Genomic DNA, 65,213 nt, shown 5'->3' on the forward strand with positions numbered 1-65,213 from the left:
GGGCTAAAAGTGTTGGTTCCTTTGATAAACTTTAACTGAACCACACTACTCAGTTTGGCAGCAAGAAAAGCCCAGGCTTTCCAATAAAACCAGATTTATGCGTATTCAAAGACAAACTGAAAGCCATTACCAGGCACATTAAAAGCCTCTTTAGCCGCCAACTAATATTCACTCCCCGACGTAATTAATTTAATCATATTTTCGCCCTCTTCCCAGGAACCTGAACTATGAATCCAATTTCATGTCTCCTTATTGAGAAGCCTCTGTATTGCTCCGTGTATACAGACTTCATCATTGTGAATGTCTTTGTTAACTCCAGCTGCTGAAACCCCTGCAAGACGGGTCCTGCTTCGCGTCGGAACACAATGAAAGAGAGAGAGGAGGGAGAAGGGGGAAAAAAACAATATAGGAAATCCGAGTTATTAAATTGGATATTGCGGTAATGCATAATCTCAAACCGCCCGGTTGGAGCCTGCCGGAAAGTCTTTGTTTAGCCAGTGAGCTGCCGCACCCCCAGTAATTGAAAAACCAATTCAGATTTCTTATGAACACCAGAGCTCCGGCATGAGGAAGAAAAAAAAAAAAGTGGGAGGATGGATGGATGGATAGATAGATGAAGTGGAAGGGCGCATTAATCTTTATAAGGTTATTATTTTTTCATCTTCATTTTTTTTCTCCCCTCCCAATGAACTATTCTCCTTTGCATAATATGATTGCAGTTAGCAGGCTAATAAAGTCAGAGAAGGGAAGGGGGTGAAGTTGGGGGGAGGGGCGGGGGGAAGGGGGTAGTTTCTAATTTTCCATGAACTCTCAAACTCCTCACTGCTCTCTCTCTCTCTCTTTAGTTGTGAAGCTAAATAAATTACTCCATTATGTTGGATGATTTCTCGATGATTTCCAAACTGTAGTGTAGAGGGTAAAACCACAGCACTTCACTTGGAAAAATGGGTTTAAATTCCCAACTCAGGCAAAAACATCACCCTACACAAATAAGAATCCTTAGGCAAGACTCCTAATGCTGCATTAGCACATGACTGTAAACAAGAAAGTCATATGGGTTTCCATTTCAGACCAAGAATGAGAGCCATAAAGACTCACTTCTCATTGATGTAGACCATACATCGGCTGTATTATATTATTTAAATATGTTTATATTAGTCAACGTTACAGCATTATAATGTGTTAATGTGGTCCATTTTAACTGTGTTTATCCAGGCTGTAAACCCTACATAGCTCCACTCTCATGACACACACTCATTCACTTGCAATTTTTCCAGAGAGTGTTCCGCTGGGTTTTTATAATGTTTTTAGATGTTATAGAATCTTTACTTTTTCTCAATGTATTCCTTAACCTTGTAGTGGTGGTCTTTGCCCACCGTGTGGCCCTCACTCTGTTGTTATTGAAATGAAATAAATAATATGGTGCACACAAACCAGAAGCAGGCAAGATATGATCTGCTCTTTCCTGATTGGTTAAATGTGTTCCTCAATCAACTTACTTAATGTGCGATTTTTGATCATGACATATGGCATTCAGCCAGAATTCTAGTCATTTGGTTCTATTTACTTTTTAAAACACATGACGTAGTGGGAAGCATTTCCCAAGAATATATATATTTTCTTTTTCTTGTCACTGCTGGACTGAGAAAATTCATTCATTCATTCATTCATTACCTGTAACCAAGGCGGGAACACACCCTGGAGGGGGCGCCAGTCCTTCACTGGGCGACACACACACACACACACAAACACACACACAGTTACATCTATGGACACATTTGAGTTGCCAATCCACCCACCAACATTTGTTTTTTGGACCGTAGGAAGAAACCGGAGCCCCCGGAGGAAACCTACGCAGACACAGGTAGAACACAGCAAACTCCTTACAGACTGGGAATTCCACCAACCAAAAGTATCCAGTCAACAGCACCCTTTGTCCACCAATGAAGGACTAGAGGAAGACCGATGCAAACTCCGCAGCATCAGATGAGCTACTGTCTCTGACTTTTCATTTACAAAGTGGGCCAATGAGGTAGTTGTGTCTAATAGAGTGGACAGTAAGCAGAAACCGTGTTTAAACAAAATCTACCAGCACTGCCGTGTCTGATCCACTCATACAAGGGCAACACACACTAACACACCACCACTACAGTGTCACTGCAGCAAAAAGTATGCAGAGCAACAGCAACAAATGTGGTGTGCATATCTTAAATAGCTTGTATATTGTTTGTCAGTGCACTTTTTACTGTGCACTGTGCATAAAATAATTGTATGTAAACATATATATGTATGTAAACATTAATTATCTTGAATATTTAATGAATGCTCCAAAGTGGTTTTACAGTGGGCTGTGATACAGGTACAGTACATTACTGCTTACAAAATGTCTCAGAATAACACCAGCCTGGCTCTTTTAGGTCACAGGTTGGCTCAGAACTTCCAGCTGCTCTGGAGAAATCCACCTCCACCACCCGCAAGTGTTAAAAATACCACCACAGTCAGAGTATTTTAGCCACTGGACTTCTTTTCATAATAATAATTTAGGTCTAAAAGAAATATTTCAATTCTCTTGATATAATAATGTGTAACGTACAGACAGATGTACGGCGACTGTCCTATGACTGAAAAACTAAAACATTAAATACAATTCATAAATAAATATATCTTTCAAAACTATAATTTAAAAAAAAGAATCAAAATCTTAACAGTAAAAATACTGAACTACACAAAAGTCATCTAACCTTGAGGGGGGTGCATCACCCCTAAGCAGCGACATCAGGAACAAGTCATTAAATTATGGATGAAGTGTTAATGTCATGGAATACAATGGAGCAAGGCTTCGCCATCAATCATCTGACGCACATTCATCCATTCAGTGAATGAAAGGAGCGCAGGAGTAAGGTGAGACCCTCTGTGTCTCTCTCTCTGTGTGTGTGTGTGTGTGTGTGTGTGTGTATCTGGGTGTTGATTACCCGATGAACAGTATGTGAGTGAGGGTCCGTGGCTGTATAATGACTGGAGTGAGGGGCAGGGGCTTTGGCCCAGAGGCAGGGTTAACTGGGCTCTCTTCTCCTCTCACCAACAAGTCATCCATCTTTCCTTCTCACCGCTGACGCTTTGCTTATTGTCTCCTTCATTTGTCATGTGCCCAATCAGTGAGATGAATAGGAGCCAGACCTGTCTGATCGATGGCTTTTCTAATTACCAGCAATAGAAAAGACCTGCGCTCAACTTGAGAAGCTTTTCTTCTATCTTTTTACCAGTCTTTCTCTCTCTCTCGCTCTTTCCCCCAATGGTCAGATGCATATACAACTGTATAAATAGATGCACGCGCGCACACACACACACACCCAAACACACACACACACACACACACACACACACACACACACACACACAGGTGTGCTTTCATTCAATGTCAGGATGAGGTTGTGTATATCTTGTGTAATATATGCAAGAGTCTCCTTTTTTTACTGGCAATTTTAGAGTAGATCAGATGAAGGTAATAAACATATTAGAAGAATGCAACGAGGTCTGGGAGGTCACTATCAGAGCCGCCATAAAAACAACACTTAAAACTTACATCTTTAAGAGATATAAGAAAACCAAACTGCACAAATGTTTCTGCTCATGCTTCCGCTGTTATAAGACAAATAAACCGTTGGGTTTGAAAAGATGTGGAGCTGTGAAAAAGCCTTTACTGAGAAAAGGAAATAGCCAAAAAAGAAGCAAATATCCAAAACCCAGCCTAAAAAAACTGCTGCTACATCAGAATAATCCTTACCCTAGCTTCTGAAAATCAGATTTACATCCAGCTGTTACAACTGAACTTTGGAACTGGGGAAAAATATCCTGAGAATATGTAGCTAGTAGTTAACTAACAAAAATATATACAAAAATATTTTTAAAAATAGCCATAAATAATATAGCAAATTATAATGGGTGGCGCAGCAGGTAGTTGTCGCAGTTACACAGCTTCAAGGACCTGGAGGTTTTGGTTTAGAGTCCCTCTCCAGTTGACTGTCTGCAGAGTTTTTTTGTGTTCTCCCTGTGTCCATGTGGGTTTCCTCCAGATGCTCTGTTTCAAAACAAACAAACAAACAAAAACACGTTGGTAGGTGGATTGGCGACTCAAAGAAAGTGTCAATGGGTGTGGGTGTGTGAGTGAATGTGTGAGTGTGTGTCACCCTGTAAAGGACTAGCACCCCCAGTGATTCTGGGTAGGCTCCGGACCCACCGCGACCCTGAACTGGATAAAGGGTTACAGCCAATGAATAAATGAATGAATAATAGTAAAACTATTTGTACAAATGTGCTTCACACAGACAAAAAAACCTCCAAAAACAAACACCACAGGTACAACACACTGTAGCCCTGTTGTATATGATTATCTCCATTGTCTTTTGTGTTACTGTTGGTGCATAGTGATTTTTCAGGTCTTTAATTATAAAAATATGCATTAAAATAGAAGCAGATGTCTCCACAACATTGTAACTTTATTCAGATATATTGCAAACATTGAATGTGTTAAATACATGACCATACGTACAAATACACACACACACACACAAAAACACACACACACATGCAAGCCCACAAGCCGGCACCCAGGACGCTTTTGTTTGTTTGTTTTGTGGTGTTTAAAACAAAGACGGCGTGGCGTCAAGAAGCTCATCGGCGGAAAAGCTCCCCACAGAGGCCCAGGGCGCATTCAAAGGCATGCAAATGACACAGTCTTTACACCGGGGCTGCTTTCGCTTTGGAACTGCTTAATTACTCCATTTCCAAAATAACTCACACGCTGTTTACCAGCACAGAGACATAGGAAGGGCATGTAGGTAGAGGAGGCAGGTTGCACACTCTTACGTTATCCAGACAGACCCAAAAAGATACGACTGAATTAACACTCTTTAAAAACACATCTGAAATGAAAACATAAATTAAATGATAGAATATTTTCTCAGAAAAAAGCTTTTATTTAATAGTGCATTAAGCTGTTTATGTTTATATGCTGCTAATCTTTTTTCACTCTTACTAGACCAATGGTGTAGATTCATTTATTTGAGAGTCTGGATGTTGAATTTGTTTGTTTGTTTTGTTTTGTTTATATATATATTCAAATAGGTGGTGTGAAGGTGTGTGTTTAATACATTACTAATGGCAATGAATGCATTATTAACATGTTGTTAATACACTACACTGACAATTTATTACAGCTATATATAATTATTAAATCTTGAATGTATTTTTATTACCTTTTTGACACTGGAAATCAACACAACTGCTGCACCAGGTGAAGTGGCCAATTCAGACAAATATTCAGGCTCACTGTAGCCTCATCATAGTTCCAACCTAAAGAGACTGAAGCCTGGATGCTAGTGTCCTATAGACTTACTCCAACAAATGCACAAAATCATTAGTTTAGTTTGAATCATTTTCAGATCTAATCAAATAAAACACAAAACATGAAAGGTTTGCAGTTCATGTGACAATTTGACACTTTATGAAGGAATAACTGTGCTCCCTACACATCAGCACAGCAGTCAGTCAACATGCTGTACATCTCACAAAGTGTGTCTGAATGTTGTGTAAAGGTTAAGGGAGCGTCGTCTGGATGCTGGTCAGACATTATGCGGAGATTGAGGGATTAAATGGAAACAGGTAATGCGCCGCCATCTATTCAAGAGCCTTAATGACCAATGGAGATCAGAAAAGCCCCGAGCGGGGGGCATATCTACAGCATTAAATACGGCGATATGCTCCAGTGCTTCTTAAAACATGCATGGGAAAAAGAGAGAAAGATGGGGGGGTAGAGAGTGAGAAGGAGGGAGAGAGAGAGGGAGGGAGGGAGAGAGAGAGACATGTAAAAGGTGCATGAATGTGTTAGGCGAGACGACGCCTTTGAAAAGAATCAATTACAGTAAAAGCATGGGAATCACTCGTGCATGTAATACAGCTCATATCGGGACATTTCAGCCTCCTCCATCCCTCAGCCATCAGCCTGGGCGATCTGCCGCACCCCTCGCTGAACTTGCCATATTCTAAACTAATATGAGTGCATTATAAGCCAAGAAATCCTTTCAGCAACACATTAAGATGAATTGTTGCAGGCTGCAGATATCAAATAACAGGTAGCAGCAGCACTGAAAGAGACTAATTTCTCCATATTTGACACTTTTTAAAGCGAGTGAGGGGGGAGTGAGAGACAGTATTAATACCACTTTACTCAAAAGTAATGTGCTCCCTTTCAATAAGCGTAATAATATTTGGCTTAACAACATTAACCTATTATTACATCTTTCACTTAAAGGTTTTTTTTTTTTCAAATTCATTGAAAACCATTGAAATCCCAAATTTCAAATTTGTAAGATGATATTTAGCAAAAAAAAAAGAGAATAAAAAAACATGTTGAACAATATATAATTTGTTTATTGACAATGAATTTTCCAAAATTCTAAGATGTTTCAGTGCTTCAGATCAGTTTAATTCTCTAGTGTTGGGCATGAATGTGTTAACTATCATTAGGATATTATTTATCATATTGAATTGTAATCATTTGTTTGTGAAAACAATAAGAAATAATATAGAAAATCCATTTTATCGTTGATAGAAGAAAGAAAATGTATGTATGAGTTCAAGACATCATCCCAAGGCCCTAGACAAGTTCTGTGACATTTATCTTTACAGTAGTAATTATGGTTGTTGGGCATTAAATATTATTTTCAATAAAGCTAGCATTAGCAGTCATTCATAAAGTAGAGTCAATGCTGAATTGTAATTATGTATTCCTCTATGAACACAAAGCCAGACTTTGGTCGGCCGCTGCGTTTCCATTTTCATACAAAATAACTACAATCTCAGAAAAGGAGCTGTGGAATTTTCTCGTCCAAAACCGTAACCATCCCTCGACCCGCTCTGACTGCAATCAGCGCCGAAAGCTTCCTTCAGCTTCATATTGAGAAGAACATGCTTAATCCAATGTCAGAAAGAAATGACACATGAGTAATCACAAAAAATCTTATCCAGCAGCGAGTGGCTAAATCTTTTCTTCATGTCATCCTCTAGTGGACAAGCGATGTTTATTAGTGTGTAACAAGCCTCGGGACAGGGATCAGAACCGGCATCTGAGGACAGAACGACTGTTATTGCGATGCTAGCGCTGTGTACACAGGCTGTAGACACGCTGTAAAACCTGTAGACGCCTTCCTCGGGCCCCTGAAGAACACTGTTTGTTCATGTTTGTTCTTCACCGTGCTCCAATAGCATATAAATATTTACCCCAAACACATTCGCAACACTTGCTAACGGACATTGTCTACATGTGTAGAACATCCTTGTAAAAACGGAAGGGTAAAACATCCTGAAATGGAGAGAAGGAATCGCAACAGTTCCAAGAAAAGCACAGGGTATAAGAATTCCAGCACTCCTCAAATGATAGCGTATTTTAAGAAAAAAAAAGACAGTGAGTGTAATTTGCTTTGGCTCCAGCAAAATAACTGCATTGAATGCTAAATGACCCACCCATTCATTACCCCAACGTCCCGTCCGGGCAAAGAAAGAATCGACTTTGGAGAATTGATGACTATAAAAGAAAATTAATGTGGGTAAATAGGGGACATGGATAAGAACTAGCGTCTGAGGACAGAATCACTGTTTCTGCTCTGCTCTAGTTGTGTGCACATGCTGTAAACAAGCTGTGAAACCTGTAGGGTCCTTCCCCAGGCCCCTGAAGAACACCTGAATGTTTGTTCCTCACCGTGCTCCAATAGAATGCAATTATTTAACCCTAAACACATTTCCAACATTTGTTAATGGATGTTATCTACATGTAGTAGACATTCTAAAGTCAGAGGGGACAAAATGTCCAGTAGAGGGATGGGACAAAGGAAATCTTGCTTCACCAAAGATATGAAGAGTGTAAACATCAAATTGTATTCCCTAAATGCACTAAATCACTTCCACTTCTCCAGGTGGCAGGTGCATGTTTGTGAAGATATAATTGAGTGTAAATAGAGTAAATCTTATCTCATCTTTGAATAAGGTACATTTTCAATAAAATAAATAAACAGAGTCAGGTAAAAGTAAATATACAGTTATTTGTCATTGTACAAAGAAATATGTCTTCCGCATTTAACCCATCTGTGGCAGTGAATAGACACACACTCACTAGTGCACTAGGCGCAGTGAACACACACACTAGCGTCCGTGGAGCAGTTGTGGGTCAGATGATTTGCTCATGGGCATCTCAGCTGTGGATTGAGGGAGGAGGATAACGCTGTTACTTTATTCAGTAACTAGTTTCAGGATTTCTAAAGTAAAAATTGATTTGTGAATGTTAGCGGATGACTGTATAAATATTACATTTTCTGAACATTGTATTATAGTCATACAAACTGTACCCAGGGTAACGCCTCAGATCTTAACCTGGTGAAAAATATTGAAGCCCATTTTCTTTTGGGTCTGAAACCTGTGTTTCAAGTTTTTTGAGTGAATTGGTATAGTATTTAAGAAGCTAGCATAAATGATTAGGGTCTTTGCACTATAACATTTGTACAAGGACGTATGGAATCATTGCATCTAAAGTATAATCAGAACGACATTTTGTAACATTATGTTCCCTAATGAAAAACTATTGAAGATGTAGACTTGAGGACACCCTTGTTTGGTATCCTTTATTCTGAAAGTGTAGGTTGCTAGCACCGCTAAAGAGAAAAGACCACAAGTATAACCCGTTTCTGTCCGCGCTCCAACAAAACAACCACACCGAGTACTAAATGACCCACTCGTTCATTACCCTCCCAAAGTCCCATCCAGGCAAACAAAGAATCGACTTTGGAGAATTGATGGCTATAAAGGAAAATGCATGTGGGCAAAAAGGCCTGCGTGTAGCTGCGCTGGTCCACGTGTAGAAAATGTCAGCCATGATTGATCTGACACGGCCGGCCAGATTTATCTTGCAAATGGAATAATTAGCGAAGGAGCAGCGAGGGTGGCCTGCTGCCTGGCTGATAGTGCAGGGAGAGAGAGAGCAGCAGAACTGGCCCCAAAGGATTCTGGGAACACTCAAAATCTTCCCTAACTGTTGTGGCACAGACTGTCCTGGTCAAGGGTACGATGCAGTCATTCGTCTTAAAGAGTGTCTTTGTGTGTGGGTGGCACATTACAGCCCTCCACCCTCCGCCTGCCACCCACTCACCCACCCTCCAAGAACAGGAGCATCTTCTCAAGGTGACCTGACGATAGATACAGGCTGCTAAGGGCTAATTATTTATAATGGAAGTTTGTAGAAGTAGAACAGTGGACTAGAAAGATGATGCAAACATGCTTCATTTGGCTTATTGTAGTAAACACAATATTCTCATTCAATGCTGTGTCCCAGTTGTAAACTAAATAGCAATAGAGTCAGAGATACTGTGCACCATGTAGTACAGTATGTATTACAGTATTAACATACTGGACTATTATATAATAATACGAAGTGGTATCATCGAGCTACATTGCTCTTGCACCATACATCAATCTGCTGCCTAGTAGTATACCATAAATCTGAGCCATGTCAGGAGCATTCAACTCAGCATCCAAGGAGCTAAAAACCACACTCAAATTCTCTAAAAATTATATAAGAGTTCCAAAATTTGAAAATGCATTAGCACTAAAACATTTGCAATGTCACTCAAATGATTGCATTTATCTCATGTTACATATAGCTATTGATAATATGTTTATTGAAATCTGGAAGAGCAGAATGTGTAGGCAATTAATGCTGTTCCAAATACCATTATATTAGGTGGGGTTCTGAGAAAGTCATTCCGAAAATCCACATCGGAAGCCCCACCACTTTAATGTCCCAGTCTCCATGCTGCTTTCCCTGCAGAGCTCCATGGCTCACAGTGTGGCTCAGCTGGCTAGCCTCTCTTAAGTGTACAGTCAGGTCAGTCTATGGAAGAACTGTAGTCATTTATTCATTCATTATCTGTAACCCTTATCCAGTTCAGGGTCGCGAGGTCAAGAGCCTACCTGGAATCATTGGGCACAAGGCAGGAATACACCCTGGAGGGGGCGCCAGTCCTTCACAGAGCAACGAAGAAATGTACTATTAGGCTTAAATAAAATAATTTTGATTTGATTTGATTGTAGTTTCATCTGTTCAAGAATTTTCATGTTGAAGAGCTTGGATACAAGTGGAGCTGGAGGTTTTCATCGTAATGTTTCCTCACGGGAACCGCAAAGATGACAATATTGTGCACTGCAACATTGTCAATAGACTGTATACTAACAAAACAAACCAATATAAGAGTACACGAATATTTGGGTCTAGCTTTGTGCACTGAAACATGACACTTAAATTATTTACATTTTAAAAAATTGCATGAAATAAAATTGTCTACATCAAGTTATATAATTTGACAATGATATCTTGTTACTCAAATTATATCTTTAGATGTAGATGAGTTGATTTCATGCAACCCTTTGACATAAAAAAAAAGAATTCAATTCATAGTGTCATTATTTCAGTGCAGTCTGTTGTACTAAAATACATGCTGTTTGTAATCCAACACAAATAGAGTTCTCAGTGATCCTATTCCAGCTGGATCAAGTCCTAATTTCTAATGATTTAATGCATATGCAGGAGGTCCTCGGGTTACGTCAGTCCCGAGTTACGATGTTTCGTGGTTACGACACATCTCCCATTTACTGTATAAAACCTTGTTTCGACTTAAGTGGTTTTGCATCGTAAACGTCGCAAAGCGTACTTCGTGTTTGGTGTGGCGGCGGAAGAATACACGGTTACACGACTCGAGACCAAGGAGGATAGGTGTTAGGATAGGATAAGTGCTTACAGTATGTTATTTACATACAGTATGCACGTATGTTCCGACTTACACCAAAAATTTGCTTACGACGCAACATAGGAACAGATCATCTTCGTAAGTAGAGGACCCCTTCTATAGGTTTTGGGAGATGTGTGCACACCATTTGTGAGTTATCTGAACTACCATATTAGAACTTACGGCATTTGATTTGGGCAGCCAATCAGCAACCAAGATTTTTGAACAAGTTTATTGGCACAGTGACACTAATTATTCAAATACTGTTTAAATATTGAAGTGTGTTTTTTTATTGTTATTATTATGGTCAGCACCATATGAGTCCTCTACATAATTTCACCATCCTTGATCTATCACATACTGAAAAACTGGCTTTAGACACAATCTCTTCTTATTTCAAAACTGAGCTCAAACTCTGACCACCCCCCCCCCACCCCTCGCTCTCTTTGACTCCTTATACACATAACATGCAAATGTGCCGAGTGTCGTCTCAAAAGAATGGGTTTTCCATCACAGTCCATCACCCCCAGGTTCCACTCAGAAAGCTTTAGCGGCCTCCTCTTCTGTCCATTTATAATTGAGAAAGTGTTGCCACAAATCAGCGGTGCAAAAAATATCAACAGGATTTCCACATCACAACGTTTAAGCGCGGCCGGGCTCCTTTCCCCCCTTTTCCTTCTCTTCAGGGCTGAGGGAATAAGGCAATTCCTGAGGGTTGTCTCTGATAATGTTTTGTTTATATCACTTTGAGAAAAAGCTCAGGTCTCGGTGGAGAGAATATGTTTCGCAGGTATCCGTCATTCAGCTGTCAATCCGGCCAGCGCATTTCACACTCCACTGATACACGCTCTGGCCTCACTTGTCAAATCACTCTCTCTTTCTCTCTCTCTCTCAAACACACCACAGATGAAAGCAGAAAGACGAGAAACAAATAAAGAGATTTAGAGGAGTCAGATGTTTTATGGTGAAAGGCCTCTTACCAGATTGCTCATTCTGAGGCTAAAGACCATATAAGAGAGGTCAGACTACAAATACATATTCATTTACATATTAAACACGTTTACACAAAACCCATATATCTGTATAACTCAAGTATTAGTTTGATAATCATTACTCAAAAACTCAATAATTATGATAATAATAATAATAATCGGGCAGCTGTAGCCTTAAGGTTAGTTAAGGGGCTTGGGACTGGAAGGTTACTGGATCTGTCCCCAGGACCAGCAGGTAAAATGTGGGAGGGGGTGAGGGAACCATCCTTTTTCATCCCTCAACATCCAGGGTTGAAGTGCCCTTGAGCAAGACACCTAACCCCCAACTGCTCTCCAGGTGGCTGGCAATGTGTGTGCTCACAGTGTGTGTATATGTATATATATATATATATATGTATATATATATATATAGTATAAACACATGGAGAGAGAGATTTACTGTAATCATTTGTGTACTGTTTTAATCCATTCTGTAACTAACATTTTCTGCATACCATATCAGAACAGTCCTGTTTACACCATGCTGTTTACCCAACTGTCCACATCAGCTTAATCAGCTTAGGAGCACTTTGAACCGAAATGCATATTAAACCACAGTATGACAAAATAATGAACATCGGGAAAACTAAAAATAATGTAATGACACTTTATTCGGATTTTGCATAAAGTGCGCTGACGTCTCGTCGGTGTGTAATTTGTCACAGACTCTTAGTGACATGGCTGGTGTCAGCCATGCCACTGTCTAATCTTACGTGTGTTGCTTGCATGTCTCTGTGTCAACAGGCTTTTAATAAGCTTTATAAGTATTACACTGAGGCTGAGGGTCCTCCTCCAGCGCTGCCACACTGAGCTGCCACTGCGCTGAGCCAGGTATCACACGGCAGGACAACTTAAACCTGCTTCACTCCTCCTCCACATTCACCTGCCACACACTCAACACCTTCAGTGTGTTATACCACAGCATCTCTCACTATCTCCCTCTCTCATGTGGTTATGATAAATGCTCTACATGGGGTTTGTAACGAGAGAGAGAGAGAGAGAGAGAGAGAGAGAGAGAGAGCAGTAAATTAAACAGTTGAAAGCAGAAGTGAAAGTGAGCTAAAGAGAGTAAACAATGAAAAAGGATGATAAATAGAGCAAGCTAATAAACAGGAAAAAAGGAAAGAAGGATTTGAGAGAGTGAGAGACTGAACAAAATAAAGAAGAAAGGAAAAATATAAAGAAAAAAATTAGAAAATTGTAAGAAAGAAAAATATAAAACAGAGGGAGTGTAAAAGAGAGAGAGAGAGAGAGAGAGAGAGAGAGAGAGAGAGAGGCTGTACCTCTAGGTGGATTGTGTGTGGTACAGTTAATACCCAGAAGAACGCTGTGGTTGGGGACAGAGGCATTTGAGAGCAGATTAAGAATATGAACAGTAATATTGCAGGCTGCTGCATGTGCGCAGTGTGGGATTACAGGGCTCTCAGGAGATTAGCGGCAGGGGAGAAGGGTTACAAGTCCGCAAAACTTTTCATCTTCATCCACGCCATGTGGTAAACACAAACACATTTGTGCCCCACAAACAACATTTAACACAGTTCCACAGCTCTCTTAGATGGGAGAACATCAGCAGCTTACACCATGCTCATTGCCAAACATTGGCTAGGTTATTGGGCATTGGGCTGTGGGACTGTTGGAAAAATGGAACACCATGCAGTACTCGTCATGTGACTGACAGACAAACCTTATACTTTATTCAGGTGTATACACAGCCATTAGAGTCTCCACTGGTGTGGCAGGTTAGATTTGGGCCCCTCAGTGACTGGGTGTTTCCCCCCAACGCAGAGCAGTCTACAGGCAGCCAGCCGGACACGTGTGCAGAGTAAAGCGCAGGAAATCAGCTGCAGGAGTCGGCTTACAGCACGGCACGTCCACAATTTCCCCCTGCACACCTTCCGTGTGAAGACAACACAACACACACACGCTCTGCTGCCATGTGCTACCAATCACAAGTTTTAATGAAGGCCAGTCGGACCAAGCAAAGGTCTGTTTGTGTGTGTGTGTGTGTGTGTGTGTGTGTGTGTGTGTGTGTTTTGGAAATGAAGAGGCCTTAAGGGGCTCAGACAGGCTTCAGCACCAAAATTATCCAAAAGTAAACAAGAACATGCTGCCGCTTTGGCACACAATGAACAGTAAGAAAAACAAACTGCAGTGTTTCTACTTTAGTCCCAAAAGCATGGGATTTTTTTATTTAGTTATTAATCTTATGATTTCAATACACTGACATGGCACTTAAGTGTTGATAACAATATCTTGAAGTGGCCACAGTTGAAAATAATATTACATACATGTTAAATAAAATAATTAATGAATTCAATAATGCACACACAGCTTGTATGATCTCCAAAAAAATAAAAAATAATAATAAAATAATAATATGTTGTCATATAAATGGACCGGACTGGTGCTTCTGCCTGGTTCCCAGTGATTCCTGGTAAGCTCCGGACTCACAGCAACCTTCCAACCTCTGGTGGCGCTGTGTGCTTAAATTCAAACTTTGCCTAAACTCTCTGTAGCCTACCTGAAGAAACAGTGCTGTAACCTGTTAGCGGTAGCAGTGCACAAGCACAAAACACCGTCATTTTAATCTTTTTGCAATTTACTGCTAGGTTTACAGTTAGGTTAAGGTTTAGGGTTATGGTTAAAAGGCAGGGTAAATGTTAATGGTTGGGTTTAGACTCAGGTCTAGGTATTAGCAATAGCATTAAACCAGCACTGCAAATATAACATAGTGCTGCTAAGGAGGTTTATGGCTAATTTTAGTGTTAATGTTAGGGTTAAGTTTTGGGTTAGGTTTAGGATTAAGGATTGTTTTAAGGCTGCTTTTTCATGCTGGGTGGCCAGTAATTCACATGAATATCCACGCATATGTTCAGTATACTTTCACTCCTGTGAGTTAGTACTTCTCTGGAGTGGTGAAGTTCTGTCCAATCTATTTGAGAAGAGCTGACATACGTTTTGTGATCCAAAATTAAATATTCAACATCAGTGTCTGACTACACTAATGTTTTTGTGGTTAAATACCAGCAGATAATCACTGCAATGTTCAAACACCTGGTGAAAAGCCTTCAAAGTACAAAGTGTTTTTGCATGAAACAGTTACACATTATTAATGGATTATATTGAGTTCTGAAAAACTAGAATGCTGGATGAGCAGGTGTCCACAGCCGTCATTATGCACTTATTACCTTTGAATAGTGTCTATGCCACAGTGAATCACATTCTAAAATATCATAAATACACACATACAGCCCTGTAAAGTGTTTGGGCTTCATGTTCTTCCAAGATGAGAAGAAGAGAGGTTGAGAGAGGTTGAGTTTTATCTCCAGAGTGAAATGCTGAGGTGTTTCCAGGCAGCAGACGGCAGTGGCTTTGTAGCTGCCGCCGCCAAGGGGCCCAGGGCCTGATGTAAGGAAGGAAGGAAGGAGGGAAGGAGGGAGGGAAAGAGGGAGGGAGTGATGCGGCCACCACATGCAGCGTTTCACTTATCCATTAGCCCTGCCACTCCTGCAGTGATGCCAGTTCAAAGAGAGACCCCAGAGAACAGCTATCGCCACCCCCTCTCAGACCTTTCCGTTCAGTCGCCTTCCGGTAGGCACCCACCAGTCATCAATTAGCCCTCTGACGGCCTACGTCTTCACTTAAACACACGCAAACACATACACACACACACACGTGCCGCATACAAATAGAGCCAGTGTTTAGTGTTCACACTGCCTTAATAGGCCTTGACACACCAAGCGGACATCGGAGCCAGTCTTTGACAAACTCGGACACGCATCTAGACCTAAATAGCCAATAAACTCTTTGTTCCTTGTGCCCCTTGGCGTGAGAGCAAGAGCCACTATGTCAAAAGTGTTTGAGAGGTAAATATCTTTGTAGTGAGATGATATCTCAGTAAACAGTGGCAGTGTCCTTACTGGACGAACATATGTGAAAAGGGAATGGACAGAGATTGCTCCTGGATGCCGAAGTCGTTATTGGTTCTGTGCATATTTCTAAAATATGAAGAACAGTAATTGCTATATAACCTTTATATAAGTAAAAATTATCTAAATAAACTAAAAATTGATTCTATGCAGTCACATCTGGCAGCAAACTCTATACAAAGCCTAAAGTTTGGGACATCATGGGAACATATTTTGGGGGTTCAAGATTTAACACTGATATTTTCATCTTGAAACATTCAATGGTCGAATTTGAAGCTTCAAAATGAATCACTGTGAATCAAAACATGAGTGGTTGATTGCACTGTTAATTCAATCATTTTCTGTAATTGCTTTATCCTTCACCGTCAGAGAAATTGTCACTTTTGTAGAACCTTTTGCTGCCACTCTGTTAGTACCCTTGAAATATTTATAATCTGTACCTTTACTCAGTGGACATATTTGTAACTTATTCTATTATAATTATAGATTTGAACATTGTGTTGATTTCATTTTCCCAAATTTTGCCTAATTGCCTTAGTTGTTTAGCTTTGTTTAGCTTATTTCTACAATTCTATAATGAAAGATTACAAATATTCACCTCTCTTTCTGGAGAAGAGAATGTTATATACCTTTAGGGAACACAACTGGACTTTTAAACCATTGCAGTACCTTTAAAGGTAAGTGACAAATATATACCTCTACCGTACCTTTTTTTCTGAGTGTAATCGGGGTAGCCGAGAGTCCCAGGACTACCGGGAATCTTTGGACACCCCATGGATAGTACACCAGTCCATAGCAGGGCATCACACATGTGTTTTGGGCTTGTGAGAGGAAACCTGAGCAGCTGGAGGAAACCTATGCAGACACAAGGAGAACAGACCTTGGAGCTGTGTGGCAGTGACAATAACAATGTAAGTAGTTAAAGTTCAAGCACATCAGTTAAGTTCCTGAAGTCATAACCAATGAAAAGCTTGGTTGTTTGTACCTGATAGAGGAAAAACATTCCATTGGATGTTTTAAAAACACAATAAAAACGAGCAGTAATAAATATAACAAGCAAATAAAGTGCAGACATTTTCATATATATTACTTCAGAACACCTACATTTTACTGTTCTGAAAAATACACAAAAAACACTATCCTTTAAAATCACAAGTTGATTGGCCCTTAATGCTGGTCCTAACATGCATTACGCCCAAAGCATATTTACATCCTCAAACCAATAAATATATTTTATACTGAACCATTCACGGTGCCTCCTTTCTCACTAGTTACTAAAGGGAGCACTGTACCTTTAACCAGCCCCTGCCAGGACATGGCTTCATCACAGCAAGCCAATGTGCTCTTTACGCATATGATTCACATACAATTCCAGTTGCGAGGTGGAGCCTCATTGCCATCTTCAGGACTGCAGAAGGCAAAAGTCTGAAAGCTTTCCCAAATACCATTTAAATCACCATCCGGGGAAACATCTCCATTCATAATCCGGGGCATACATCATTATTGAGATAATGCTGAGGATGAATTACAGCACGAGTGTGAGCCGTGTGGGCGCTGACCCAGGAACAGCCTCAAGACGGCTGAGGAATTCATTTTCATATTGCAAATGTTCGCCCTAATCATAGCACTTTATTGTTCCAGGGAGGAGATTCACACAGTGGGAAGTAGCTCAGCCAAAACAATGGGTTTTGAAGAGCTAAAGAGCTACAGCTAATGTAGACAAGTTTACATACACTGTATGATACATCATTAAAATTTCCTCATTTTTACAACCACTATGCATACATTTTATCAGCTCCACTGACCATATAGGTGCACTCTGTTGTTCTACAAATACAGACTGTAATCCAACTGTTGCTCTGCAGGCTTTTCACCCTCTTCTTTAGTTGTCTAGACCCTTAAAGGGCCACCATATAGCAGGTGTTATTTAAGTGGTGGATCATACTTAGCACTGCAGTGACACTGATATGCTTGTGGTGTGATAGTGTGTGTTGTGCTTATATGAGTGGATCAGACACAGCAGTGATGCTGGAGTTTTTAAACCCCTCAGTGTCACTAATAGACTGACAACAATCCACCGATCCTAAATATCCAGTCAAGAGCGTCCTGTGGGCAGTGACCTATATCCAGGGATGAAGGACTAGAGGACAACCAACACAATCTGTGCAGCAACAGATGAGCTAATGTCTCTGACTTTACATCTACAAGGTGGACCAACAGGGGAGGTGTGTCTAATGGCCAGTAAAAACACAACCTACTATGTATATATGTATATATGCATTTCTATGGAGATTTCATAAATTGCATGTGCATATTTGACCATCTGTTGCAATTCAAGATTATAAGATGTATCTACAAACCCTTATGTATATTTATATAGATTTTTCCCCTCGTTACAAAGATGTTGCCACATGACATTGGAAACACAGCTCACATGACCCCTGCGTCTGTGCTGTCCTACAGAGATATAAAGCCCTCACTCACACACATGCATACATGCAGCAAGCAATCCTGCTCTGGATATCGACCCGGCTTCACGTTTCCATCTTTGATCAGATCAGAGAGTTAGAAAAAAGGCCCAGAGCTCAGTAAGTCATTAGGAATTAGTTGCAATGCTGTGTCTAATCACACCCTAGGACAAGACAAGCATGCAACATCACTAATATAAAAGTAAGTATGTCTGTTATTGAGCCGTTGCTGACCATTGTACTTAGCCCTAAGCCTAGCGTGCTAATGCCAAAGTCAGTCGGTATCACTCAGACTAGCTGGTTAGCTGGTGTCAGGACAAAAAGGAAAAGGATCAGGGGATGCTTCCTGTTTCGGGGAAAAAGTAATCACAGTGGGCTTGTAACTGTAGAGACGGATGTAGGTCATTGGTGATGGTGACCTTTGCTTTCCCTGTTTGAACCCCCAACACCCCAATCTCACACACACATGCCCCTAGCAAGCCTGATCCCCCCTTTCAGAGGGGCTGGAGCTCTTAAATGATTTAGCACAGAGATCTGGAGACATGCAGAGCAATTTCATACGCCACTGATATTCACAATGCAGCACATATGGGATTTCAGACACACATCCACATGTGTATATATACTCACACACACATACACACACATATATCTGAAATCACAAAAGCGAGTCTGACATTGGTATAAGACAGGGAAAAAACGCTGTCCCAGATACATTACCAAAATATAAAAAATAATGCCGGGGATTAGGTCTTGATACTCGGCCCTTATTTACTCATACTTGTATTAGGAAAAACACCTGGCTCCTGCTCCAATAGGATCAAGAGATTAATCTTAGTAAGTCTTAATACATACAGATGGTCAGACAGGAGAAATTAGAAAAATATGAAATACGAATACATTCGTCTTGTATAATTGGAAATATGATTCATCTGCTGGGGAGATTACGGCGTGATGTATTGGTGTACTTAGCAAGGAGACAAAGTTAATTTCTTTATAGGCCAAATGTTGCTGGCAAGATCCCTGGAATAATAATGATTCTTCTGGGAATATTATATAAATTAAACCGAAGCCGTCTCTTCTGTTTGCATATTAATGGCTGCCGCTCCGGCGCAGGTTTTTGATTCATACGCTGTCAGATCCCTCTACGGCCAACACAATGCACTTCACACGGCCGCCTGACAGCCCAGGACATCCTATTTATTTATTCCATGCAGAACCGCTCGTACCTTTAATGTGGAAGGCACACAGCAGAGCCAAGGATTAGGGCACCTTTTCAGCAAGCGCCTGCCTTCACACGAGCATAGCTGCCTGGGATTAGGCTCCAATTTTTGTCCTTCTTCAGGTTTGTCAGGTGTTATAGAAAGACTGATCCTGAATCAGCTCTTCTGTTAGTATTTATTGTGAATGTGAATGTGGGAATTTCACCTTGTTTCTTGTATTAATCACGGCAAACTTATACAAATGCAACATGATCTCATTTGTAATGCTGCAATATGATAATAGCTTGCATAAGCGGTTATATATTTAATGAGAGCACTTAGCAAAAATCATGTGTGTACAAATGTTTCCTGCAAATTGTTTGTGTGAAGTTTGCTTCTTTAATTTTACACAGAGGTAATGATGCTAATTTTGCTAACAAGTAATGGGAGCTAATAGGTACAGGTTAGCGTTGTCCCTACTGCTTCAAACAGCTTCCGGCTATGGACAGGTTGGCACTCATAAAACAAACAGATAATACAGATTTCAAAATGAGCACTATTTGATGTTTCAGATTTGCTAAATTAGTCTATTTTTTATTTTTCATATGTCAAAAAATGTCTACAGGTATGACATCAAATTGGTTAGAGTCATGCACTAAACTAGTGACCACAAGCTTCAAAACTAAAGATATATAAATACTTTGAACATCATGTATATCTGGGCAAAAGGGTAACTTGCATGAAATAGATTTTCAGCTTTCACATGCATCACATGTTTTGCATTCACATCAAATCAATGAGGAACCTATGAGACCTGAGTAAAAAGTGCGGAACAGAGATGTTTCTGACATCGCTGTAGCCATGAAACAGGTCTAGGTGGTATCTGACTGCTGAAAGGTGATACAGTAATTCATCACAGTGGGTTCCGTATCCACCTCAACGCCCCATGGGTTTCCCCTTCCTGACAAAGGTCTTTCTCAATATCCTGAATGCAGGGAGCAAGGAGGGGAGGAGGCAAAGTGAGACACGCGGGGAGAGAGGTGTCGTGCCAGGTTGTGGTTAAGATTGAGGAGAGAGGCCAGTTAGGCCAGAATTAGAAGCAAGGCTCCCATACCTGACATTAACATCCTCAATGTATAAGCATTGCAGAATTTAAAGCATATATATTAACACACACACTGGGTAAATGGACATACACATATTAAATGTTTATTTACTTCAGTGAAGTAACTGATATCATAAATGTACCTAAACTAACACTATAAGGTGGCTTAGCTGGTTAGCTATGATTCAGCATCTGATTTTATACAAAACTGCATTCTTCATCCACCAATACACTCACTGGGCAATAGCAGTCCAGTCTTAGTTCTGAGCCACACATGGTTGTATACTGAATATTACACAACTTCAAATGAGGATCTTAGTATTGGAAATATGTGATTTATAATACTACTTGTGTATGGACTGAGTTAAACAACAAAATCTGACTTGACACTAATGGATACACAGCATTTTGGAATTAAACGTTAATTATAGTCTACACAGTTCTACTGTTAAAAGATGACATATGCAGAGAATTCCAGGCAAAAACCGTGTACAGGTTGCACCTTATAGTTTGTATCCATGTAGGTGCGCTATGTTGCGTGTTAAAGTGTGTTTAGGGTTGCAAAGGCTGCAAACACTGCAATAATAGAAGACTAAAGCACTAACAAGGTGCAGAGGGTGTTGTGCCAAAGGAAAGTGTCAGAACTTTATTGGATCACATTCTCCTTGGGGCTGAGGGGCAAACCTCAGATTGGTATTGACAGCAGAGGAAATTCACTTTGGTGTGGAATTTGTGACAGCAGAGAGAACCACAACAGAATTCTATTGACACCTCCAGCTTTTCCGGAGAGAGGTTCACTGAGGACGAAGAGCTCTTGTTAAAACTCTTGAAGATTAGAAAAGTATAAATATTTTTAAAATGTAAAAAAAGAGAGATTGTATACAGGTGTTCATGTGTTTGGTGTGATGTATAAAGGTGCCTGTTATAGTTATACACATCTGTTTTTATTATTGGATCTTGCCCTCTTTGGTTATGTGTGAGTAAAGAAATGTTTTTCCTCAAAAGAATGTCTCAGTTATTGGAGACTGACCTCCCATAAGCTCCCGTAAAGGAACAGAATAAGCTTTTAATCACATTGATATGTTACTAATGTAGTGATATTATATTCTCCTACAGAACAAATTTAATCTAATAAATAACATGGGACTATTTTATTGCTGATGTTGACAATAGTGATGTGTTTCTGCATAGGTCTGCTTTCTAACTTTATCCTTCTCAAAGCACAGCTAACTAAAGCTAGCATGGATTGAATATAATTGGGTGGTACTATTACGTACCGTAGTAGTTATCACTGACCAGGTAAGCACAGGATCCAATAGTAAGACCTAGGGCTAGACTCCCAATACTACGCTACCTTCTGTAACATAACAAGTGTCCGTTGCTCTGAATAAGAATATCTGTCAAATGTCCTGAAAATAAATGTATGACATTTACAGCATTTTTCAGACTGCAAGTAACTTACAAAAGTTCTTGTGATCTACACTAGTCAATGCAACCAGCCAGTAATGTCCAATTACTCGAGACACCTCTAGACACAGGAGTCAGTGCAGAATACAAAATAAACGTCATATTTTCCTGACTAAACAATGATAAGTGCCAATACCTGGGAAAGAGAAACACGGTAGTGCAATTCAAGTCATTTCAAGACCGTTTACAACATTTCATCTGAAAGATTAGTAGTGATTGAAATATTACTCAAATACATGAGTTTTTAGTTTGTTTTTTGAAGACAACGAGGGACTCTGATGTTCAGACACTGAAGGCCAATGGACGTCAGTCCAGTTAGTTCAACAGAGAAGGGTTGATGCTGTTGAAGGATGAAAAATGGTGGTTCAAGCTGAAACATACTTCCGAGGGCTCAGGGTACGGAGTGGGCTTTGAGCATTGCCATCATGTCGGGACGGACTAGTCTATTTTTGCCTTTGGAGGTTTCCATAAGGATTTTATATTACATTTTTTTTATTTTATATTTAAGTACTTTCAACAAGCTGAAGTGGCCCATAGAGGAAAACCAGGAAGGATTGATTTGCAAAAGTCAAGCCTGGAGATGAAAAGAGATTGAATAACCTGGGTAGCCTCCTAAAAGACACAGGGTCAAATGCTTCACAAACCAGACAAAAGAAACCTGCATGAACAAGTCAGATTTGAAACATGAGCCAAGAGCGATAACAGGTCATCTAAATGTACACCAAGGCAGAAGCTAACTTCAGAAGAAGCAAGATCAGCAGATCATGGTGGGGACCAGTTACAACCAAGATGTACAGCAGCAGTCTTTCTCGGCTTCATTTTCAAATACCTGCCAATATTCAGAGGTTCAGTTGAGGAACAAACAGAACCTGGATGCAGTCCTATGCACTGGTAGTCTATGGTAGGTAGGCATTTGTTAGATGATGATGTTTATGATCAACCAAAAGTACATCATGCTTTAGACGTGATACTTATATCATCAGTATGTGGAAAAAAATAGTTTTCACTTCTTTACATGTGTTAAATGTGGACATTAATCTCTGTCTATTGATAGCAGCTAATATGAAAATGACCAATAAAAAGCTGTAAAATAACGTATTTTACAGTATCCCCATTGGCTGCTAGACCTGTCCATCAAAACCACGTATCTCTCCACTCCCCTGATCTCCCGGTACTGTCTGAGTGTTAAAGTTAACAACTGATCTCATGTTTATTCACATGAAATATTAGACCAACTTTGCTATAATTAATCACAATAAGGATTAAATATGCTGATTTCGATCAAGTATAGTAATGTAATGCTTTTGCTAAAACATGGACTCATGGCAGTGTTTTGGGAGAATACGCTGCAGGCTCTGGTTACACGAAGTCTACAAAAAAGTCCATTTTACATAAGAAATGCTATGACTTTTCCAATAGGTTCCCACTATTACACACTCACATTTTTCATAACCTCTCCACTAGGGGGGGACCATCAACAGTTAAATCACACACACACACACACACACACACACACTTAACAAGAGACACACAAGTATGAATTCATTAATGCCAGGTAGGCAGCAGTGGGAGTAGAACCCCTGGAGAGAAACCCACTCTGACAGACTGTGAGAAGGAGAGCGATTTAAATGCTCTCAGGGACTTGTGTGTTTGAGTTTAGACAGACAGACTGAAAAGTAAAAAGAGAGAGAGAGAGAGAGAGAGAGAGAGAGAGAGAGAGAAAGGCAAACATGCAAAACACATTTCATTCATATATTCATATAATATGAATAGTATATGCCTTATGCTACATCAGGGTGAACAATTAAATATCAATATAGTGTACAGTAGGTTACAATCTACAGGTTTCATTGTTTAAATTACACCAGTAGTAATATTTATGATTTTTTTTGTATTTTGCATAAATGTAAATCTCTGTATTAGTAAATTAACCTAAATCAAAAATGAAATGTGAAACAATTATTAATAATATATATATTAAATGTGTGCTTAAAGCCTTCCTAAAAATACTAAAGTAATTAATTGACATTTAAATGTAATTGACATATATATTGAAATGACATGCATTTAAAATGTGCTTAATTATTTTGCCAAAATTACATTCTCAAACTACATTCAATCATAACAATCTTAACACTCCATTATAATGTTTTATTACATTCTATAAAATATCTATATCCCACTGCTGTATAAATATTAATAAAAACGTTCATATTAAATGTGCTTACTTTCCTTTGTCTTCCAAAATGACATTCTCAAGATAGGTTCAATCATCTAAATCCCCGCAAAGATATTGATGTATTGTTCCTATTGTCTATTTTTTCAATCGCTGCATAAATAGCTCTTTCATTTCTATTCAGAGCCTTTAATATCATGAAGTAAATGTGACTTTTCATGATGATAAACAAACAAATAAACAAATAAATAAATAAATAAAAATAAAATCATTGAAGCAAATCACAGTGAGGTCAGAGATTTGTCTACATGTGGCAGAGCACCAACAGCATTCGCAGATTGATTTTCCCTTTGACTATAAATGACATTAAAGTTATTAAACCTTCAGTGTGATTATTTTTGATTCCGTGTCGCGGGTGATCAGACACTTGCCCTTGCCTACTTCAGCAGGGAGGAATCTGTTCGGCTCTGAAAAATTCATCTCCTCTGTCAGCTGGCGTATATTACTGTGCCCCGCGCACACCTGGGTGAATATTTTACAATAACTAAAAGCAAGTCAGGGTAGCCATGCATATTTCATCTGCGCCTCTGCGCGCACACACTTCTTGACACCTATGGGAGTAATCTGTCTATGGCTCGAAAAAGCATCAATATTTCAAGTTGGTAAAAAGTAAACACAGATTCAAAAGAGGCCATGGGCTGATGCTCGTTCGCTGAGCTAATTTCTTTCAGTAAATCCAGCCGCAGCAGACATGCCTCCACCAGCCATCCGCCGCCTTTCTCCATTAATATGGATGTGGCTGCGCTTAGATTAAAATCTGTTCTGAGCTAATCTAAATGTCAGTAACAGTCTGATTGTTCTATGATAGAGAGCTGTGTGTGTTTCTTTGCATCAGCGTGTCCATGTATGTGTCCTTGTTTGTCTGTGTGTGTAAGTGGGTTCAGTTGTGTGTGTGTGTTTCTGGGCACTATGAGCTTGTGCGTGACAGTATGTATGTGCAAATGTGCATCAGTTTTTGTGTGTTCCTGTACATTACGGTGTGTTTAATATACCAATATTCTCCAACAGAATGGTGTTTGTGTGTGTATATATATATATATATATATATATATTCAATAACTACTTTAAAATTTTATTTAAAGTAAAATATTTTTGCAATATTATGGTGTACCCCTAATATAATAATTCTAGGAGGCTATGTCTACAAGAATTACCACTACAGAGAAGGTTTAAAATGCAGTACATGTGTAAGTCTTAACAGTGTCCAATCTTACACTCTTAAAAATAAAAGAGCTACAATGTGTTCCTTGTGAAATGCCATAGATGAACCATTTTGGTTCAATAACAAAAACATGTTTAAGAGATGTGCGAGTGTGAAGAACCTTCTAAAGGTTTAAAATCATTTTTTAAACATATAAACACATTACCAAAGATTATTTTTATGAATCAAAAGTGGTTCTTCACTGGCATCACTCAAAATAATTTTTGGTGCTTTCATTTTTAAGAGTGTATTAAAAAATTACAATAGATCAAATTTCAACTTATTATCCGTCTGATACTGATCAATTTCTAAGTAATTACCTTCCAATATCAATAGGGTTCCGATATCATCAGACATCGCTTTTTCATGTAAACACCCAGAAGCAGCACATTGAAGGCGCCTTGTTTGAACACTCGCACCAGCCACAGAGCGGCGCTCTCCCGCGGTGGATCACAGGCTTTAGTATGCTCCCTAATGAAACGCAAATCATTTACATGCTCTCCTCATCAAAGCAGCCCCTCGCAGCTCCACCGAGACACCCCAGCCTCCCACTGCATCTCCAGGCACACCGGCTAACCTTTGCGACTTGCCAAGAAGCGTTGATTAATTTTTTAAATGCAGCTGTTGACCTATTATAGAGAGGAGCACGTTATTCCATCAGTGTTTACAAGCCGCCTCTAAAGGAGGAAACAGAGACGAGCAGAAAAAGCATTAAACCCGAATCATTCTGGGTCACGTTGGCGTACAAAACGTCAATCAAAGCCGAGGCCTAGATCCATCATGTCCCGCTTTCGCTTCACCAGTCACATCAGAAAAAGGAGAGCGGTGGCACAATAGAACAATAATTACACCGCACCGCTTAGGCTAAGTCCCAGGTCTGCTTAATGCATGCATAAATAAAAGATGATGGATTCGTGTTCAATAATTAATCATAATGTTTCCATCATGCGATCACAGCGAGGTGTAAAACTGGGCTGTTATGAAGTACTTAGCAAAATTAACTTCTGTTTCAAACAGATTTATTGGGCGTGCCAAAGCAGGACTGCTTTGTCTGGCGTGTGCTTTTTTCTGTTCTCGTGACACTAGGAGTGGATAAATCTCAGTAGTTCTGAGAAAAACACCTTCCATCCCAACACACTTTGACCCACAGACAAATCGGTCACAGCAGTCATCCAAAAGACTCGGTTGCTTCTTTACTTTGGTTGGGTTTTGTAGAGAGCAATATGTTACAATGTCACCAACAAAAAACAAGGCTATCTTTGATCAACTAAAAAAAAAGACAGTGAGTGATGAGTAAGAAATGTAGTTTGCATGATTTTGTTGGCTTTTTAGATTCCATTATTATTTGGAATTTAAAAAAAAATACTTTTAGTGACAGAAAAAAAGGCAAAAAAACATTCATCCATTTTCTGAAACCGCTTCCTTCTCTTCAGTGTGATGGTGGAAACTGAAGTTATTTTATAGCTGTGTTCATCTGATTTACCAAAGTGTCACTATAAAAAAAATACAGTACTTGTCAAGTGTTTGGGCGCACACAGTCAGGGAGGGTTTCCTATGTTTTGGGTAATATTCCACATAATGTGACTGTACAGTACCAGTCAAACGTTTGTAATCATCTTCTCATTTAATGGATTTTCTTAGTTTTTTTTTTATATATATATATATTACATTGTAAATGAATATGACTTTAAAACTATGAAGGAACACATGGAATTATGTAGTAAACAAAACAGTGTTAAACAAACCAGAATATGTTTTAGATTTTTCAAAGTAGCCACCATTAGTTTTGATGAGAGCTTTGCACCCTCTCTGCATTCTCTCAAAAGGCTTCACGAGGTCGTCACCTGGAATGGTTTTCAGTGAACAGCTGTGGCCTCGTCAAGAGTTAATTAGTAGAACTGCTCGCCTCCTTTTGTTTGAGACCACCACTTGTGTTGTGCAGAGGTAGGGGCTGGTACATAGTTCTATACAGTGAATAGCCCTGTTCCTCCAATGACTTACCAGAACTTTTGACTGGTACACTCGTGACTTTAAATCTGACCACCATATTGAAGCCTGAATTTTGTCCATTTGGAAAGAGCGAGACATGTGTATGACACACTCATCCAACTCTCAGCCCGCAGGGATTTGGGTGACTTTCAGACTGTCAAAATAAAAAAAAGATGCCAGCATTCACTTTGTAGTGTACACTTGTACTACATATAAACTGTGATTCACTTTGTAGTGCAGCGCTTGCACACTTCCGGATCCAAACTGGAACAAGACCATAAGGGCTGAGAGCGGAGCGCTCAGAGAGAGGGGACATCTCATCGCAGAGGCACATGTGGACACATATGGAGCGGGTCCCAAGCAGGGGACGCATCTGAGGGTTTGACAGCGCTTCTGACATGACCCAGATGAACAGGCCAGCACTTCTCTGAAATGCCAAAAAGCCCCTTCTGCCCAAATCATGAGCCCAGTAGAACCACTTTCAGTCCAGACCAGATGACACAGAGCCAAAACATAGTGATGTGCTTCAGGAACACAGACTGAGCGGGTGTCAAGGGTTTTTTTTATGGCAATCCCAGATGACTGCATAGAATCCTGCGCAAGAAAGTTGCAGATCCCGTGTTTCAGTACTAGGCTTTACATGCCTTCATTTCCCATCGGCTATGAAACTTGTCTACATGATACCGACGGTCACTTGCAGGGAGAAAAACATTAAGGGGTGGAATGTACTTGCTTTCTTGAGATCACACTTTATCTGTAACCTTCTGTCTCCTCAAAAAAAGGTCTCATTAAGTCTGCTCCGCTAACCTCCTCACTGAGGCCAGGTGACATGTTGTAATAAGAAGAGAGAGGGGAACACACATGAAATGTGAGCTCAAGGAAATAAACTGGGAACTCATTATGGGAAAAATTTTGTTAATAAAATATGCAAATCCTTTCCTTTTAGTGTTTTATATATATACACACACACACATACCTTTTATTATTCAGCAGAGGGAGTAGAGGAACTGTGGCACCGCAGCTCCACACAGCTCCAGGGTCTCAGGGTCCTGGCTGTGATAATTGCCCCTGGTCACTAGTGCGTGGAGTTTGGTGTGTTTACACTCTGTCTGTGTTGGTTTCCTCCCACCGTCCAAAAACTCATGTTGGATACTGGGCTGGCTGTGAGGAATAGTCCACAAGTGTTAGAAACAATTACATTATGTTTGACTTTGCTGTGTATCATTGAGAATGAAAGATACTGATTCTCACAGAGACATTTTGCATAAGTAAAGCATTTCATTTTAAAATATACATGCGTGGGTGACTGACTCTGGCTGCACGGCTTGTCCCAAGTCAACCAGATGAACATTGGTATTCTGAAGACTCGAGGCGAGAGACAGAGAGAGAGAGAGAGAGAGAGAGAGAGAGAGAGAGAGAGAGAGAGATAGAAAATGGCTTCAACCTAAAGGATAGTCAAAAACACAATGAATAAAAAGAAACAATTTACATGCAAATCAAAGTTTATCAACTCCATCTCTTTTTCACCTGTTCTTGCATGTATTTGCATTCACAAGCTCTGAGGCATTCGGTTTGGGTAAGGGAGGTTGTATACACACTTTAGAAGAGACAGGAGAAAGAAAGAGTGAGAGAGAAAGATGGGATAGAGAGAGAAATGGGGGAGAGAGCTTCACTCTGCACAATCAGTGAGGGAGAAGTGAGCACAGAGAGAGCGAGAGAGAGTTCTCCTGTCAGTAGTATGAGACGGTTGTATGTGACAGAGCATGAAATGAAGGCAGACTGCAGAGCCACAAGCCTGAGTCCGTCACTGTGGCCAAACTGGCTCTGTTTTTACTCTCAGCATCTGTAGTCAGCATTGAAAAATTAACTGGCTCAATGCGGAGAGATCCGCTGGGCGAGATAGGCAGAAGAAATCCTATTTGAGAGCTCTCTCTGACTGTTAGATCTCTCCACTAAGTCCTGCGGCTTTCCTTCATAAAGAGCCCACATCAATACACTGTCGGCTCTAATCCTCCACACGAGAAAAGAGAGAGATGTCAAGAGGAGTTAAAAGAAATCCAGGAGCGGATACGCGGGCCTAGTCAAGCTCAATAAGTCCTACTGAGCACTCATCAAAGCGTACAGTGTTTTCATCCGCCACCAGAGGGCGCTGTTGTGTTATTATTAAAGCAGAGTTTGCAAAATTTACCATATCTTATTTAGGCACCTATATTCCCAAGTTTATAGACACTGCAAACTTCAAGGTGCACTCTTTGCAGACTAACGTGTTTCCCACCCACGGCTTGCATAATCTCCAGACAATATATATATATATATAAGAATAATAATAATATAAAAGGCCTAATGCCATCAGGGCCTCATGGAAATGTTCCAACATATAGTTCAAAGCCTGTTCAGAAGAAAAGAGCCCCTTTCAGCAGCAGATGATGACAAACTCTTCATTAATACCCTTAATAATGAATTAATTTCCATTTTTCTGCAGATGTGAATGTGAAGTTGTTGTTTTATTTGAGTTGCTTAAAATAGGGAAATTCTGTAATAGCTTGGAAACTCTATAAAAATTGTAGCCAAACTTGTGTGTACTAAATAACCAGTAGAGCAAACAAAAACGAAGACCTGCAACACCATTTACAGACCTAGTAGATAAACTATGGAGAGCACTACCAAGCTAGGAATGTCCCAGTAATTAACGTGAGATTGCATGTCCTCCCACTCCCTCTACTCCAGGGCACGCAACCTCTTGTGGTTCAAATCCACAGAGCACAGTTTCACCATTTGGGGTTAAGCCTTCTTAGACCGGCTTCTACTGCAGCAAACGGGGACAATCTGCTTGACCTCAGAATAAACGTTGCATGAACGCTGTCTGCAAACGTGTGATGTCATTCAATGACCACCAGAGGGAAGTCTTTTCCTATCCTCATAAAGATTTCCCACTGTACTTCTAAGAACCTAAGCTGGTTTATAAACTGAATCAGCTTTTAAAAGATGCATTTGTCTGATATTGATACTGCGAGAGAGGTAAGGCCTCAGCATTGCACTGTGGAGCAGTGGGACTGTGTTCTCTCGGGTGGTGAAACTCATATCCAGTCTTCCAGAGCAATATGTGCAGACTATTTCACATTAACTGAGATATCACACGCCTATAGATTATACGCCTATATTATTTAGAAGAGAAAATTATCACCCCTGATAATTTTGTATAATTTTGAACAATTTTGTACAATTAACAAGAAAGTTATCCCTGCATTTCTAGAAAAAAAAGTCCAACAAGCTCCAATGAAAGTGGGAAAAAATATTCTTAATCATAATTTCACATTCAATAAAAACTAAAAAACTGAAAAAATCAAAAGCGCAACATTGAAGACAAAAATGCAGTCTTAAGCCATTTCTATATTTCTTAATCATTTTCCACTTTTTTTATTACATTAATAAACTGACTCTTTTGAACAAATGAAAGATTTTCCCTGTTTATTTAAAGGCTAAGCACCAGCTTTATGAAAGTGTCATGTAAAATGTAAGGAAACCAACGAAAGGTGTTCGAGAGCCTCTGTAACATGGAGGTAAACAGGGTGAGGACACTCACTTCGCCTGTTTTAGTTGGTGTTAGTTAACGTTAGCTTGACTCGCTAAACTCGGTGGCTCAGATTATACTCGGCTACGTAGCTGCATTACGGAGGTTTATAGTGTCGGATGAGTTCGACTTCAATCACATTTACAAGAATAACGGTACCTCTAAATTTGAGTTTAGCTTATTGCTAGGCTATTGTCATGAATAATGTTGGTTATTTAGCTAGATACTGTCATAACGGTGTTTTACCGCGGCGTTGTTCAGCTGTTGTCCACCAGTGACGTCACGGTTGCGTTCAAGAATTTCCGTAGCGAGCTCGGGTTTTTCCGTCAATTTAATAAAATTGTCCGTTTTAAAGCAAATTAAGCTGCTATTTTCATTTTAATTCATACTTATATATGTCAGTAACTAAAATAATGTGAAATATTCATGGAGGTCCATTACGTGGTGCTTAGACTTTAAGAGATGCATCATGGCTGTATCTAAAACTTGGTTTTAATTACTATTTATGTATGTATGTGTTATGTATGTAACTTTTCAATGAATACTGTTCATGGAGTCTCAAAATCACATGAACAATTATACCATATCAGTGATATCAAGGTGCTTTCACAAATGCCCCTATGAATAAGTAGTTTACATATTTGCCTTTTAAAGTAATCCTAAGGTATAACTTTGTCCATTTGCCACTTCAGCTCGCTGCATTCTATTAATTTTTATTGGCGAGAGCTGCCGCTCACGCGCGTTGAAAGACAGGTTGCGTTGTGTCAAAAGTGCCTTGCAGCGCTACAAAAGTTCAGTAGAATTCAACTTGTTTCATCAGATTTCATATGATCTCAGCCGCCCATCTGCGTCCAGCCAATCAGACGAGAGCATCCCCCACAAAATACATTCCTTTATATATATTCATTAATGTCACTGACACACACACATGCAGTGAGCAAACAACCAGTATGGCAAAATGCTGTGGGGAAAAATGTGCAAGTACTGTAAGTTAGCATTTTGTTAGAACTGTCCACTCCACCTTAAATAAGAAGCGATATAAGGCTGAAGTTGCCTTCAGCACTACCATAATTCTGGATCATTTAAGGTGGAATGGAATGAAATGGATTTGCTGCACCAGTGTCCAAAAAAAAACAGAAGCTTGCTCTAGTTTCTGATTCTAATTTTCGGTTCCACCTTAAACCGAGCAGCAGTGTCCGCTGAAATACTGGAATTTTTAACTTAACCCAACAGTTGCGGCACTGTTGTGTAATCAAGTCACACCACCCACCCCTGCTGTTTTAGCTCATGCCAGTATAAGTCAGACCAATTTTGTGTTTGTAAACAGAGGTGACATGTTCTGTGGGCAGAGTTTAACTGGTGGCAAGAAAATGGGAATATGCATCATCCACACTACGCATTCTCCAGTAGTTTTAACCGTTAAAAATCAAACTCTTAGCAAAGGGGTGAAGTACTTTCGCTTGCAGCTCTTTTACTGCTCTCTTGTGGCTCTCCAAAGTGTTCAACTTTAACTTAACCGTTAACTGTGCGGTGTTTTAACAGACACAGCTCCACATTCTGTCCATTTTCTAAATTCAGCGAACAGCTTGACAAAATTCCACAAATACAGCGTCGGGTATGTGCCACTGTTCACAGGGCAGGCTGAACTGAGCTTGGGTTTCTAACATATCCAGAGCTACGAAATACGCAGCATGTCAACCGTCTCCATTCACTCCATTCACCCTATGTAGTGCACAATCGGCTTTAGTGTGTGTGTGTGTGTGTGTGTGTGTGTGTGTGTGTGGATTGAGTGTTGAATGGAATGGTGGTCTGAGCAGTGTTGATTGTAAAGCGTCCTTGGTTATCTAGAAAGGCGCTATATAAGTGTAACGATAAATAAATAAATAAATAAAAAGGTTCATATCTTCCTATATTTATTGCATTGGGCGTAGGACCAATCCATGAAGTTCACTGTGTAGGGAGTAAGGTGGTATTCGGGACAGAGCAGAGGCTCCTCCATCTACTGACGGTTGGGCTCAGTTTTCAAACCTGACGCGGATAAACATGGCAATGTTCCTCACTTATATTTATTTCATGTTAACGTTTAAATAAGGAACGTGTTTTGAAATCTAATCAATAAAATCATTTAAAACTTCCAGTTTTTTGTTTGTGTGCTTAGAAGTAATGATCTGCAATATCATTGATTTAAAAAAATAATGTAAGTGAAGGAATATTAATCACAGCCATCTTAACTTCGCTGTAGAACTGTTTTGTCGCAGCCCTTCGGGTGAAATGCCATAGAATTTAACATTCAGTGCGTCCTTGCTGAGTTTGTCTCTGTGAAGAATGATACCTGTCCAGTTTTAGTGATGTCATTGCTACCCAAATATCTTCAGTTTTCCTGCGATCATTCTCCAATAATGGCGCGCTGGTGACGTCATGAGCAAATATTCAATTATTATTATTATTATTACCAAGCAACAGAAAAGTGTATTTTATGTTTTTCTTAGTGCCTCATTTTTCAGCATTAGGGATTAGGGAGCCATTTCTTTCTCAGCCCGATACGCAAAAAATAAAACGTATCAAAAATAGTAGCAAGACAAGAAGGCCGCTCCTGTCTAGCTCCAAAGGTTACATAGTGCAGTTTCAGTAGTGCTGAGCCCGGAGTAATGACAGACTCTATTCTCCATAATACAAAGTAGTTGAGCATCACAATAATTTGACGCTTTAATTTTAATGTATATGCTACCTACTGTTGTTTGAAATATAGTTGGAGTCAACTGTTGATTCATCTATAATAAATGACTCTTTTAGACGGTCGGGGGGAAAGAATCGGTTCACTGAACTCACTCGAAGTTTTCATCACTTGAAAGTGAGGGCGCAGCTGGAGAGAGAGAGAGAGAGAGAGAGAGACGTTTACAGCTCCAGGGCGCACAGAGCTCTGTTCCTCTCACCGGACCAGGCTCTTCTCTCACGGCTCGAAATGAAGCTCTTCTACGTTCCCAGCTGCGGGCGTTTTATGCTGAACGTTTTTCTGCTGCAGATCTTCGTTTCTCTGGAAACCTTTGGGGCGCCTTCGCCCATTATCAAGTTCCCAGGAGATGACACAGCTCCGCGAACAGACAAAGAAGTAGTACTGGTGAGTAAATAATAAAATAATTCTAATTAGTTTACATCCAAATAATGTTTTCAGAGACTCGTTTTAAGGTTCCAATGAAGGTATATGTAGTGATTGATCATTTGCTGAAATGTGATGTCAAAAGAGCCAGCCCTGTATGATCCAAAATCTCTCTCTCTCTCTCTCTCTCTCTCTCTCTCTCTCTTCTCTCTCTCTCTCTCTCTCTCTCTCTCTCTCTCTCTCTCTCTCTCTCTTCTCTCTCTCTCTCTCTCTCTCTCTCTCTCTCTCTCTCTCTCTATCTCTCTCTCTCTCTCTTTTTTTTTTTTCTGTCTTTCACGTTACGTATAGCATTATCTGAATAAGTTCTATGGCTGCCCAGAAGACAGATGCAACTTGATGGTCCTGAAGGACACACTGAAGAAGATGCAGAAGTTTTTTGCTCTTCCAGAGACAGGCGAGATTGACCAGAAGACGGTTGAAATTATGAAGAAGCCTCGCTGTGGTGTCCCGGATGTGGCCAATTACAAGTTTTTCCACAGATCACCCAAGTGGGAAAAGAATGACATTACATACAGGTTAAGAGACTGTTTTAACCTTTGTCTTTGTGTTCATACTCCAGACATTCCTAAGTTAAAGGGGAATTTCACTTAAAAAATTAATGAATAATTAATTTATTAAGATATTCAATATTTCAATAACTTGGAAATAATGGTGGAATTTCCCTTCAAAAAACTTGTTGGACCCACAGCTTGTTTTCTGGGAGGTCACCTCGTATTTCTATAATTTGTTGTGTCCTACAATTTATGTAACATTTTTTGTTTACACACATTCCATTCTGGTATTTAAAAAAAAAGATTTTTTGGAAATCCAGTGCTATCCCCCATTTTTGGGAAATAATACATAATAATAACAATAAGTTACAATTATATATCACCTTTCATAAACCCAATGACGCTTTACAATAAATGGGGAAAAAAACTTGTTTTTAATTATTTTAGTTGAGATTTAAGCATAGAAATAGAGGGAAAATATCTAAGAGAGAGATGCAGGGCATTCCAGAAGGTCAGGGCAGCAACACTGAAAGACCTACCACCCAATGGTGGACAGCTTAAACCTTCGAAGAAGAGCACAATCAGAGGACAGAAATGAGCGTAGAAAGAGAGCAGAAAGATAGGACGGGGCTAATCCATCCAAAGCCTTATAAGTCAGCAGAAGGATTTTGTAGCGGATGCATTCAGAAAGAGGCGACCAGTGAAGCTGATGAGAGTACAGGGGTGATAGGAGCAGATGTTTTTAGATTTGGCTAAAAATCTGGCAGCTGAATATACTGAAGAGGGTGAAGAGTTTTAGAGGGGAAGGCCATATTTGGGTTTAGTAATGTTTTTTATCGTACAAAGCTCAAAACGTCCCAGCTGGAGAACAGGAACAACATTAGCAATGTCTCAAGAATGTCCTGAATGGTCTGTGGTGGTTTGATCTGACCGGAATGATAGTGCTAGCATTGCTAGTAACAGAACTAATTAGAGAGAGCAAAGTGGCTGAAATGATAGTTTGTTTTGTCTAGGAGAGCTTCTGTGAGCGATGGCTGAAGCTGATAATTGACTGAAAAGTAAATGGTAAATGTAAGATGAGCTAAAGCAGTTTAAACTTTAAGAGCATTTCTTGTAAGTGAATCATAGCAACAAGTATGTTAGCTTTTACCTAGTCTACTACAAAGCTTTATCAAAAGAAAATTTAGTTTTGTTTGAAAGGCTGTTTATTCATGCTAGGCTTTTTCTTGCTTAAAGTTTGGAGGCATAACTGTCTCTATCCTGTTTAGGATCTTGGGCCATACTCCTGACCTGGATGAGGAGACCATTGATGATGCATTCTTCCGTGCTTTTAAAGTCTGGAGTGACGTCACTCCTCTCAAGTTTACGCGTATCATGGATGGAGAGGCTGATATCATGATCAACTTTGGACGCAATGGTACCCACAATCACACTTTTCTTTTTTGTGGTTTTATCTGGATGGACTCTGCAGCCTAGGCCAAGAGCAGACTAAAGGCATTATATGGCCTATATATCTGTGGACAGCCTGCTAATCCAGGATGATATTAGGTAGTAACTGGCTTGTTTTGCTGTAGTAACAGCTTCTTTTCTGGGAAATCTTTACTGAACTGAACATTACTGGAATACAGAATGATGCTTTGTCACTCTAAAGAATGCAGCTCAGTTGCTTCACAGCCCAATGCTGGCGGCTTTATACCCCTGCTGTTTGTTCTCTTTTATGAGCGTCAGGATGTGTACAGGGCAATTCTTGAAATAACAGGCAGTGAGTTTTCTTTATTATTTTCTTGACATGACAATGTTTTAAATTATTTATTTATTTTGCCACGTTTTCTTAAAGAAATGTAAGTATGTGTTACTGACTGCTAGATATACACACAGCTTATGGCTAGTGTGTATAGTCACTTAAGTGACTGTCTGCCTTAGCTGTGGTTTTGAAACCATTTTAAATTATACAGTGAAAAGGCAAAGTGCAGCTCAGTGGACTGGAAATTGTGGCTCATGACATCCACATTGTCCAAAGAAATGACCAGACAGTTACTCACATATGAAGACATTTATTTAGCAAGACCTTTGAGGTAAGATGGAAGAAAACATTATTGAGCTGATGCTGCAGATTTCAAAGGGAAACATGACATGGATAATCTTTGCACAACCCTGGTGATGAATCTCAGCTGGATTTGAAGTAGAGATGCGCCATTATGGAGTTTGTAGGCCAGTATGGATAAACAGCTATTAACATCTCGATGTGGCCGATACCTGCACGTATAAATGATTTTACTTTGATTTCTAAAATAATTTCATTACTTACTAGACATTGCAAATGTTTTATTATCGGAAAATTTACGTTAACAATTCAATGGAGTATGACTTATAATATGGCTATAATTTTAATATTAGACCAGCTTTCATAAACATCTGCATATTTATTACCACTAGTAGTGGTGCTATAATTTTCAGCCATATTTTTAATCAGCTTAAACATTAGATTTTGTACTTGTGATAAACATCTCATAGCATCATGTCCTGTTCAACAACAGATTAACAGGAACAATCAGAAAATGGAAAATGCTTTGTAAAATACATTGTAGGTGGTGACTTTGCATTGGGTTGTTCCACAGAACATGGTGATGGTTATCCATTTGATGGGAAGGATGGTCTCTTGGCCCATGCATTTGCTCCTGGACCTGGGATTGGAGGAGACTCCCATTTTGATGATGACGAGCAGTGGACATTGGGAGAGGGTCAAGGTATTCTTATTTTCTGTTGTTTTTAATAGTGAAAAACCAATCATGATTGAGATTTCTCCACATATTTAGCAGAATCCTGAGCCTGGATTTTTGAGTGAACTTGAGTGGTTTTGAGTGAACCGAAGGGTTTAAGGAAATTAAATCTTACCAGCCCTCCATTTGCAGCTATAACCATTTCAACTCTTCTGGGAAGGCTTTCCACAAGGTTTAGGTGTGTGTTTATGGGAATTTGTGACCATTCTTCTAGAAGCGCATTTGTGAGGTTAGACACTGATGTTGGTGAGAAGGCCTGGCTTGCAGTGTCCACTCTATTTAATGCAGATCAGTCAATTGCTTGCTCATCCATGTCTTTATGGACCATGCTTTGTGCACTGGTGCACAGTTATGTTGGAGTTATGTACAGGCAGAAGCCATCCCCAAACTGTCTCCACAGATTTGAGAGCATGAAATTATCCAAAATCTCTTGGTATGCTGAAGTATTAAACATTCCTTTCACTGTAACTAAGGGGCCAAGCCCAGCTCCTGAAAAACAACCCCAAACCACAAGTACCATTCTCCTGGCATCCGTCAAACCCAGATTCGTTCATTGGATTGCCAGATGGATAAGCATGATTCGTCAGTCCAGAAAACACCTCTCAACTGCTGTAGAGTCCAGTGGCAGCATGCTTTACACCACTGCATCAGACATTTTGCATTGAGCTTGGTGACGTAAGGCTTGGATGCAGCTGCTCAGCCATGGAAACCCATTCAATAATCTGAAGGCCTCATAAAGTTGGAGTGCTGTAGCAATTGACTCTGCAGAGAGTTGGCGACCTCTGTGCACTATGCACCTCAGTATCCGTTGACCCCGCTCTGTCATTTTACGCGGCCTACCACTTTAAGGCTGAGTTGCTGTTGTTCCCAATCACTTCCATTTTGATATAATACCACTGATCATTGACTGTGGAATATTTAGTAGCGAGGAAATTTCACGAATGGACTCGTTGTGTAGGTGGCATCCTATCACTGCACCATGCTGGAATTCACTGAGCTCATGAGATCAACCAATTTTTTCACTAATGTTGTAGAAGAATGTTGTAGAATGCATGCATTTAATTTAATGATTTGGATGGGTGAGTGAATACATTTGACAATATAGTGTTTTTTAAGCTGACACTGATAGAAACACCTCATTTAAATGTTTTATTTGCTTTTTGTAGTTGTAAAGGTGAAGTTTGGAAATGCAGAAGGAGAGTTCTGTAAGTTTCCATTCCTCTTCATGGGGCAGGAATACAACAGCTGCACGTCACAGGGCCGTGATGATGGTTTCCTTTGGTGCTCCACAACCTACAATTTTGATGAAGATGGAAAGTATGGATTCTGCCCACATGAGTGTGAGTAGCCTGATTTCTTGGATACAGCACATATTGTTATCTTCTAAGAGTGTCCATTGTCTGGGAATATTTATTTGACTTTTTTTCTAAAGCCAATTTTTGCATGGCTGTTAATGACACATGAAACATAAAATTGACATATACTTAAAATGTGGTCTGGAAGAAAACTAAAACCTGATAAGACTCTCATGGAAAATTTAAATAACACAATATCTGTCAGTCTAACACTGGTAATTATAAATAACATGCCGTACCTCTAATGTTACAGTGCTGTTTACATTGGGTGGAAATGGAGATGGCGCCCCCTGTAAGTTCCCGTTCACATTCCAAGGGGACAAATATGACAGCTGCACCACCTCAGGCAGAGATGATGGTTACCGTTGGTGTGCCACTACTGAGAACTATGATCAGGACACAAAATATGGATTCTGCCCTGAAACCGGTACATCTACATTCCCTTTCTCTATTCTCACTAAACCATTACAAATATATGAGTAATATTACACTTGGGTTTCAAAATTTGCTTTGAGTCACACATTCTCAGTCATGTGTTTTATGGATGTGTGGTTCTAGGAAAGGTTAAAGTACAAGAACAGATAAACAATCCTGAAACAAATCTATCATTATATACCACATCCTCTCACAGTGTGATGTCATGTTTCAGAAGGGGCAAATTTAGGCCCCGGTGGTAAAAATCCTTCTCAGACATTTCCTTAAACAGCCCTGACACATCCAACAAGCAATTAAAATTAAATTAATTAATTTTGCCTCTACTTGTTTTCTAGGAATTTCTTGTATTGTTTGAGCATGGTAGTTTACTGTTAGGTACTCATCTTAAATATTCTTACTTCTTACAAATTAAATGCTTTTAAAGAAAAAAATGTGGATCTGTACTACCAGGTGTGTTTGTGACTGATTAAAAAAAAAAAACATGACATTACTTCATCCATGAAAGTTTCTGCAGGGACCCACAAGTAGTTCTTCTGTGGCATATCTCTATAAAACTTGTGTGGCACGTTCATTTTTTTCATAAGCCTAGTGTGAAACAACCTGCCCACAAAAACCTTCATAACTGTGGCTTCCACTCTTCCTGTAGTCTCCTAGAAGGTTCTAAATTTTATTATTTTTATTATTTTCATTGTGGGCTGGCAGTTGTTATTTTCCATTATGTCAGAGAGCTGGCTAAAGCTAACCAGGAGAGTAAGGCCTCTTCATCTGGATCTAATTCACTGAAAATGCAACTTCTTTTGTGTGTGTCAGAGAGAGTGTGAGTGTGCACGCACTCCTGTGCGTGTTCATATAAACCCCTGATTTAAAAACAACAGAAGCCTTGGGCTTTGCCAGCCATGTCTCCAATTAAAAGCTCAGTAAAGCAGGGTAAGACAGGCTTCCATTTCTTAAATAAGACATTTTTTGTTGTAAAAGCTTCTGATATCTCTTTCTCACTCTGACTCTGTTGTATCCTCACCCCTGGAGTATTCAGGACAGAGCTTTTCTTTTCCTGTTTGCTACAGAGATTCCTGTTATTTCAGTCCTGGCCAAAACACAGACTTGCTGTTAAGTACCAGTGGGCCATCTTGGTCTCCTAACGACGGATGCTCACTTGATTAATCTCACCCTAGATACTAGAATCCTCCTTCTCCTGTCAAGATGAAAATATTAATTTATTGTTGGCTTCAGTGTGATCAGGGCTATAGTGAGTACAGCTTACACACTAACAGTGCTAATTAAAGGAACAATTTGTAATATTTATACTTTAAAATTACAGCTTTAAAATCTTCATTGACTTGTAATAGTGAAAATAAAGCCTCTGACATTGCTACACTGGCCTCAGCACTGCAGAAATTGTACTATATAACTTTTGGATGAGGTCAGGATATTACTCCAAAATGTTTTATTTATATGTGACGCATATTTACATTTTTTTATTTAAATCTCACTTTTTAGATCACATTTGGATCCCTTTTCTATGTGCCATCAAAATCCAAGCCATATTGGAGGCGCAGCAATGTGAACAGCCAGCTCAGATTTCAATTAATCATCAGTCAATCACATTTTATTTATATAGCTCTTTTCACAAAAGAGAGTTGTTAAAAAGCAGCTTTACAGTGATACGGGTCCAAGACTTTAACATAAAACCGTGAAGTCTGCTCATCATTTCCAACTGAAATAAAACCTTTCAAGGATTTTCATTTTTTTAAAATACTGAGGGATAAAACATTTTGTATTACTTAATCCAGGCTCTGTTACCCATATATAAGAAAATAAAACCCTTGGAAATATGTATTCAAAATTGTAAAGAAGTAAAAGAGTTTAGTTCCAGTCTTTCACTTAAAAAGGCCTGAGAAAACCTAAGAAAATAGTCAGAATTGGTCAATGTGCACATAGCCCAAGAGGACAAAATTTGACTCTTATGCCCAACTATTTTCCTTTAGTCATGTTAGTATTTTATTTTAAAAAATGACTATATGTTTATAGGTTTTTTCACTTTGCTAATCTTTCATGTCCTTTTGTTCTCATGCAGCTATGTCAACAGTTGGAGGGAACTCTGAAGGTGCTCCCTGTGTCTTCCCTTTCACTTTCCTGGGCAAAACCTATGATGCATGCACTACCTCTGGTCGCAGCGATGGGAAAATGTGGTGCGCTGTCACCAAGAGCTTCGATGATGACCGCAAGTGGGGCTTCTGTCCTGATCAAGGTGTGTGTGATCAGATCTGAGAGGCCGTTTTAAACCTTTATACCATTGGTTGTTATGGATCTGAAACATGATATATAACATGATATATTAGAGTTAGTTCAATCAATCTTTGTACAAAGACCAGTGTTTGGCTGTTTTCCAGGCTACAGTCTTTTCCTTGTGGCGGCTCATGAATTTGGTCATGCTTTGGGTTTGGAGCACTCTGAGGATCCTGGCGCTCTCATGGCCCCAGTCTACACCTACACAAAGTACTTCAGGCTCTCCAACGATGACGTCAAAGGCATCCAGCACCTCTATGGTAAGCCCAAAATGTCAGAAGGAATTCAAGAATATTTATAATTTTTTTTGGATGCAACTGCCACTATTGAAAATACTAGCAAATGTATAGTGAGTAGAAGCACAAGTGAATACATCAAAAACTCAAACTTCAAACATTTGCCTGTCCCACTTTTACTTTGACCAATTTATAACCTCTACATTTTTCACAGGTGTGCCGACAGACAAACCCCTTCCACCCACTCAGGGTCCAGTAACTCCTATGGATATCTGCAGTGAGAATATCATATTTGATGCTATAGCCCAGATCAGAGGGGAGACCTTCTTCTTTAAGGACAGGTAATTTTCATATGCACTTGAGGAAGTTCTTGAGCCATCTTTTGATCAAAATACTAATCTGAACTTTATTGTTTACAATTTGTTAAATTACTAGTGATATTTACAGGTTTATATTTTCAGCGAATGCAATAGACATTCTCGTGTGTAATGTCATTTTAAATTTATATATAAATTTATTTTTATATCTCTTTACAGTCTTGTTCAGATATATTATGCTTTAAGGAAGTTTAAGGAAAATAGCTGGTTGTAAGGACTGGGGGCAGACTGACGGAGGTGGACGCAAATGCTATAACACAAACTTTATTTGAACAGCAAGAGATAACAAAACAGATATGGACAAAGAGACGATATACACAGGGAGCCAAACTGAGACTTAGACAAAGGAGCTAAACAGACTAAACCTGGACATGGAGAGCTAAACAGATTAAACTTGGACACAGAAAACTAAATAGATGAAACATGAACACAAAGAGCTAAACAGAAGAAACTTGGAGACAGAGGTAAACAGAGTAAACTAAAACACAGAGAGCTAAATAGACTAAACATGAACACAGAGTTAAACAGACAACTGGTACTGACAGACAAAGGGAAGAGAAAAAAATCATGGAACAGACGAGACAACCGAAAATGGAACAAGGAGAAAGCAAACCAGATTATAATCAAACCAAATGTCCAACAAACAGGAAGTAACACAAAGGAGCCTAAATATATGACACTGACAAGGGACACCTGGAATAGAAAACGAGGGGGAGGAGCTAGGGCAGGACTAGGGTGGAGACAGAAACAAAAACAAACACAGCCATGTGCTTATTAAGCACATGGTGCGAACAACAAACAGGACAGGGCCAAGGTGTGACACTGGTATGAAAAGGCTTATAAAAGACTAACCATAACATAAATATTTTGTGTGAAAACTCTTTGTTAAATTATTCATTCCATCTTTAATATTTAAGTTTTAATTATGGACTAGGTTTTATAAAACAACAATAGCAGAGTTATATTCTTAAGTTTGCATACATAATAGACTTAACATACTTAACAGACATGTGCATTATGGCATAATTAGGTGTCCAGTCATTTCTACAGCTTCTTTTGTGGCTGAATGATTTGAACAGTGTAAATGTTTATTATAAAATGTTCACTAATTTAATGTTCACATTTCAATTTATATTCAGTTTCCTGAAATCAATACAGGATCAAATGTATGCCTATGCATGCCTAAAGTATTAATTTGGTGATGCTGAATGCACCAAAATAAATTTTAACTTCATGGTTAACATTAGCCTCTTATACTAGCCGGAAGTGTCTTGTATAAAAAGTGCTTGTCTGTACACATAGGATTGACCAGTACATACTGCAAAGGGAAGGTCCAAAGAATTCAATGAAGATCTGAAAAAGAACGTCCTACAAGATTTGCAGCTGAGGAACAGTTGCAGAAATAATTCAAATCCCAGTGTAACCATCACATACATGTCCATTATGTACACTATTCGAACAGAGCGCTATGTATGGTGATATGAGGTTAGCTGGAGATTTGGCAGCCAATCAGAACAAATGTAATTTATATATCAGTCTTAACAGTAACATAAGACATAACCAGGAACAGTAGCATAAACTGATTAAAATAAAGGGATAAATAGAGTTTGGAAAATGGTTACATAAAATTAAATTACAACAGTACATAAACCCACACGAACATGATAAGAGGAACACTGTTGAAAAAAAATACAAGAAAAACAAAACCTATAGCGCCTTTAAACAAATATGGCAGAACTAATACATTTTAGAGGTTTAAAAAAGGCAAACTGCAAAGTTCTAGACTGATCTAGAAATCATTGCACAATTATGCTCTTTTCTCATAAACATTTTAACTTAATAAGAACTTCACAAATCGCAGCTTAGAGCAGCAAAACTTGAGCAAAGCGTACTTTGAGTGGTAATCAGTACCCGTCATCTTCAACTCCCAGGCAAAGCATAATAAATTCATCTGTTTCTGTTTGGTTTAAAAATCTGCTGCCAGGAAATGAGCTTGCCACCACAGTGGGAAAGTCCAAACTAGTTTATTTTCCAACACTAAATCAGATATGTTTGAACTCATCATAAAACAGGAATAATAATGTCATAAGTACTTCAGAGAATGATGTTGTTATAACAATGATGTTGTTATAACAAAATTCAAGTTATTCCACATGTGTAGCTTTATTTGTTTTCTGACGTCCGGCAATGAATCCACCATGAATGTTTAGACTGACTTTTACATATTTAATGGTGTAGAGTGTGTTCTGTCTGTTGTGCAGTTTACAGCAGCCTTGTGGAGTGTTTTATTGTAATTACATAATTATGACCCACATAAAACATTCCTTTCGTCTGCTGCAGACTTTCCAGTGTATCAACAAATAGGGCATTAGTGAAAGGGTCTGCATCTGAGAGGTGCCTTCGTGCTTTATATTAAGCTGACTTAGGTAACATTTACGAATGAATTTAAGTGAAATTCCAGAACAGATTTCTTCCACTTACGCTCAATGCAGTAGAGTAATTCATGCACATCCAATGCTCACCTAAAGAAGTGGAAATTTGTTATTAATTGTCAGATTAGCTTAGGTGGCTATTAGCTGTCAGTTGTTGTGAATGTTACAGTGTTTAATTGACGCAAGTATATCCCTCAGTCTTCTGAAAACCTACACACACATACACACACAATCCACATATACAGACTTCCGTTCACTCCAGATGTGCTCTGTCAGGGACCAGGTCTGTTGGGAGCAGCTAACCCAAAAAATACAATTCTCTGTGTCTTTGAAATTGTTGGCCTGAGCATACAGACACGTGGCAGAGAGATATCTGGTGGACTAGATGCAAGCCCACCTACACATGCGCACACTGTTGGTTAAATGGAACCATCAGCATCCAAAGCAAACAGCAGTGGACTGAAAAGCTTTCAGTCAGAGAAGCTTGCTAATGTTGTCTCAGAGCAGCGCTGCTGGAGTAAGAGAACCACCCACCAGCCTGCGCACAGACCTATCTTTAATACGAATTGTTTTCTTTCGCCTCTGTGGCAAACGATGATAATCAGTGGTCCACACAAATATACTGAGGGCAGTAATGTATATGCTCTATAACACTCTTAGACTTTAATGAGCCAATTCCTCACTGTTCACATGTAAAATTACTTTCTCCATATACTTTAAGGATGCACTGATTCAAATCAGTTATTTAGCACATATAGGCATTTGAATTCAGGCACAAAAGCATTAGTGAGCTCAGGTATCTCCAGTTTATTCCATAAGTTTATGTCGCTAAGTACAGAGAACGCTTCCAATTCTCCACAGCCCAATACCTTTCTTGCCCATGTTTGGCATTGGGTCTGGTGACTGTAGGCATATGTGCGACTATTTATGTGCAAAGTATTTGGCAAACTTCTATCGAGATTTTCACTGGAGATGTGTCTAAGCTGAACTGAATGCAATGGGTGCCCCTTAAAATAGCAGAATTTAATCATTAGTAAGTGGTCACTTTAAACATCAAGCGAGAGAGATGTAAAAATTGCCAATTTTTTGTGTTATTTTTGTCATTATTTCTTAGAATAACCAACTAGGCTACAGCTTCTTATGTGCTGTGCATGTACATGATTGCTAGGCAAGCAGAGGCACTTAATTGTCCTAACGAAATAAATGGATAAATGCTAGGGGACTTTTTTTATCCTCTTGCAGAGCCTGAGGGAGTTACAGAAAGGATTTTCCCCTGAGCTGCTGAATTTGTCCAAGATTGTTGGCTTTAGATTTAAAAGATTGAAAATGTTTAGGCTGTCTTTGTTACAAAGGCGCTGCAATACTTGAGGGTAGCCTCATTCAAATCCTTGTGATGTCCAAGTCCAAGAACTGGCCTCATTCTCTGGGTGGATAGGATGGTCCCTTCCTTCCCAACAATGTCCAGTTAGCAAGGGTATCTGTCGGCTGATGTAACAGATCTGAGCTGTTTGTTTTTACTGAGACAAAGTACACTGTTCAGTGGTGTTCCGCAGCAGTTCAGAAAGGTGCGCTAGGTTAGCTTCATGTGACTCAGAGGAAGTATGTGTTTTCCTCTGAGGCAGGTGGCACTGTTGGGTAAAATTGGAGTAAGGAACTAACAAGTGAGTAAAAATGTAGGCATAAATTCTAGCTAAACAAACATCCAGTCTTGAAAACTAAGCACACTTTTATTTTACCTAGTAAAAAAATGAGGGTCTTTAACCAGGCAGAATTTGCATTGTACAACTACCGTAAAAATGAGTGCTATTTTTCTCTCATTGAAAATTTATCAAGGCTTAAATACTATTATACAATACTGAGCAAATAAATGGACCTCTGCTTAGTTATACAAATGATTCGATATATCATTATGACAGGGTTACTGTAATAAACATTATGCAGCAGGGTCCTGAAAACCCAGAGTCAGTAAGTAAAAAGGCTCACTTTACTATGAGGCAGGATGACTTTAGCCCTCAGATATGCACACAGCTGGGTCACTTGCCACAGCTGTTTAAACCATTGGGGAGACAGAGAGAAACAGAGAGAGGGTAAAAGAGTTTTCTGTGGCTCACATCCTTTATTGTATTTGTGCAGCTGTCTTCAGGTTCTCATTCCTTCTTTTATTATTGCTTGGAATGTATCATATTAGATTAATGCATTCCTTATCTCTATTTTAATTATGGTCCTGGACTTTTCCACTGAGTCGTAAGAGCTCGAGTAGTCCTGTTGGAGCATGTGTAAAAAGAGGGAATGCTGACATGTCTGAATTCACTGAGGGCAGAGAGTTGCTGCTAACTGTGTGCTAACAGGGAGTGGTGTCTGGAGGCTAGCCATTTGATCACCTATTATTAAACCTTTTGTGCTATTCCAGCATGTCTGGAGTCTATTTGGGGAGAAGAGATTCTTCTTTTAATTAGTTTGAAGTAATATCTAGGCTTAGCACTTCATAGTAACGACATACAAGAGATAAGATAAGAGAGTCTTCTGTTTGTTGTTGTCTGCTGAAGATTCTTTGTAGTTTCTAACCACACATTTAACTTAAATTGAGCTATATATGTGTTCAATGTACTATCATTTTTCTTAATATTCATCATATCCCTGAGCCGCACCTTTAATCTCAATCCAGAACATAAGCCTGACCCTTAACCTACGGTTCAAACGATTCTAAAGCATTGGGGAATCAACAGAGAATCATCAGACCATTTCACAATGCATCAAGGACTTAGTAACAAGACTGATGTCAAAACAGCAGATGTGGCTGCTCAACTTGAGAAAAAAATGAGATATACATGTCCTCCTCTGTCTAGTACATTCCTCTGCTTCATATGTGAACCAAAGGATGGCTATAATAACTTAATGTTTACACTAGCACACAAACCAGAAGTGGGTCGTATTTGCTGTGCATGGAAATCGCAGTGGCCGGATCTGCCTTTCAGAGGCTGAAATATTTTGGCCTTTGAAAAATAGGTCAGTGGAAAGGGGGCTGGTGGGGGAAGTGGGTATTGTTGCTGTGCTGAATGTTGGAAAAGCGGGCGAGTTTGAGCCTGTTCCGCTGGCTCTGCTCTCAGCCGCTGCCATAACGAGAAACAGATGCTGCAATGAATCACCCCGTTGTGGCCAAGCCATAGATCTACTAATACAGACTCCCTCACACTCTCTCTCTTTCACAAGCACACTGTCTCTCACTCCTCCTCTTTCTCTCTCTCACCTCTGGCTGCCATTTTACTTCTCCATTTGATGTGATATCGCCCGATTACTCATAACCCCCACCCTTGGTTTCTCCATTTTGATTTGTTTATGGTGTCGTTCAAGTTCAGCAATTCATATGTCATGTCTAGTTAATTTTCTCTCTCTCTCTCTCTCTCTCTCTCTCTCTCTCTCTGTGTGTGTGTGTCCCAGGTTCCTCTTCAGATCACCAAATCCACAAACTAAAGTATCAGGACCCCTGTTGGTGGCCACATTCTGGAGTGAGCTCCCTGAGAAAATAGATGCTGCCTATGAAAACCCTCTGGAGGAAAAGACGGTGTTCTTTGCAGGTACACTGCCCTTATTGCTCATATGTTGCACTTTTTATAAATATTGTATAATGTTTATATTATCACTGCAGCCATTTTTATAATGTAAACATTTGTAAACATCACTAAGACCGCTTTTTTGGAATCCTGCTGAGCAGGATGATTTTATATGTTTATATTTTATACGTTTTCTCCTTTACTCAACACTGAGTAGTGTAATGTCCTGTTTGACTGTGGTCTGTATAACCACTGTGGAATTTCTTACACACAGGTTATGGAATACAGAGTTCAGCAGGATTCTGAGATTTATATATCTGTGCTTCTCTGTAACTTTTAATTCCAAATGCTATCTTTGGCATTTCAGAACTTTTTTGGTGGTTTGTATTATGATAACTTTATAAATTGCTCTGCCAGGAATAATAAAGAAACAGCTGTTTCTTAGATATGCAATGTTATACTGTATGGGAAAATAATGAGTACTGAACCAAAAAGATGATGGTAAAGTTGAGGCCAGAGGATATCAAACTCCTCAGAATGCAAAGCATTGCTAGAGACAATATTACAGTGCACTAGGAACATTTTCAGAATAAAAAACAATGTCAAATCACTTCTTCAGTCCCTTAAATCCTTAACAACATCACAATATTATTGAAGCAAAACTCTTATACAGTTCTTATAATACTCCAGTGGTCTCTCATTATGGAGATATTTTTAGCCTGCTAAATGTGAATGAGTGAATGAGCTTATTTGGTAAGATTTGTAAATAACAAGTTTTATGAGGGGTAGTGTCGCAGTCACACAGCTCCAGGGGCCTGGAGGTTGTGTGTTCGATTCCCGCTCCGGGTGACTGTCTGTGAGGAGCTGGTGTGTTCTCCCCGTGTCTGCGTGGGTTTCCTCCAGGTGCTCACAGTCCAAAAACACACGTTGGTAGGTGGATTGGCGACTCAAAAGTGTCCGTAGGTGTGAGTGTGTGAGTGAATGTGTGTGTGTTGCCCTGTGAATGACTGGCGCCCCCTCCAGGGTGTATTCCCGCCTTGTGCCCAGTGATTCCAGGTAGGCTCTGGACCTGGATAAGTGGTTACACATAATGAATGAATGAAGTTTTATGAGGTGAAGTTTAATAAAAATAAAATATATAATCAATGTGAATGTGCATCACAGGTGATGAAATGTGGGTGTATTCGGCCAGTACGCTGGAAAGGGGCTACCCTAAGAAGATCTCCTCCATGGGCCTGCCTACAGACCTCCACCGCATAGATGCAGCCTACTCCTACCACAAGAGCAAGAAAACATATCTGTTCTCAGGAGACAAGTTCTGGAGGTACAAACCCAAACACACCACTACAGTTCTTTTTTTTTTTCATTTATAATAGGAACTTATTAAAGCTGTGCTGGAGCAAAGCTGAAGCACTTTCTTTTTGTTTCAGTGTCTGAACTTGGTGCAGGAATTAATTAATTATACGTTTGACTTTACATAGTCCACGTATTCCTTTTCCTATACATTTCTAATTAACATATCACATGTGTAGTTCATCTTGATTGACTATGTAGAATAACACAACGCATAATGCATTTGATAGCTAATCTGCCCATTTATGCCAATTATGATATTATGATACAAGAACCAGCTTTTGCTATATATATATATATATAAGGGACACACTTAAGCTAAGTATAAAAATGGTCAGAAATATCAAGACTAGCTATTGAATCATAATTTTTATATCACTTGAATGATATATTCCCCCCTTTTTTACCACACAACTTAGGGCTCCCTCATTCTAAATCCCATCTAAAGCATGAAATAGAGTATTATTTATTGTCAAATATTATCTGTAAACATTAGTGGATGAGGGTCAGTGGAACAGAAGTAAGTAAAATTTATTGTAGACATGACAAACACGCATTTTTAAGAAACACACCAAGTCACCTGTATAATATATTTGTAGCAATTAGAAAGTCAGGGGAAATAGTGAGATTTTTCAAGCAACCCTTGTTTGTGTTCTAATAAACCTACAGGTACAATGAAGCCAAGAAGAAGATGGATACCGGCTTTCCCAAACTCATTGCTGATTCCTGGAATGGTGTTCCAGACGATTTGGATGCTGCTTTGAGTACAAATGGAAATGGTAAGAGACTAGAACAAAAAGCTGCCTAGACCTTTTATATGGGGGTGGTATGATTATGCTCAGATTGCCCTGAAAGCTATTGGACAGCCTTTGGAAGCTTTGTAAATTTACAGTTGCATATATAAAAAAACAAATAAACAGATTTCTGAAGTGTAATATTGGCATGTGGGAAATCAGATATATCTTTTAGACTAAGGGGCAGTCTGTGTTCTTTCCAAAGTATTGACATTTTGTTTTTGTGCAAGCTGTTCTTAAGGTCAGTGTATATGTATTCTGACCCTGCGTGTGGGTGTTGGATGTAGTGGGGTGGTTGTTTTTTAAAGAGCTGTTGTTGAGTCTGGAACTGAATCCTTGCCAGTTGTGCTAAAACCTCATTCCCTCACTTGCAACACAAAAGTCATAGATTGCACAAACCAGGCAATTGTGTAGATGATATGTGTGTGCCTTTCTTCAACACTTTACAGACTTTTTTATTTGTTAGCCCTGGATATGTACCAGTATTCACTAGTAAGATATACCTCAATGTTCAGTAAATGCAATAAAAATATTATTATAACTTAGCTATTACTAAAGGTAGTATATACACTACTTTTATATTATATATGTGAATATATATATATATAATTATATATGTGTATATATATATGAATTTCTACTTACAGTATCACACAAACTCAAAGTAATGCTGCTACACAGAGACGAGACACCCACACACACGTTGAAAACTGTTAAATAGAGGAAGTCTGTGTGATGTGTGAAAGGAGCCTCTGTGCTGGTAATTGGCCACCTAAATGCTTGGAAAGCAGAGGCCAGGTCTTTAAGCTGTGATGTAGTGTCAGAGCTGACGAACACACTTATTCACCACTGTCTGTTTACTACACCTTCTTACTGGTAACTATTTCGAGCGTAATATTCTCATAATGAATGCTTTCCTTACAGTTAATTATGCATCTTCTGATGACTTTACTGTATTTGCTCATCCCTCGGCTCTGCTGCAGGAAGCTCAGGCTATTTAGATCACCTCATGAAACTGCCAAGATCTTGTACTCAGCCAGGTCACAGATTGTACTTTAGTATTTGCTTATACTGAAAATCACATGAGCTGGAGAGAGTCATTCATTTGGTTAAAATAGAATGAATTTTAACATTTTAATCACAAATGTGCTTGTTTCTGGACAGATTCATTTATATATACTGTACTGATGGGATCCAGATTTTATTTAAGCAGGTTTTAATTTCTAGACTGTTCCGTTATGAACTTGACTTATTTATAATTTTAATGACAAATGTTATAAGATTTGGAAAATATAAAATTATGGATAAATTTGACAAATAAATATTGTTTTAAAGTATGTAATGCCCTTTGTGTACCAAAGAATAAGGGGTGTACATAGATTGTTAAAAGTGTCAAGTTCTTTCTTGCTAGTAAAACTTGCTTGTAATATTGCCCTAAATAAATTACCATTTTAATTTCAATTTAAGTATATTTAAAGACCCCTTTTTACAACTAGTGTTTTCACAAACCTCACAGAATTCCATGTTCTAGCCCCAAAGGTAGAGGTTTGAGGTTCACTGCGGAGGTAGAGGAAAGAGGAACTCTATCAGAACATGAGGAATACTTAACTAACCACTTAACATCTAAGAAAGCAGCATTTAGTGCTGAAAGATACATGTGCATCAAAGGCCTTCTAGATGACATCTTTTTCAGGACATTCATGCATGTTACAACACAAACCCACATTCCACACCTGTTACAATAAACATTGGTGACTAGTCAGAAAAGGCAGACCTGTTTGCTGCATTATAAATAATAATAAAAAAAACTAGGGTCTAAAGTTAAAATTTATGCTTGTTTTTAAGTGTTACCTTAAGACCAAATCATCAATATCTATTGATATTAATATATTAATACTATTAATTGTTCTGGAATTGCTCAAGATTTGTTCATTTAAGCAGTTATAAGACAGGAATTAAAAATTGGGCCTGCACACCTGCTCTTGCATTTGGGCTTATGAAGCATTCTTATTTGTTGATACTCTTTGCATTGTGCTGACATTCTGTGATGTCCTTGTGTGTTCTACAGGCCACAGCTATTTTTTCAAAGACTCCCACTATATGGAAATGGACGAGAGCCTGAAGATCGTCAAAGTGGGTGAGGTGAAAACGGACTGGCTGCGTTGCCGAGCAAGTGCACTGTTTCCAGCCTCAGGGTGAACTTTAAACTTGTGTCACCACATCACATTCCAGCATGGTGTCCAGTCGAATGAAAACACTCAGAGTTATCAGACTGTTCTCTCCCTTATGCCAGATGAGGACACTCTAGCCTTAGCCAGCCTGTGAGGCTTCATCATAGTCATTAAGCTCTGGGTCTGTTCCGTAATGGAACATGGTCAAATACCAGAGAGATAATAAAACAATTTTGTATTGTAATACTGTGTGATATTTGCTGTTTATTTTCAGTGTTAAAGTGTTTTTTTTTTCTTTATGACCTCTTTAAAAGAAATAAATCATTTGTAAGATACCACATTTGCAAAGACATCAGGTATGTCCCCATTGAACATTCATGCAGTGTTTTTTTTTTCATTGTAATATAGATATTGTCACTTAAACTGGATTGATTCAAGTAGGACTGCAAAATTACAGTGAAAATGGCTACAGTTTGTGCAGTGTTTCAGACATTAGCTTGCTGTTTTGAAAAGCATACTGCCTTAAATAGCCTGTTAGATGTAGTCAGATTTTTTTTAATGTATATCAGTTGTTTACTGTTTTACATTTTTTAAGGGCAAGCACTTTGTACATTGATTCTTATTGTGTTCTGCAGCAACACAGAGACCAAACATATCGGTAGCACTCGGTTTTCTTCTAAATGTCTGTGATTCCTTTCATGAAAGTATTTCAGGAGGTCGTTCAGGGCACGGGTTGCCTGAGATTGTATAGGGGTTTGGTGCATGATGGACTCATGACAAGAAAGTATAATGGAAATACTGTTGATTAATCATATGTAGTATTATTTGTATCTTTTGAGTTGCCATTGTAATTCTTTTTTTTTTATTTTTTTTTTGCTTTGTGCACTTTGTCACTACATGTAATTCTGAAAATAAAGACAGACTGTCCAACATCATTGATATATTTGTCTTTTTTTATTCCTTATACAACTCTACATGTGGATATAGATGTTCATTTGGGCATGCACAGCTTTATAACCGCTACAGGAATGCATGAAAATATATGGGACAATCTGGAGCAACTGCAGAAGGATATGCAGAAGGTTTTCTTAAAAATCACGTTAACCTGACATATTTTTATACAGTGCTCAAAGTTAGCGAATGCAAATGACAAATTTGTAGAAGGGGGTGGCACAGTGGTTCAACAGGTAGTGTTTCAGTCACACAGCTCTGGAGGTTGTGGGTTCAAGTCCCGCTCCAGGTGACTGTCTGTGAGTGTGTCCTCCCCATACCATTTCCCAGTAAACAAGGAACATTCCTGGAAGTTCAAAGTAGGTCTAAAACTAGTCGGTCCGTCAAGGACATGTTTTAAACGCCAATGGACATCCAAAATCCATCTCAATAAGTGACGTCAATGGAATGTTCCATAAACATTACTTGACCTTGATAAAAGTCCTCCTAATGTTAGTCTGAAACGTTTGAAAGTTACATGAACGTTCTTTTAAGGTTTTTTATATAAATAGTGTAAAGGAGTATATGTAAGGTATTCTTTAGACATGTATTAGGAAAGAGTCACCTGTTTTACAATGTTTGAGATTAAAGTATACATTGAAAGATGTGAATTGATTGTGTTCAACACCATAAACTTTTTTTGTCTTATTATATTTAATTCAATAATAAATTTAAGATCCTCTATTACTCTTTATGTTTATATTTTAGTTTTTTTTTCTAACATTTCCAAACTGAAATTTCATAATAACTGCATGAAAAACTGCTGTAAGGAGAAAACATCTTTTCCACAGTACAGCCTAATTTGCATACAGTTGCTAAGGTTACAGAGATGAACAGAGACAGTTTTGTCTGATTTTCTAGGGGGCGCTCTACTGACAAGGTAAGAAGTGAGGAATAAAATACATTTTTAAATATTGTTACCTTTCTTATAAGGTTTGGGCGAGGTTTGTAGAGCGTTATATAAATATATCCCATGGATTTAGTACCTTTAAGTTAGCTATCTGACTATAGTTTACAGAGCAAAAATTAGTTAACCACTATTTAATGTTAGCTAAGATTAGCTAAATAGCTATCTCACTAGCTAACTCTGAGGTACAACTGAGTGTATAGGCCCATATATATATTAGGTTATAAATGTTAATGAATAAGTTATTCATTTTCTAGCTGTTTTCTGCAATGTGGCACTATTTCTACACTTAATACGCCAGTGCCAGGCAGCGGGCAAAAAACACTCATTGCTTGTAACTATTAGTATATCTCAAGTACTACAGGTCCAATATCGACAGTCAGGGTACAAAATTAAAGTTTTATGTTTCTGCTTTTCATAGATTTTGCCATTATATATATATATATATATATATATATATATATATATATATATATATATATATATATATATATATATATAAAATGAAGGCTGCAGTGCTGCTCCCAGCATGGCTCTGTTTGGCGAGTCGTTCGTTAACTCATGAGCTACACTGTACCACTAAGGACACAGAGTGTGTGTCTGTCTGTGTGTGTGTGTGTGTGTGTGTGTGTATACATACTGTATTTCAGTAAATGTGTACTTATAAATAACTCAATACCCCTTGAATCTGCTAGAACGGGGTAGAAGATGATTCACAGGAGGATTACATGGCTACGGACAATGGGACAGCTTTGACGGCTTTGAGAAAGGAGATAAACATGTATGGAGAGAGATTAGTCTCAAAATACTTTACAAATGTGTAAATGTTAATCCACAAATTAAATAAAGTCACATATGTTTCACTATTCACAAATGAATACATCCCAATCTGTGTCTCACAGACTGCAATTTGTACAAATACAGTTACATTCATAAATACGTTTTTGTTTTTCATAGATATATCATACTTTTATGCGAAAATAAATACATTTGTTTACATTTACATTGCAAATATTTGTAAAGTCAAAGTCTAGAATTTAAAATTTATTTGTAAATTGTTGAATCTGCGTTTGTGAATTGAGTCACTCACAAGTTTTCTGTGACGTGCAGTTGTTCATTTCCTCTTGCGGGTTTTTGGATTTTGAGACTTTCCTTTCGCATTTCACCCGATCCAAATACAAATGCAGACTGATCCACAAATGTGGCCAGCAGGCGAACGAGCCACCACAGTCGGCTAAAGTCCAGCATCAGGTTACTCACCACAGGATATCAACACCTCTGATACTACTGAGGAGAACACCAGCATAAATGTACAGGAAGGTCAATCTGATGTTAACCAGAGGGATGTTGAAGAGCAGGAGAGGGTGAAACAAGGGGCTAAAGAGAAAAGAATTGGGCAGAGAATAAAGATAAAATGACCAGCTGCAGTAGATATGGTAGGGTGGAAGTGTATAAATGATCATTTGAAAGGTATATTGGCTGGGTTGAAGGGATCAGTCAAGAAGAAATTGAATAGTTTACGTATAGTTATTTACGAATAAGGAACGGCAAGGTTTGGTATGTTGCAGAAAAAGCTAAGGGGACAAGACAGAGTGAAGTCAAGAATGCAAGCAGAAATAGATAAACTAATTCAGGAGTTAAGGGCTCTTAGAAAGCTGTGGAGGCAAAAAGGGTAAGAGGAAAGAATTATATTAAGATACTACAAAACTAGCTTAAGGGTAGGCTGGCTGTGTTAAGAAGAGCAGAGAATGTGAGGAAAAGGAAGAAAAAGAAGTAACATGCAGGGGCAGCATTGTTTAGGAATCCATTTAGTTTTGTAAAAACTGTATTTCTGTATTTCGTAAGGTGAAATCTGGGAGTTTAAAAGTTGGAAAGAGGGTATTAGAGGAGCATTTCAATGGTGTGTATACAGATAAAGATTAGGCAAAGGAGCTAGATTTTTTCTATTAGTGTAATAGCATGGAGACTTGCTGCTTATTTGAAAGCATGCAAATTAATTAATACATCAGTACAAAAGGCAGGGATTTCTGGTTTCGCAGAATGTTTGGAAGATAAGCATGATCTGACATCAGATTCAGACAGCTAAGAAAGAGAGTAGGGATTTACATGTTGTTTTCCTAGATTTAGCTAATGCATTTGGCTCAGTGCCACATAAACCTATGTGGAAAGCTTTTGAATTCTTCCAGGTGATATATAAGGTTACTAGGCTGGTTAAAGCATACTTTGAGGATATTCCGTTTTATTTCAGTACGGGGGGAATTTGTTACATTATGGCAGCGATTAGAAATAGGTTTAATGGCTAGATGTATGATTTCACCATTTGCATTTACAGTGGAAATGGAGTTAACAATTAGGGCCTCTAAGTGAGTTGTAGGCAGAGAGAGTTTGTATTGACCTGACGACACTAACGACTACTGTGCCTTGCACACGACAGTTGCTGAAGAAGTTAAATGATAATCTAAGATTGGCTAGACTGAAAGTTAAAGCAAGCATGTCTAGAATTAACAATGTAGTAAGCAGAGACAAAAGAACCTGGAAGATTCATAGAATGAACCACTGAAAGCTTTAGCAGTAGGTAGCTTTGGACAGTTTAGTCCACACAGTCGTAGAGACTTTAATCCCTCTAAATACATTTATATGTCCCCAGTTCAATTAAAATAGCCCTTTATTTGCTTAGGTGTTGCCCTGGGGAAACTTTTACAGAGTGCATTAGGACCAGTGATTTCCCTACTGCTCTTCCTGTCTGTGAGTTTAAGAGAAATACTCCAGTGGCCCTGGCTGCTGTCTGTTCAGTATTTAATGCCTTATTCCTAGCCCTGACTGGAAAGAATGCTATTACTTCTGCCCAGGTCTCCAATGATCATTAAAACATACAAACAGGTGGAAAAAAAAATATTAGTACAGCTTTATAATCGCATTTATTTTCTTTTTACTGTGTATGGCTTTTTCATGGTTCAGGGTGTATTATAAGTAGGGTGGAAATCAATTTTTAAAAAATGGATTAATCACAATTTGCTGTGACTAATAATGATTAATCTCACTGTCCCTTCTTAAGACTAAAACTAATAAATATTTAAATCTAAATACGAGGATCAATGTAAGATCAACACAATGTAATTATACATTGAAAAATCATTGGATTTAACGTCATTTTTCAGTTCTACAGTTACAGACTGTAGTTCATCTGTTTCTCTGCATAATTTATCCCCATTTCACCCTGCTCTAAAAAGGGTCAGCTCCCCCAGAGCAAGTATGATTCGGGTGGTGGATCATTCTCAGCGCTGTAGTGACACTGATGTTGTTGTGGTGTCTACTGCACTGGTACAAGTGGATCATACAGCAGTCCACTAACTCTCCGCTGTTAAACACACCTACCTCCTTTGTCCACCTTGTAAATTCAGAGACCGTAGCTCATCGGTTGCTGCACAGTTTATGTTGGTTGTCCTCTAGTCCTTCATCAGTGGACATAGGACGCTGTCGGCTGGATATTATTGGCTGGATTTAAGTTAATCAGTGACACAGAGGGCTTTAAAAACTAGCAACACTGCTGTTGAGAATGTTTCTCAACCAATCAGATTGGGTGGCTAGAACTAACAATTGTATGACTGCAACTATACCCCACTCCCCAGCTCCTTGATAAATGTGGCAATAAAAGCAACCCTCTACTCCACATGTATTCAGCCATGTCAACATAACGAACGAAGCCTAAAACACTACAGTAAACTACTTACAACAAAGCATGGCCAAGTTACAGTTCATTTTGTCAGCTTTACACCTCAAATTAGAACACGTCCAAGAAGCTCTGGTTGATTTGTGTACACTCTGTGTCCTTAGTGGTACAGTGTAGCTCATGAGTTAACGAACGACTCGCCAAACGGAGCCATGCTGGGAGCAGCACTGCAGCCTTCATTTTAAAGCGGGTGCTGAGAGCTGATTTTCTGAACAATAGCTGGCCCCACGTATTTGGGTTTTCAGATATTTGTTCGTTGGGTATGTATTCAGTTTCTAATTTTGAGATTCGGATATTTTTGGAGAAATGTGATTATCAATATGGAGTGAATTTTGTGTCAAAGATTTTACAAAAGCAAAAATAAATCAAGCAAAAGTCCTCGAATGAAGAGCAGAAAGTATTTTGTGTATCTTGTGAATGCAAAACAGAAAAAAATATATTAAAAATATATTTTTTAAATATACTTGGGTACCTTTTTACATTTTGCAGTTATTTGTTACTGATCTTGATTTGTATTTTTCCAGTACTTGCTTTCATTGTTTTTTTGTTTGTTTGTTTGTTTGTTTGTTTGTTTGTTTGTTTGTTTGTTATTTCTGTCAGGTCTTTTTTTTTTTTTTTTTTTTATGAGTTCTGAAAGAAATTTAACGTGTGGGAGGGTCTCAGAGGAAGGCGTTCACCTTGAATCTCCATTGGTCACTGATGGGTGCTCTGAAACCTCCTCTGGGACCAAGCCACGCCCCCCCCCACCCCCACCCCACCAGCTTTTAAACCTTTTCAAACATGGCGGAATGAGCTTTCTTACAGGAATTAGTTCTCCGTCGCTTCGGCGGATTTCTGTCACAGCCGTTACTCGCTCAGTTGTGTCAGGCTGTGGACGGTTGCTGAGGTAGTGTGAGTTTAATATCGTGCACGTATCTGAGTAACAGAGGATTAGAATGAGCGGACATTTGCGACACCTGTTGACAGAAAATAGAATTACATCTTTGATATGCAGGAGAAAATACACAGATGAGTTCATGATTGATGAGAATGATTTCAAGAATTTAATTTATAAAGATGACAATTTTGGGGAAAAGTCATAAAGGGAGGAATTCAATCCATCGCAAACAGCTGTTTTCTTTGGGTCGCTGCATGACTGGTGTTTAGGGCTTCCAGTGAGACATCACAGCTTCTACTCATTCTCTACTTGTCTGGTTTTATAATAAGATGAAACAAAAACATGCACTGAAAATGTATGTACAGAGTTGATTGTGAAGCCACTGTTCAAAAGCATAGAATTCCCATAAAACACTTTATGTACACAAGCATTTTAATAAAGTGCAGGTTAAGGCCTTTTCACAATTACAGGGGTGCTTTGGTAAACTGAATTAAAATGTTGATACAAACAGTTAAATGCTATATAGTAGCATTGCAGATGTGGAGATACATCTCCACAGTCAAGAAACATCTGTGATCTAATCAAGACGTGTGACACTAGAAACACGAGGGAAGAGTAATCACATGACAGGGGTAACAGTCATATTAGAGGGAACAAAAACAAACAGAGCCATGTGCTCATATATACATCGCTGATGTAATAAGGAAATATGAGCATCTGCAATATCTACAAATGATTTAGCGATTAATTATAACCTCTGTATCAACAAGCTGGTGAGGTGAGTGTGGCTAGGTCCCAGGGGCGCTTTCAGAGTCTCCATCAGTGACAAAAAAAAAAAAGAAGCAAATGACCTGACAGAAAAAAACAAAACAAAACAATGAAAGCAAAGACTGGCAAAATACAAACCAAAATCAGGATCAAATAACTACAAAGACGAAAAAAGGTAACCAAGTATATTTAAAAAATGTATATACTTTTGATATATTGTTTCTGTTTTGCATTCACACTATATACTTTCTTCTCTTCATTCTAAGAATTTTGCTTGCAGATTTAATTTTGCTTTTGTAAAACTTTTGACACAAAAACCACCCCATAACGCTCCACCACATTCAGGCTCCAGCAGTAAAACAGTGCTCTCCAAACTCCACCCGTATTCAGGCTCATCAACATAAAAGTCTTTGTGGAAGTGAAGTCTAAAACTCAGCCGTATAAAACTGCCTAACCTGATAAAACAACACACTTACAACGGAGCGAGGCCAGGCCACAGTTCATTTTGTCAGCTTTGCGCCTGAAATTAGAGCAGCTCCGCTCAAACGGGTTAAACTGTAACTATAAAAAATAATGATGTGCATTTGCTAAGGTTGTGAGATTAATAAAACCAAGCTTGTTCCTTCAAAACTAATATTTCTTATTTCTTTACACTTCACATCAGCTGTACAGCAAACACGGTTGCATTGTGACAACGTTTAAATATAATTCCTCGGAAGGTTGTGACAACATTGACAACTTTCTGGGAAACACAAAAGGTTGCCACAACCTTCTGAGGAATTACAGTTCAATGATGTCACAACCAAAAAGACAACATTGTGGGCACCAAATAAATAGGTTGCCACAAATTTGTCACAACGTAACCGTGCTTGTTGGGTAATAAAATCAGTGGACGTCCAAAATGCCTTAGTAACAAGTCAGTTAATTTGCCTTTCATTCATGCAAGTTTGAGCTCAAAATTCCAATTCAATAATTCCATTTACATATGCAATTTCATAGACTTCTATTGACATTTCATTTTTTAACTGATGTTATATTGTGCCTGTTTACAACTAAATAAACAACATAGAAAATCATTATGAATATTTGTGTGAATAATTCTGGTACACTTTATTGACCACAGGGTCCAAAATTGTTTGTCACTGGGGTGGTACGTATAAAGCTTATGTTGATGTCTTTTGCAAAGGGTACTCTCTTGTACCAAAATTTAATGATACATTTTAACCCCTTTGGGTTTCCAGTATATTAACTAGTACCAAAACATGGCTAAATAAAAGAACTTACACTGAAAGGTACTGTATTGTACCTAAAAAAGGTACAGCCCCAGTGACAAGGTTTTGTACTCTCTGTACTTTGATCAAATCTGTACTTAATTTTCTTAGTATGTAAATTTTTAGTTTCATTTATTCATTCATTCATTATCTGTAACCGCTTATCCAATTTAGGTTCGTGGTGGGTCCAGAGTCTACCTGGAATCATTGGGCGCAAGGTGGGAATACACCCTGGAGGGGGCGCCAGTCCTGCACAGGGCAACACACACTCACAAGTAGCCGATCCACAAACCAACAGACTGTGGGAGGAAACCAGAGCACCCGGAGGAAACCCACACGGACACGGAGAGAACACATCGTCTCCTCACAGACAGTCACCCGGAGCAGGACTCGAACCCCAGGTCCCTGGAGCTGTGTGACTGCGACACTACTTGCTGTGCCACCCTAAATATATATTTTTAAATACATTTATACATGTAATTGTGTGACGCATGTTTGAGGCACACATTCTTGGGCAAATTACAAAATTTTGCAAATATGTTTATAAATGTTTTACTTTTACCTATGGGTGTATTTTCAGTTGGGATTGGGAACCAGCAGGTATAATTAAATGCTAATAGAAGTGTTACATAATGGAATTATTAGAGAAATAACAGTCAAATAATTAGGAACCATTAAGTGCTAATGGTTTACTATTAGATGTAGACACCATTAAAACCAGTAGGAACCATGAAAATTCTAAATGGAATCTACTGGAATTTCATGTAAAATACCTAGTGGAAACCGTTAAGCCAATCCCCATTAAAGTATTGGAAACCATGAAAAAACATTTTCTAATGGTTTTTAAATGTTTTTTTCAGCAGGATTGTTTTTCTGATAAGCTTTTCATCATTTATTTTCAAGCATGAAAATGTATAAATGAAACAGAGATCATGTACAAAAAGGATGTTTTAATGTGACGGTTAGCTGTCTAACAATACAATTTCGACCATAACAAAAAGTTAATCAAATGGCATTCATGTATGTTGAATCGACGGCCTTAAAACGGCTTTAAAAGGACGTCTTTAATGTAAATTTGTTAGTCGTCTTTTAAACGTCTATGTTTGAATGTGGTTTTAATTTTCAACCTTAAAAAAGCACTGATGAACGACATTTCACCAATTAAATTTTTACAGAGAAGCTTATCGACCAATAACGGTAGCTCTACAGTCAGACCGTCCAATCAGAAGATTTTAGGCTACTTCACCACGCCCCCTTCTCACTCAAGCGAACCAATCGGAGTAGGGGAGGGCGGGACTAGTTTGAGAACGAAACGCTTCTCGAAATTCTATGTAAACTCTAGAAAAACAAAATCCCGGACGTTTGTGAAATTCCGCTCGGACATTTTTTAAGTCTAAAAAAGAGGACATGTTCGGGTAAAAGAGGACGTCTGGTCACCCTACATTGACCCAAAGTGGGGATGTTATGGAGTTATGCAGCAGCATTACCAACTGCAAATATTAAGACCTAAAAATGTTTTGGACAAAATCAAACATAAATCCAGCCACTAATACAACTAAAGACTGTAGTCCATCTGTTGCTCTACATTTGTTGTTTGCCCCTTAATCTGTTTTACAATGGTCAGGCTCACCAGAGGGCAGGTTGTTATTCAGTGTTAAGGGGGTTAAAGTGGATCAGATAGCCTGGTGTTATCTAAATAATACATGATGGTAGTCCATTTAAAAACAGGGTGAAAAGGAGCTTACAAAGTCTCCAGAGAAAGAGATTGACTAATCAGTAACTGTGGAACTACAAAGTGGCGGGTGTAGAGTATTATTTTAGGCAGTGAAAGGGCGTCCCCAGGCTGTGAGAATGTGTTACTGCAGCTCTGACGAGGATTCTTCTGAACAGCGAAGAGGTGTGGGATTGTGGAGGGCGGTAAAGAGCCGTATCTGACACAGTGAGCGATTCTATCTGAGGAAGGTAGCGCCCCACATTTCGTAAGTGTTCGAGATGCTGATGGAGGAAGTTTCGGGTTTGTAGCCGAGAGTTATACTTGAAACAGATGCGCGGTGTTCTCGGCCATGTCTTTCCAGAGAGTGTTCACTTTACCGCGGCAGCAGTCTCTGCTGCTCCCCGCCGTTCTGAACCCCTTTGTGCTGGACACCAAACTGAACAAAAAAGAGAAAATTAGAGTGAGTACTGAGCAGTTCTTCTTTCATTCTTTACATCTCTGCACGTTTGTGTGTTGACAGAATGCTGTGCTGAGAATAGCACTGAAGGCGGGACTGTTATTGTAAGTGTGTCCACTGACTGGTCACAGTTAATCTAATCCGAGGAAAGCCTTTGGCCATCCGTGAACTCTACTATAACATAAACAGCAGTGTAGCTTTAGATTAAGCGAAGTACCTCATTGTGAATTTAGCTGGTGATTATTTTACCTTGTTGTGTTATTTTTATATGCTAGAAGTGGTGTAATTAGCAAGCATTTCGGCTTTGAAACTGTGTTTCACTGTCTAAAATGGGCAAATTTAATCAGACAGGGTTTCTGACGTCAAAAACCCAAGGAACCAGTCCTGCCAACTATTCACAAATGTACTGAATTAATTCAGGTACTGAATGAAGGTGGAGGTCCTTAAAGGAACACTAATCAAAATATTTTACCTCATAGGCTCCCCCTTCTGCTGCGTGTAACTTTGTAGATCTTCTATCAGTTTCCTAAAGTTGTGTTTCATGAGGAAGAAAATGCTAGAATTTGATTGATAAACAGCAGTACAACAGCTTGTGACCACTATTTTCTGTTAGGACGAGGATGAAGGCAGCTTCCTTTTCAGTAGTTTCGAATTTAGTGGTTTCTTTTACATTAATTTATTACCAGCGCTCACTTCTCATAGTCTCATGTGGCTGAAACCAACTTTAAATTCGCCAGTGTCCCGTTAAATGGTTTAGCAGAAGCCACACTGCACCATTTCAGGTTGAAAGTAAAGCTGGCCTGATTGTGTGGTCTATGAAGAGTGAATATTTTCTTTTGCTCAGTGCTGTGGGTGTTCACTGGTGATGCACTTAAAACTAACGTTACCTTATTTAAACAAACGTAATGTTAACATTGAAGAGGTGTTGAATGTTTTTTGTTGCTCCACTATTCCACAGGACAATAAAATAGACAGGAAAAGACACGACAGTCATCTTGGAGCACCTTATCGAGGTTGATCCAACTGCTAGCAAACAAGTTGTATATCTCAGTACTTAAGTGAGCTTTCATTGTTTTTCAGTTAAAGGGTGTCTGGAGAATAAGACACTTTTGATTGCAGCTAATCACTCCATAACATGAGCATCACATCCAACCTACATTGTGATTTTTATGTTTGTACATTTCTCGTAAAACAACCTATTCATGTTTACATCACTGTCCTGAAATCAAAGGAGGTGATTCCTACCCTCTTCCAAAAGATACATAGTGTGTTTTCTGCAGTGCCGAGCCCTGAGTAGCAACAACACAGGAGTTATTCTCCCTATTATAGGTTTAGTGCAACATCATAATGATTTTGAAGCTGTAATTTAAGGTAAAATACTACTTAGTGCTGCTTGATGAACAGAACAAAAAACTGAATATTAATCAAATGTTCTCTGGAGCGACTGAGCTATTTTCAATGCCACGGAAATGACTTCAAATGGTGTTTATGATCCAAAACTCACTAATGCTCTTTTGGCTAAAAGCCTTTTAATCACCACAAGTGTTCCAGCAACTAATCTACAGCCTTTCCTGAAGTGTAGAGCCCTATTGTATTGTAGATCCTGCTCTTTAAAAACTAGGCCATGCCCATATTTTTAACACTTGCTCTGTCTGTACTATGTTTATGTGGTGTGAACTAATTGTAACCAACACAATTAGTAGTAATTTGTTTTGCTGTTCTTAACCTCATGTCTGTTATAGTGTTTTCTCCAGGGACTCATTCTCATACCGCTGCGCTCCATCTTCATGGTTCTGGTTCTGATGGTAATGTGGCCTGTTGCTGCTTTGATAACCTTCAACCGTCCTCTGAAAGGAGAAATGACGCCCATGACTGGCTGGAGGAGGTAAATACTAAGTCATGATTTATTGTCCACCAGAAATACTTAATATGAACAGCATATTATCCATATTATTAGACATCAACAACCTTTAGGCATGTTATTAATTGGTCTTGAACCATGTAATAAACAGGTTATGGAGACAGGTCATCTAAATGCTAATTTCTCCAAAAA

The 65,213-nt window shown here is 38.9% G+C and overlaps 2 protein-coding genes across 2 annotated transcripts in view; both read left to right on the top strand.

Annotated features, from left to right (window-relative positions):
• Positions 1–33,885: 33,885 nt before the first annotated feature.
• On the top strand, positions 33,886–53,381 carry LOC136676620 (72 kDa type IV collagenase-like). The gene is made up of 13 exons (XM_066653729.1): positions 33,886–34,146; positions 34,474–34,700; positions 35,945–36,093; positions 37,295–37,423; positions 38,623–38,796; positions 39,065–39,238; positions 41,321–41,494; positions 41,637–41,792; positions 41,983–42,109; positions 48,016–48,152; positions 49,293–49,452; positions 50,151–50,260; positions 52,344–53,381. Exons 1-13 carry the CDS (start codon positions 33,991–33,993, stop codon positions 52,472–52,474), a joined length of 2,004 nt encoding a protein of 667 aa, XP_066509826.1. The 5' UTR covers positions 33,886–33,990; the 3' UTR covers positions 52,475–53,381.
• Positions 53,382–62,974: 9,593 nt separating this feature from the next.
• Positions 62,975–65,213, top strand: part of LOC136676831 (lysophosphatidylcholine acyltransferase 2-like) — a 15,194-nt gene continuing 12,955 nt past the window's right edge. Inside the window, exons 1-2 of the mRNA XM_066654077.1 lie at positions 62,975–63,163; positions 64,903–65,045. Coding sequence (XP_066510174.1) covers positions 63,053–63,163; positions 64,903–65,045 — 254 coding nt within the window. The 5' untranslated portion in view covers positions 62,975–63,052. The remainder of the gene's footprint in view (positions 63,164–64,902; positions 65,046–65,213) is intronic.

This window comes from Hoplias malabaricus, chromosome X2 (assembly GCF_029633855.1).
Source record: "Hoplias malabaricus isolate fHopMal1 chromosome X2, fHopMal1.hap1, whole genome shotgun sequence".
NCBI classification, from domain to species: domain Eukaryota; kingdom Metazoa; phylum Chordata; class Actinopteri; order Characiformes; family Erythrinidae; genus Hoplias; species Hoplias malabaricus.

Coding starts and splice junctions, on each gene's coding strand:
- LOC136676620 (XM_066653729.1), top strand. CDS start 33,991: ATGAAGCTCTTCTACGTTCCCAGCTGCGGGCGTTTTATGCTGAACGTT. Junction 34,701..35,944: donor AAGAATGACATTACATACAG/GTTAAGAGACTG, acceptor TATCCTGTTTAG/GATCTTGGGCCATACTCCTG. Junction 49,453..50,150: donor TCAGGAGACAAGTTCTGGAG/GTACAAACCCAA, acceptor ATAAACCTACAG/GTACAATGAAGCCAAGAAGA.